Consider the following 71,875-nt stretch of genomic DNA (forward strand, 5'->3'; position numbering starts at 1 on the left):
CTGTTAAAACGTAAAGTCTAATCATTTCATTCCTTGGCTCCCCCTCCTGTGGTTTCTTTCTCCTTTCACTCAGAGTAAAAGGCAAAATCCTTAGCATGGCATTCAGGGTCCTTCAGACCTGGAACCTGCCAACTGCCTCCCTCTCCTCCTATACACACACTCCTACTTCAGCCGCACCGGTCTCTTTGTTGTTCTAGGCATGGACCTCAGGTCCTTTGCACCGGCTCTTCTCTCTTCCAGAAAAGCTTCTTTCATAGACATCCACGTGGCTAATTCCATCACGTCCCTCTACTTGTCCAACGGTCGCCTTCTCAATGCCCACCTCCTGACTACTCTGACCACCCTATTTCCCGCCTCCTTTACCCCCACTCTCCCAATTGCTTTTTACTCTGATCCACTTTTTCTTTTTTCCCAAAGCACTTATCACCTTTTAATAGATTAATGTATGTATTGTATCTTCCTTGGCTAGAATATAAATAAACCCCACAAGGCAGGAATCTGTGTTTGTTTCCTAATATATCCCAAGTACTCAAAATACTACCTAGCACGTAGTAAATGCCCAATAAATATTTGTAGCATTTCATGCAGGAAGCCTCTCAAATCCTGAGAGAACAAACCAGGAAAGCGGTCTACCTTGCAGAATGCTGCCTCGACAAAGTTTGATCCTAATTCTGTTTGCCACTGTGGCGACAATCAGAGCTTATATGATATTTTAAGAACTTTGCGGTGCCTGTAAGATACCATGTAATCTGCTATTCCTGTTTTTCAAATCAAGAACTGAGAGTTGTCGAACCTCTTCGATGCTAACAACCAACAGCTAAATCAAAATAGTTGCTAGAGTTAACTACACTTTCATTAAAAATTAAAAAAAGAATTTTTTTAAATAGCTGCTAGAAATTTCACTTTGGCTGCAGGCCTGCGTGTTATTACGCGAGAAATGGGGTGAAGCAGAATAGGCGTCAGCCCCGTGACCTCCTGCTTCTACCAGCTCGGTAGGGGTCGAAAGCCAAACAGTTGGGAGGGCCGGGAGGTCCTTCTCTGAAATGAGTTAGTCATAGAAAGTCAATTCATTGCAGAGAAAATGCTAAGAAAAAAGAGAACCCACTTCACATATCTATTTTTATTTTATTGGACTGTATCACAATCTCCCTGCGGTTATCTCCGCAGGCCAGAGAGATCAAGTACATCCCATCCCTGGGCAGAGGCAGCCGCTTTGACCCCTGGTTGGAAGCCCAGTGTCTGCAACCTCCCTCGTCACAGGACAATGCTCTTAATTGGCTCCACCACATTTCCCAGAGAACAAAAGCTCCCCACCCCTCACCGGAAAAGCTTTTCCAGGAGGTATCTGGTTGGGGAAGCGCCAGGCACACCATGGGGAGAGAACATACAGGCTGTTCCGAGCTCTGCAAAGAGACACAAACTGTGGATTCTCTGGGGACTCGCAGAGGTTAGCGGCACATTTTATTTCCACGTGACACGCGTGTGCTTCACCCAGGCCGAGGTGGCCGACTTCAGAGGGCCCCTTCCCTCCTCCTCGCCCTTGCCCTTGCCCTCAGCCGCTAGCTAGCCAGGGTTCAGACTCTTGGGGCAAAGTAAACTGGAATGATCATTAGAACGGAGCCGTAGGAAAGGAACAGGGAGTTTATTTCAGGTGACAGACAGTGAGCAGGCCCCTGTTTTTTCCTGAGACTATAATAATATTTCTGGAATGGGGATGCTTGAATCATATGTCTCTTCATATCACTGTGTGGGAAGTCTCAGTTATGAGCCTAACTATTGAAGAGAGGGGAGGGTGCTTTGTAGGATGTGGTGGGGGACCAGGGGGAAGAGTCTGGAAGCTGGGGGAGGGTAGCTGGGTGCAAGCATAGAGGGTAGTCACCGGGGAAGGTCTGCCTCATCTGAGCCTGTCCGGGGAAGAAGAGTCTTCTCTCCACAGCAACTTTGCTTCCCTTCCCCTCCCTCCCCACCTCTTCTATTAAATGGGTATTTTGAAAAACACAGAGAAAAAAAAAAATCTTGTTGAAGTGCCTCTTCCTGAGTAAGTCCACTGTCAGGAAAGGAAAATCCAAACGCTCAAATATTCTATTTTTGTGCCCAAGGTTCCAGGCCCTGCACACAGACCTTTCCTTGCTCTGAAGGAAAGGAAACTGGGCGTGAGGCCTGCTGTCCTCACAGAGGCGGAAACTGAGGAACCTGTATTACTCGAAGGCCTGTTCTCCACAAGGTGTCCGTTTTAGGAAATAAAGATAGAGAGCAGGATGTCTGGGCCGGGCCTGAGGGTGGAGTTAGTAAGGAAAAAAAAAAAAGTGCCACTCTGATTATTCTCTAGGTAAGCCATTGTGGGGCTAGACTTTAATTGGAAAGTTCAGTCAGCTGCATTAGCATTCTGCTTCTTTTGGTCATTTAGGTTTGCTCCTTCACCTGCCTCTCTGCTACCATGTAGATAAGGACAGGAGGCCTGATTAAGAGTTCTACGTTTTGATGTGTGGGCCAAGTGAAAGTAATAAGTCAGTAATAAGAGCAATAAAACAGCAGTTACCCAGGCAGATAAGGCCTCTCTTTGTACATTTTGCATAAATTTTGTGCATCGATTCACAGGTCTGTTGTTTCCCCTTGAACCAGCTCAATGGCAGTGCTTAGGGCATCCAGCCTAGGAAGTGGGGTTCAGACCACTCTTCCTCTCAGTCCCGTGTGGTCTTTCCCCTGCTTTGCCAGAGATCGCCTTTCATGAGGCCAAGAATGACTGGCATGTCTTTTAGGTTATTTCTGCCTCCTCTATTATCTGGCATGTGAAGCAGACCTTAAAAAGAGGCCTCCATGTTTAAAGAGTTTTGGAAGCTGGTGATTGAGGAGGGAGGAAGGAAATGAGAAAGTTCCAATTAAAGAAAGAGACTGATACCTCTGGCTCTGCTGGCTTATTAATATACTGAGGCAGCCCTAACCCTGGCACAGGCGCAGCCCTCTGAAAGGCAGATCTGGTCACAGCACTACCCTGCTCACAACCCTTCAATGGCTCCCCAGTGCCCTGAGGATGATGTCTGGATGTCCCCATGAGGATTTAGAAGGCTCTGTGTGAGCTGGCCCCTGCTTGCCCTGGGCCTCACCCCCGCCCTCCTTCCCCACCACTCCCCCAGTTCTACTGAATTTCTTTCAGTTCCTCAAATGTTGGTCTGCTTCCTCTCTTCCCTGACTTCCAAACACGCCTTTTCTTGCCGCTCCTAACTCATCCTTAAGTTTTTGCATTGAACATCCCTACCCTAGGGCAGCCGTCCTTCACCCCTCTAGCTCTGGGATCCTTTTCTCTAGGAGCTTCTGTAGACCTCCTACTTAACCTACACACTACTTTGTAATTACAGGTTTGCTCGTCTGTCTCTCCTACTGGATTGTAAACACCCGAGGGCGGTGCCGAGGCATCTGTCTTGCCCATTGTTGTCTTCCCCGTGCATGGCCAGTGCCCGGCACATGGTAGCGCCCCGCAAGTGTTTGTTGAATACGTGGGCATCGTGCCAGGATGACAATAGAAGGCCCAGTGGTCCTTCCCATGTTTGCATTTGCCATGTTTATTTTAGTGAAGTTCCTGCTGACACATAAGGAAGGGCCCCGAATAGAAAGGCATGTTGCAGTCGGGCTGCCCGGACCTCCATTCTCCTCTTCTCCCGCCCCCCCTTTTCCATGATGCCTTCCCAAGGGTCCTTGGCCTTCCCAAGTTATCTCAGCCAGCTTAGCCACCGCCCCCCCCCCAGTGGAGCTCCTTGTTCTCATATCTACTAGCACCTGTCTCAGATTAACTTATTTGCTGTATTTTTTTTACTAATTTGAAAACTAATATATTTAAAATTGTTTAATGTTTACTTTAATTTTTGAGAGAGATAGAGACAGGGTACAAGTGGGGGAAGGGCAGAAAGAGAAGGGGGACACAGAATCCGAAGCAGGCTCCAGGCTCTGAGCCATCAGTACAGAGCCAGACATGGGGCTCGAACCCACAAACGGTGAGATCATGACCTGAACTGAAGTCAGACGCTCAACCGACTGAGCCACCCAGGCGCTCCAAAAATTAATTTTACTTACAATTATCGTAAAGTGATTTCATATTTATGCCTTAGCTTTCCCACATTTTTCTTCAGAGTAGAAAGAATGTCTTATCAATCCTTTTAATAACTAATATTGTGGTACACAATTTGTAAATATTTAATGGATAAACATAGGATGACTTGAGGTCCAATTTTTCTCTACAGAGTTGCATTTATTACAGCACCATCGGGGAAACGCGTGCTAGATGTGTTTGGTGATGTGGCAATTGGACTACAGCTTCTTAAAGGAAACTGTGGTTCCAGGATGGGCTTGGGAACTGTAGCCCAGAGCTATGTGGGCGCCGCAGCCCTGGTTGGTTGGCAGGAGCAAGCAGAGAGCCCACAGCCTGGGAAAAATGTTGTTCCAGGGTGCCCTCTAGTGATCCTAGGCACCACTAGGTCATAAGCCAGGGCCAGAGGCTCTTGAACTTCAGCAGGAAGCAGAATCATGGTGGGAGCTGATAAAACAGAGACGCCAGGTTGCCAAGCCAGAAGGGAGACTAATCCTTTTAATCGCCATCTTCAGAGATCTGATGCCCAGTCTTCAGATCACACTGTGAAATACCAACGAGGTGATGCCCATCAGAGAAAATGTTCCAGATATGTAGTCTGAGGACACCTGATCTCATTCTTCTGCTTACAGGGATGTATCACAGACTCCTTGCTCACTGCTCAAGTACGGCCGTCAGTGAGAGAGAGACAGAGAGGTAGCCTAGGCCTCTGGTATAAAGTAAGGTCTAGCATACACAAGAGCAGGAAGCAGCATTTTTAGCTGCACCATTGAGCAAATGTCTCAGAAGGGATTGTGTTACCTTCTCTTGATGTCTAGTCTCTAATCAGACAGAAGGAAATCCCTCTTGTCTTTTTGTGCCTCCCTTTTGGTGTGTGTGCCCTTTTTGCCCCCTGTTGAGCACATGTCCCATGGCCAACACTATGTCAGACTACTCACGCATATCGTCTTTGGAAATCACTGGAATCATCACAAGTGAGGCATTCCTTACGCCACATAAGCAGAGGGAAGGATTGCCCGACAACTGGTTCAAGAATAGGCAACAGCTCGAATTGGCTTTTTTGTATTCTGCACTTGAGCAAACGCCGAGAAAGATAAAGCAACAATCCTGTCCTTTTCTCCGTTGTAAAAAGAGCTAATTCCTTCCCAGAAACCCAGTAGACAATGTCCGTCAATGATTGAAAAAAAATTGTATCTCTAAATCCCCACCCGTACTTCCTCCCGCTTGATAATTTCAACTGAAGGTTGCTGCTTAAATTAGGGGCTGTTAGCACATTAGAATGTTTGTTGAACCTTGAAAGGTGAGAAATTACTCTGATTTGCAGTCTAATACTCAAGTCTAATTATTTTATGTGCTTTTTGCATGTACTAATAGCACCTAATGAATTCAGTTAAACGGTAAAACCGCGTTTTTAGAGTGTCAGTGTGTCTGGACAGCTGGCCTGGCTGTGACAACATAAAGGAGGCTAGGTAATCCTGAGGGCCTACTTCACTGGGGTCAGAGCTTGGAGGGGACATTACCTCTGATGCAATGTAATGATTACCTTTCCAGAAACATGAACCCAGGGCTAGGATAGCACAGAGCTATTAGGTCTCTCCATGGGAACCAGTTGACAGAGAAATGCTATCACAGGTCCACCATAATATTCTAATAATTGATGAACATTAGTAGTTTGGTGAGGGATTGGTAAACCCATGCCATTCATTTTCAAATCATCTTGGGCAAAAGAGTTATCGGCTCTCTCTTCTCTCAAATAACAATGTTTTCTTTCACACCCCCACTCCCATGATTATATCTTTAAAACAAAACATGAGGTGCTGGCCTGATGCCATCTGATTTCAGCCCTGCTCATTCGCTTGCCCGGAAAACTTTAAGCATAGGCTCACAGAGCCCTTAATGAGAAAGCTCATTAAAAAGCCGTCTGAAATGGGGAAACAAATTACATGCACAGCGTCGTCCCCTCTTTCCTCTTCGTTTCCTTCTCTCCCTCCCTGTGTTATAAATGACAAGGCGAAGTGAGTCATCAGGTCAAAACAAAGCACTGCAGAATGGGTCTGTCTTTACCTTGTTGCTTTGATGGCATTTATCTTGCTTCACCGCAGCACTAAAATGTTGCCCAAACAGCAGGAGAGCCTCGTGCATGTAATGATGGCCTTGGTAAAAGCCTTTGATTGTGTGTATTTGGGTGGAACTTGAGCTTGTAATTGGATGCACGCTTTGTCTGATTTCAGAGCCTCTCCCTAGAAAGCTTGTTTATTCCCTGCGAAGGGGGAGGGTGCCTTCCTTCCAGGTGTATCTGTGAGACCTTACGAAGGACTCACTTCAGGATAGTAGTAATCGTTTTCAGGGCTGGCCCAGCTGCAAAATGGCACATTAAAGTCACTCCCTACCTCTTCTTAAATCAGGAGTTTCGTGAGTGAGGAAAGACTTCCTGCTCTCCTGGCTCAAACGGAAGTGATGATGATGACCGTCCACTGGGAGGAAGAAATGGGAGGTGGGTTTTTTTTTTTTCCTTCCTCCTTCTCTTATCCTGTAGTTTGCAAAAGGAAGGCTACAAACACCAAACAATCCTTCCACACCACACCTGGTAGCAAGGCACTGTTTGTGGGGAAAAGGAAGTCCTTCCTGCCACCTTGCCGTTGATTTATATAATTTGCTGGGGTTGAACATTTACAGTTAAATCCTTGCGACATGGCTCTTTTCTGGGCTGGGGTAGAGAGACTGCCTCCTTTAAAGTCAGAAGACTAGGGTTTATCACGTGTTAGCCGTTTGATTCTTGAGAATTTGCAAAACTCCTCTAAACCCAAGCGTCAACCATGTGCCAGGTCCTGCGCCAGGCACTGAGAACGCAGAAATGGGGAAGTCACTGGCTCCGTCCTGAAGTTGCTTATAATCTCCTGAGGAACAGAGAGCTTCGTGGACGGTCCCAACACGACGTGATCTCTGCTTTGCTGGGGCCATGGAAGAGCATGAGGAGGGGACTGTGCGTGCTTCTGAGGCGGGGGAGAAAAGCAAGAAGGTGAGAGGTGGGGATACTGTGGTTAGGGAGGCCCCACAGATCAGAGGCTTGAGCAGGATCTTGAAGAAGAAAAGAGAGTTCATGCAGAGGCAGAGAAGGGTGGTGGGAGGCAGAAAGGGCATGACTGAGGAGTGGGCTAAGTAGGAGGGAACTGGCAGAGGCCAAATGCTGCTGGAGGCTGATGACAACGGAGACTTACTGGCATCCATTGGGCTGACTGGGCATCAGTGATGACTGTAGCAAGAGCAACTTCAGGGCAATTAGGGGAAGATCCCAGAGGAGACGGAATGGAAGGAGAGCAAGGGAGCTGCTTTCTTGACTGTTGGGAGGAGATTGAATAGGGTGTTGGCTGGAGAGGGATGGGGAAAGAAGGAAGGTCATTGTTGTTTTTGTCTAGAATTGAAACTTGGGTGTGGTTGTATATCCCAGGGCAGTAGGCAGTGGAGAGGGAGCAGTTAAAGGAGAGAGACGGGATTAAAGAGGGTTAATTCCTACCATGTAGAGTTCCCAAGATTAAATGAGATCCCCCTAGGTGAACCCTTTCTGTAAAGAGATCCACACATCTGAAATATGATTATCCTGCTATTGAAATAAAACCTCCACACATCACAAGGCTGCTGAGTTGGACAAATCTCCCTTATCTCCCTTATCACTTGGAGGCTCTGATAGGCAAGTCTCCGTCTCCATAGGCTTTTTGTGTGTGTGCTGCTTTCCTACTTCCTCTTGCCACCGCTTTAGACTTAGAGCCCAAGAATGAATGAGCCCTCCTTGACATTTCTTCCTGCCGACAACACGACTCACCAGTCCCTCTGGATCACAACAGGAAGCGGGGGGGCTGATAAGTGAAAAGCAATAAGGCATGGGCACAAGCCTTCTTATTGTTAGGAGGTAGGGCTCACATCCAGACCTCTTGGAAATTTGCTTTGTCAGTTGATCAGCTTTTCATCAGATAACCCTGGAGCTACCTGGGTCATCTGGGCTCTGAAGTAGACTGTCCTCACAGACACCAGTGGCCTTTGCCTTCTTCATTTATTTATTTATTTTTTTGTTTATTTATTTGGGAGAGAGAGCCAGCAAGCAGGGGAGGGGTAGAGAGAGAAAGACAGAGAGAATCCCAAGCAGGCTCTGCACAGAGCCTGATGTGGGGCACGAACTCACAAATGGCAAGATCATGACCTGAGCCAAAACCAAGAGTCAGATGCTTAACCGACTGAGCCACCCAGGTGCCCAGGTGCCTTCGTTCTTCATTTATGAACTGCAAGTTCCACTGTGGCAGAGGTTTTTGGCTGTCATGTTTAGTGCTGTATCCCCAAGGATTAGAAAAGTATCTGGCACATGGATGGTATCTAATAAATATGTATAAAGTGAACGAATTCACCCATTCATTCATCGTTTCATTGATTCAGTCAAAATGAGGGTGTCCTATGGACCAACCACCAAACTCATCCTAGATAAATAGAGATAAGGAATACTTGCTCTCACTTAAATGTACATTCTGGGCCGGGTACTTTATGTACATTAGCTCATGTAATCATAATCACTTTACAAATGGGGCAACTGAGACTTGGATGAGGATATGTGAAGCTGGAATTCCTGATGGCCTCACTCCAAAACCTATGCCCTTTCTATGTCACTACCTGCTTCTCCAGCCTGGCCTCTCAGCATTCGCCAGCTCAAGCCATAACTTCAGTCATAGCCGACCACTTACAGTTTCTTGAACATGCTACATTCTCTCTCCAGCACTCTTTTGCCTGGGACTTGCTTAGCTGTGCCTTCTGTCTGCCGAATTCTTCCTCATCTTTCCTCTGGAAGGTTCTCTTGAAATGATGCTCTCCAGCTGGGCAACGTTGACCTTTCCCTGTGCTGCTCCAGCCCCCTTTGCAGCCCTCTGTCACAGGACCTATCACTGACATCTCTGATGCCTAATTAAATGTGCCTCGCTCCCTTCGATGGTGAGAGGTTCAAGGGCAGGGACTGTCTTCATAGTAGGAGCTGCCATTTATGAGTGCTGCCATGTCCTCTCTTACCTTTTTAATTCTCACAAGTACCTCCTGAGGTGGGGATTCCTATGCTCGCTTTACATATGAGCGTATGGAAGCTCAGGGAGATTAAATAACTTGCCCAAGGTCACGATGAGTTCATAGCTAAGTCAGGAATCACACGTAGATACATGTGATTTCAAAGCCCAAATTCTTTTCGCTGTGCTGGTCTCACAACCATCCATGATGCTCACAGCTTAGCTGCTGGACTAGAAAGACAGATAAATACTACCTGAACAATGAGATTAGCAAGCTAATACAGGTTTCTACAGAGTTCTTTGGGGAGACATATGGAAGGAAGAATTTGTTCTCTCGGGGGGGGGGGGGGGGGTTGGAAAAGTTTCATAAAGTTGCCAGAATGCTTGGGAACTTGTAAACTGATTCTGTAATTATGGTTTAAGGTGGAAAATAGATCCCCATGTCAAGTACTGGTGGTTAGTTTGGAGGGCCACGGCAGCCATTGTCCAGGTCATCACTGCTTCCAAATTGGCCCATCTGGGTGCCAGGAATTTAGCCCAAATGCCTGCTGGTACCTGCCTGAGTGATGACTGGTAACCAGGCAACCTAGTCAGCACATTGTTTCATTAAAATCCTGTGTGTGTGTGTGTGTGTGTGTGTGTGCGTGTGTAAGAACTACTTCACATAATCACAGTTTTTATCTCACATGCTTTACTTTACATTTAAATGAAATCAATACATTTTCAACTTTATGGCTACATGGGATAGGGTAGTAACTCCTAATTACGTGTTCTCTTCTTGCTCTTGTCTCTTAACTCCAGGCATCCCTGGAGGGCAGCTTTCTCTATATTCTCTCCTTCAGGGAATTCATCTGTTTTCTAGGCTAGAACTACTGTAAAATTCCTATACAATTAAGCTTAAAACTACAAGCAAAGCGTGGCTTTAAAATGTATCGCACAAAACCTTCTTTATCTCCTCTGGAGGGTGGTGATGAGGGAGTCTCAGTGGGTGACTGGATACCCGGATGCTCGGGTCAAGGCTCCAGCATCAGGCAATTAGGAGGCTTCTAAATGGCTCCATTTCCTAACTGCGTGGCCTTGGGCAAGTTACTTACTTAACCTCCATAAGCCTACATTCCTGATCCATAAAAGAGTGAAAACAGTATACCAGTACTAGGACTATGGTGAGAGCTAATGAAATAATGCAAAAGCACTTAGTGACTGGTTTGTAATGTTACCCGTTAAGTGCTAGTTTTAATGATAATTATTACTACTCTTACCAATGGCAGGATGAAGCTATTTGGACAACAGTGATTCGCAACCTATGAAGTGCTATGCAAATGGCAAATATGATGATGATGTACAGCGTCAAGTACATTCTGAGGAGCTCAGTAGAAAGAGAAGCAGACAGGAAATAAGGAAAGCTAGATGCTAACACTACTCTTACTAACCCGCAGTGTGACCTTGGGCCAGTCTCTCCTTTAGCCTCCTCTTTCTCACTTGTAAATGAAGCAGTTGGATTGAATTATCTTGAAGATCAATCGCAGCTCTGAAATTCTATGAGTCCATGAATGTTGGAGCAAATCTTACATGGATCTTGGAATGGAAAGGAAGGTCAGTATGTACTATGTGTATCAATAGCCAAAGTTCATCTCTGAGGTTGATAAAAGTGAACTCCAAATGCAACAATCGGAAGGAGCAATCCAGTGGAATTCAGTGAGAAGGCAAGCTACTCCCACACACCTTAGGAATCTTGGAGGACATACCTGTGGCAGAAGGTAATGACTTATATGTATTTCAAAACATTTTTAAAAACATTTATTCATTTTTGAGAGACAGAGTGTGAGTGGGGGAGGGACAGAGAATGAGGGAGATACAGAATCGGAAGCAGGCTCCAGGCTCTGAGCTGTCAGCACAGAGCCTGACATGGGGCTTGAACTCATGGCCCATAAGATCATGACCTGAACTGAAGTCCGAGGCCCGACTGAGCCACCCAGGCGCCCCTGGGTGGAGCATTTTAACTGTGGGGATATGTTTACATGTTCAGCATAGTAGTGTGCAGTGCTTTACATTGTTTATATATCATTTGTCCATTATTCTGTGAAAATATAGCTGTTTGTGTATTCAGCTCTGGCTTCTTTCTCCAGCCTCAGCCCTTCAGCAGCTTCTGGATGTTAAATATTATCTGTTCATGTGAGTTGTACCAGAAGGAAGAGTCATCTGTTACTCTTTTACTTCCTAATGAGTCCCTCAAACTGGTTTGCAGGGCATCTATGGATTTTTTCTTCTCAGAGGACTGATCAGTTTAGATAGAGCTGCTTGGTCTTAGTCTTCTCCAGGGCTCAAATTTTATTTTTCCTGTCCACTCTTCCACTGTACCCTCAATTAAAACAAAGTAACCAGAAATGATAACACAAACTAAACAGCGTGGTGTGGTGGCAGCCCTTTGATGGATAGGCTAAATATTTCTTTTGCTACTATAGCAACTACTACTGCATGCCCTGTCATTTACCTTTGAAGCTCTTTGGAAATGTGAAAGTTATTTTGCATATAAATGCTTAAATTCACCTCAATTAGTTAAGATACTTTCATCTCCCTCCAAGATTCTTCTTAAAGGGACTCTTACTATTTTCTTCAGATACTGTTAGAAATGTAGGACGCAGTATTGATAGATTTCCCCCAAACTCACTAATTTTCATATTCCCCGAGAATGACAAGGATATTATGAAAATCACAGTAGAGAACATTTCCATAAAAATACTTAATCAAAAAGAAAAGACTTGATGCTTAAAGATACTTCCAATTATCTGGACTATTGACGCTAGATAATTGAATGCTCATCCAACAGTTAATTAGATAAACATGTATTAATTGCCTAAAAGTATTGCATGTGCAAAGCACTTCAAACATAAAGGAGATGAAGAAAGGGTAGCTGCTTTCAAGGAGTTCAATTAAAAATTGCTTGCTTTATATCTCATATAAAACCTAATATTTTACAAAACATTTTCCATATGTAACAACTCATTTTGTCCTCAGAACTATTAATCTTTGTTTCACACTTCATAGATTTGAGATGTCTTGTTGCTCACTGTTATTTGGCAAGCAGAATGTTTTTTCTTCTTCTCACTTTGTCGACCTTGCTGCTCTTAGACCTGAGTTTCCTCCAGGGGCCATCAGAGGCTAAAATGGCTTGTCGAATTCTCTGTGAGTGCGCTTAAAATAACAGTGATCTCTACTACATTAGGGATCTGGTTCCTGGATTCCTTTCCTACCAAAGCTTCTAGGCCACAATCTCAGAAGTTGATTGCTACTTCAGTTTGGCTATTTTCCCTTTATTCCATTCCTGATCATTCCTTCCAGGTCATTTGCTATCTTGGACCATTGTTTTCACCAAAACAGAAGAATTTAGGAATTTGTGAATTATCCTGTCCCATGCTTTCACTTTGTAGAGGAGGAAACTGGGGCCCACACCCATCAGGTGTCATGCCAAAGCCATACAGACAGGTGGTAGAGCTGAGCTTGAACCTGAGAGGCTATGTTCTTTGACCAGACCTCTTAAAGACATGGAGCTGTGTTTAAAAGCCACCTGTCACATAAAATACTCTTCCCAGGATAATGTGTTTCTCTTGTTACTATGTAATTATTTGGCTACTGTTACAATAGAAATCTACCCAGTTTTGTAATATTTCACCGGTTATATTGTTATGTTTTCAGCTTTTCCAGAGTATACCTGCTCCGTAGGAATTATGTTGTCGCTGAGTTAATTATTGAACATCTACTATGTGCCATGCATAATACAGGCATCAGGAACATAAAAACAACTGGCTTTGGGCCTGATTTTAATCGAAAATATTTGAATCTGTGTGTGATCATTCAACAATGGATTAACGAGTAACCATATAGTTTTAGTGTAAATAGTCCTATGAGTGTGGGAAAACTAGTAACAAGAATTGAACTCCAGTAACATGTGGATGCAGACATTAAAGCCTTAACTGGCGCATTTAGGATTTCACATGTGCAGAGGACCCAAGAACCGCTATTTAAATGTCACCAAGTGTGGTTTTATTATTTTTTATTTCTAAATTCTTTAACGTTTATTCATTTTTGAGAGAGCGCGGGCATGAGTGGGGGAGGGGCAGAGAGAGGCAGACACAGAATCCAAAGCAGGCTCCAGACTCTGAGCTGTCAGCGCAGAACGGACATGGGGCTCAAACTCACGAACCACGAGGTCACAAACCGCAGTCACTAACTCATGGCCTGAGCTGAAGTCGGATGCTTAACCAACTGAGCCACCCAGGCGCCCCGACCAAGTGTGATTTTAAAAGTCTCCCAAATCTGCTAGCAAATTGCTTTTACTGTTTTCTTTCCTCTCCAGCTGGCTCCACCACCAGGGAGCCGGGGGCCTTGGGGGCTCTGGTGCCTCTGTGTCCGCGCACCCTGCTCAGACCCCCGGGGACGCACGGCGCCCCGCGGGTGGGGTGGCCCAGGCGCGGTCCGGCCGCAGCAGTCAGCCGGGTTGGGTCGCGCGGCCGGACGCTCTCGCGTGGTCCCGGGGGCCAGGGCGGGGCCGGCGCTGTCCCGCACTTCCTGCCACCTCGGGCCACCCCTCCGCGCCTCCCTGCTCCAGGCCATGGCGGCGGTGGCTTGGGGACGGTACCTCCCTCGGGTGTGGCTCCGCAGGTGGGGCCCCGACTCCCCCCTGAACCCCGAAAGGCAGGCAGCCGGGGGTCCCCCAGTAACCGACCCTTGCTCTGTGTTGCAGGAGCGCCGGGCCGGGCTGCGGCCGCCACTACCGCGCTGCGCTCTGCGCCGCGCTGAAGCAGCCCCTGGCCATCCAGGAGGTCGCCCCCCGCCCCGTCCGGCCTCACGAGGTAGGATGGTGACTGGCTTATCCCCGGGACCCCTGGCACCCACTTTCGCTCTCCCCTCCGCAGCCACAACACACTCCGCAGGCTTCCGTCCTGGATGGAGTTCCCAAGTGCTCGGCTAGGGGGCGGCCGGGAGACCGGAGCGCAACTCCGTCCTGGGCGGGAAGGGCCCTTTCAGGGTTCACTAAAAGGCCACAAGTGCTGAAGGAAGATTGCCCCCCGCCAAACTCAAACATAGGCCTCTTTCTGAAGGCTCCAGAGCTGTTGCCTTAGAAACAGTTCTGATTTGCACACTTTTCATGACCACATGCAGGTTATTGGCTTAACGCACATACATGGACCCCCATCAATGGCTTCCTTTTCAGTGTTAGCATTTAATGATCTGTCCTCTCTCCTCCCCCAGACCAGTCCGGTAACGTCTGTCCAATAATTCTGTGTGAATATGTGCCTTGTGTCCTCCGCCAGTTGCAGTGCAGTAATTTGGGGGTGGGGGTAGTTTAGGATTGTGGGCATTTCCGGTGAAATGTGGAAGTCTCTTTGGCCCTGCCCGGTGACCACTCTGGTGCCACAATGTCATCTCGAATGGAGAATGGGAACCTCTGACATCGTGGAGCAAACAGTGAGGCTTACAGTCAGGGGTCCCTGGTGAGAGGCAGAAATCCGGCCGCAGCTCCAGAAGCATCACTAACAGGGACCTTGTCGGGAAATGGATTATTTGGGTGAGGGTGTGATGGCAGCCGGTCTGATTCCTGGGATTCGTGTGCTGAAAGACGTTTATTCTTTTTTTTTTTTTTTACACTTTTTATTTATTTCTAGGAGAGAGAGAGAGACAGCGTGAGCAGGGGAGGGTCAGAGAGAGAGGGAGTCACAGACTGAAACAGGCTCCAGGCTCTGAGCTGGCAGTCAGCACAGAGCCCGACGCGGGGCTCGAACCCACGAACCGCGAGACCATGACCTAAGCGAAAGTCGGACGCGTAACGACTAAGCCACCCAGGCGCCCCGAAAGACGTTTATTCTTGAATCATCCTTGAATCAAGGTGGAGTGGCTTGAGGACATTATGTGCACCACACATGTCAACAACTGATGTGTCATGCACACAGTGTGCACAGGCTGAAGGCTGGGCTCCTTTGTTCTGTTATTTGCCCTGACACTGCCTGGTAAGGAATTAGCTCATGAGAGTTGGTCAATGTGAGTTTACTCACCATTAAGTCCTCATACTCTGGAATGGTGCCTGGCACACGGCAGATGCTCAAAATATTGTTGAATGAATGCATTTTGTCCATGGAGATGTCTTCTCACCAACATGGCCACCTCTGCACTGAACTGGAAATGTAAAAAAAAAGATAAACAAATGTCAGTGATTCTGTCTTGGAGCCTTCATTTCCTGCTGTTTCTTGCCCCCGTTCTCCAACTTCAGCCTGTGTCAAAATCACCTGGGACTTGCTAAAGCAGAATCCTGGGCTTTGTCCCCAGAGTTTCTGATTCCTTAGGTTGGGGTGAGGCCTGAGAATTTGAATTTCTAAGTTCCCAGGTGGCAGTAAAGCTGGTGGTCCCGGAACCAGACTTGGAGAACCCCTGGCTTACAAGAAAAGAGTGCTGGCTACACTGCTACCGGCCTGCCTCTGCTCTAGCACGGTCATGAGTCACAGAGGCTGGGGATCTAGAACGAGCCTCCAGGGTGAACAGCTGGTCAGGTTACCCTTCTGCTTCAGATCCTAATGGCTGCTCACTGCTCCTACTGTGAACGACTAAGATCCTCAGTAAAGACTATAGACACTTGGGTGTGTGGTCCCTGCTCTGTAGCCCCATCTCTTTCTCTTTGTGCTCTAAGCTCACTGGTTTTACTTTTGTTCCCATCACAGGGCCTTTGCACACACCATTGCTTTTGATCACATCAGGCTTTCCCTCTCCTCTTTTGAACAGTTAACTCTTAGCTGTTCCTAGTTTAAGCATTACTTACTCAGAGATGTTTTTCCTGACTTCTCCAAAAGGTCAAACCATATCACGATGCACTTTCACAGCACCATATATTTCTATCTGTAACATTTTTTGTAGAAGTTGTAATTTAACACATACATCACCATAATTATTTGGTTGATATCTGTCTTCTCTACTATCCTAGCTCCATGAAGGCAAGAACCTTGTTCAGGTTGTCTCATGATTGGACACTGGCACTTAGCATATACCCTTGACATATAGTAGACATTCAGAAAATATTTTGGTGTAATTGATCTCTGTCTCCATGGATGTGTACCACTCCACTTTGCTGCTGTGTTTCCTTTGCAGGTCAGAGTGGATGTCCATTTCTGTGGTGTTAATTTTGCTGATATTTTGGTCTGCCGTGGTCAGTATCAGGAAAAGCCTCAACTTCCCTTCACACCTGGTGAGTATGAAGGGGCCAAGTGACTGGATGGGAAAGAAGATACAGAGTTTTCAGAACTGTGAGCCTTCTCTCAGGCATGACCCTGGTGGTGCTTGCCTGTGGCAGTGATGCCTCAGATATGCCAGCCTCACCATAATTAAGAAGCTCTGGGGGCACCTGGGTGGCTCAATTGGTTAATTGTCTGACTTCAGCTCAGTTCATGTTCTCATTTTGTGAGTTTGAGTCCCGCATGGGACTCTCTGCTATCAGTGCAGAGCCGCTTCGGATCCTCTGTCCCTCTCTCTCTGCCCGTCCCGTGCATGTTCTCTCTTTCTCTCTCTCTCAGAAATAAATAAACATTAAAAAAAAAAAAAAGAAGAAGCAGCAGCAGCTCTGGATAGTGAGCTCCTTGAGGGAAGGTTCTATGATTGTATAGTCCCAGTTATATCCCTCTTCTTAGCATTGTGCCTGGCTCATTGTAGATGGCCAATAAAAACGTTAAAAATGAGGAAATGAACAAAACAAGTTTTACATATCATGTCCATCAGAATTCTGATCAGAATCCTCACTGGCCCTCATCATTCCCTTTCATTCCTTGTTAGTGCCTCAGTTTTGTTTTTTCACTGAAGGATCATAAACATCTGTTTGCAGCTAAAGCTCTCAGTCCTCACAAACGCATTCCTGCAGAAATCTAATATCAAAGAATCAGAAATAAGAAAAAGAGTTTATACATTTCTAGCAGTCCACTGTCTGATTTCAATTATGCCCAATCTGATTACATTTAGATCCTGAATATGTGAACAAATGACTGCTTTTTGTTGCTGAAATTTACTTAAAGAGATAGAAGTATAGCTCACTGTGTATAGAGTACATGTATATTTTATACAGACATATACTATTAAGGATACAGTGATTGCAAAACAGTTGCTGTGTTTTGGCCTTGGGGTGTTTGGTTGTGTCTCAACATTTGGAACCATTTCCCTCTGTTTGTATTTGCTGACATGCTGGATGGGGGAGGGAAATGTCCTACTTGATTGAGTTATTCCTCTTGCAGTTCAAGTGGGAAATGTGTGGTCATTAAATTCAGAAATTTTGGAGGTGGAAGAGGAAAGAGCAGTCTATATCAGTTCATCCAAATTGAGCCAAGTACTTATGAATAAATATAGTTCATGTCCTCATAGTCCTCAAGAGGAGACCTGGAAACAGATAAATACAATCTGTTGAGCCTTGTAAATGGTGGGCTGTAGGGAGTCCAAGGACCCAGAGAGCAGGGTCAAAAGTACTTGTGTAGTAGAGGCACCTGGGTGGCTCGGTCAGTTAGGCGTCTAACTTCAGCTCAGGTCATGATCTCAGGGTTCGTGGGTTCAAGCCCTGTGTTGGGTTCTGTGCTGACAGCTCAGAGCCTGGAGCCTGCTTCACATTCTTTCTTCTGTCTCTCTGCCCTTCTCCCACTCACACTGTCTCTCAAAAAATGAATAAATATTAAAAAAAAATTTTAAATGCTTGTGTACCCGTAATTCTCTGTGTTTTTGCCCACTCTTGAAACTGTCATTTGTGTCCTGGTAAGAATAGGACTGCCATAGCAGTCAGGTTGTGATCATGAATTCTTAAGTCCGCTTTCCTGTGCCTCAGGTATGAAGCTCCTCTCGTCTAACCTAAGCCCTGTCCACTCCAGAAAGCTGATAGGATGGCCTGCTGACCATGCTTTTCTCATCTCCATGGTGCCGGGCTTTATAGATAACCTAGTGTTTAAACAATTTGTTTTAGGAATGGAGTTTTCGGGGACAGTATTGGAGACAGGCGCAGCTGTCAGCACAGTGAAAGAGGTAAATAAGTTGAAATCCAGGGATTCGATGTGTGTGAAGCCGTGAGAAATGTGCTAACCTCATTTATAGCTGAAGGGTCTTGCTTCTCCTGGCCTTTGCCAACAGACACCAAAGGGAAACTGAGATGGAGGGGGAAGCGGCTAATTCTGAACCGGAGGCAGGAAGCCAGGGGAAGTTCCTGGCTTCATAAAACCTTTTATTACTAAAGAAGGCAGCACCTCAGGCTTCAGTTACTGAGGGGAGAGAAAATTCTCAAGTTTCAGCCTCTTGTGGAAAAAGAAAATTAACCCCGGGATTCTAATTCCTCTCAACTTTTTCCTTCCTCTGTCTTGTCATAGTCCAAAATGTGCTTCTATTGTCTTGGCACCCTGGTGGGGACATTGAGGAGATGCCGAATTATTTACTAAATATTAACTCTGAATAGATGATTAAGGCAAATCTGTATCTTACAGGGTCAGAGAGAAAGATTTTCCTTCTTGTTTTGGTTCATTTGGGAAGAGGTAAATGGCAAGGCCATGCATCTGAACGTACCCTTAATGGTATTTTCTCTTCAGGGAGATCGAGTTATTGGCGTGAGTGGCTTTAATGGTATGGCTGAAGAATGCATCATTGATCAAAAGGTATCCCCACCTCGAAATATTCATGTTTGGAGATTTTTTTCCTCCTCCCTTTTTAATTTCCATCCAGCTCTCATTTCTTGTTACCCTTCTTTCCCCCTTCTTTGTATTTGTTTTCTTTGTATTTGTTTCTCAGCCAAGCATTTCTTACTTTCAAATGCTAAACGCATTTTCGTTATTGGTGTGACAACCCTTGCACAGAGCTTTGTTTGTGTGGAGTGGTATAATGAAGAAGGGCATTTTGTTTTCTGAGTCCTGGAGCAATGAACAGGCTGGTTGTCCAATTGGACTATAGGTAGTTTTGGTAGAAAAACTGGTTTGAGGCACTGAGCTGGATACAATAGCTTTCGCCCCTACGTAAAGCTTGTGAAAGAGATAGTCCTGGGAATGGAGCCAACCTGGGGGTGGAGGGGGGGGCGGGTAAGGTTGTACAGGATGTGAATGGTGGCCCCTAGTGGTGAACAGTACACACTTTTTCCCACAGCTTTATTGAGGTAAAATTTGCATAGAACCTTCTAGTTCATCCCCATTACGGTGCAGTTCCATTCTTTTTTTTTTTTTTATTTAATGTTTTATTTATTTATTTATTTTTAATCTTTTTTTTTAAATCGTTTATTGTCAAATTAGTTTCCACATAACACTCAGTGCTCATCCCCACAAGTGTCCTCCTCCATGCCCATCTCCCCCTCCCCCCCACATCCATCAGTCCTCAGTTTTTGTGAGCATTCAAGAGTCTCTCATGGTTTGCCTCTCTCCCTTTCCCCCACCATTTCCGCCCTTCTTCTCCCCCTTGTTCCTCCGTCAAGTTCCTCCTAATCCTCCTATACGTGCAAACATATGATATTTGTCCTTCTCTGCCTGACTTATTTCGCTCAGCATTAACACCCTCAAGGTCCATCCATGTTGCTACACATGGCCAGATTTCATTGTTTCTCATTGCCATGTAGTATTCCATGGTATAGATAAACCACATCTTCTTGATCCATTCATCTGGTGATGGACACTTAGGCTCTTTCCATGTTTTAGCTATTGTGGAGAGTGCTGCTATGAACATTGGGGTACATGTGCTCCTATGCATCAGCATTTCTGTATCCCTTGGGTAAATTCCTAGCAGTGCTATTGCTGGGTCATAGGGGAGTTCTATTGTTAGTTTCCTGAGGAACCTCCACACTGTTTTCCAGATGGGCTGTACCAGTTTACATTCCCACCAACAGTGTAGGAGGGTAGTGCAGTTCCATTCTTTGAAAGCTCATTCCTTCCTGAGCCAGATGCCAGCCTTAGGATCTTTGAAGACCCATGCACCCATGTTCCGAACGCTGTCACAGCTGGCTTGGTTTTAATTCCTCCACTGGGCTTGGTTCCTGACAAGGCTGGTTTCTTCACAAATCAGCCACTCAACGAGATCGTAATATTTACTGAACAGTCTCTGTGAATAGGTACATGTGCTTAATCCCGAAGTTGCTGTTATTTCTTTTTATAGACACTGTGGCAGATTCCAGAAAGGGTCCCCCTCCGAGAAGCTGCTACCCTGCCTGTATCTTACGTCACTGCCGTTTTGGCCCTGGAGCATCGGGCATGTACTCGGCCTGGGTAAGAGACTGTCGGCAACAGAGGGCTAGGTGGTATCTCTTTCTGATATCAGAAGTGCCCACCCAGGCCTTGCCCCTTCCTCTCCACTCCCTGACCTTTAATTGAGCTCATGTTCAGTCTGTGTGAGGAAGGGCCAAAGGAAGGTAGGACCCAAGATAGGGGTCTGTTGATAGTGGGGATATCCTTTTGTCTGAGATGGAATGGTAGACTGTGAAGTTGGCCAATATAAATTTGGAGAAATCTCTCTCTCAAACCTGGCCACTCTGGAGATCACCTCCTAGAAAACCTTAAATTTTAGAGAGTTTGGTTTATGTAAACTCGCTTCAGTCTTGTTGTAATGGAGTCCTGTGGTATTTGTTTCTGTGAGACATGGTTGTTTGTGCCTCACTGGGGTATTTCAAACTCAAAGGTGCAGAATTTTCCCACTTTACCTGAAATAATATGCCTCTTACCCTTTTTAGAGAGCCTGAGAATTGAATTGAGCAGTGGCCATTATAAGATCGCCACCTTCTAAAACGCAGCAACATTTAATGTGAGAGTAACTTTAGGGCAGAATTTCCAAAGCAGAAATCTCTAGAGAGATTAAGGAATATTTTTCCTTGGAAGACTTCAACTGGACCAAATTGGCGCGGATCAAGCAGGCACCTCCATAACCCACCTCTAAAGTCTGGAGAGTGGGTGTCCATGAAGGGTTGAGTGAAATGACTTCGGAATTCTCTTCTTGCTTTAAAATGTTCATGAAATCATATGACTGCATGATTTTTTGAAACTTTCTGAAGTAAGATTCATCTTTCTCTGGCAGAGAAACCGTCTTAGTGACAGCAGCAGCTGGAGCCACGGGCCTTGCAGTTATAGACGTGGCGACAAATGTTCTTCAGGCTAAGGTATATGCATGGCAGGGCCTCCTTAAAAAAAAAAAGTCATTCCTAGGGCGGCTCGGTGGCTCAGTCAGTTAAGCGTCCAACTTCTACTCAGGTCATGATCTCGCAGTTTGTGAGTTCGAGCCCCGAGTCAGGCTTTGTACTGACACCTCAGAGCCTGCTTCAGATTCTGTGTTTCCCCCTCTCTCTGCCACTCTCTTGCTCACAGTCTCTCTCTCAAGAAATGAATAAACATTAAATAAAATTTTTAAAAATCATTCCTCCAGTTTTCAAACCTAGAACATATTCATTCGTTCATTCATGAATATCATGCGCGAGGCCCTGGGGAGGTAAAGTAACTCAGATTAGGGTCCTGCCACCTGTTTGCCTGCAGACTGGTGAGGGGACCTCGGTCCCCTGCCTCGTGGCAGGGCCCACCTGCCTCGTGGCTTCTGCAGATTCCATTCCCTCTACCCGTCATGCTCTTCTGAACTGTCTCCCTCCGCACTTCAACTTTTAACTCAGATGCTATATTTTTGGGAAGTATTCTTTGTCCCTCAGGAGATGGTTATCTCTCTCCACCTCCTAGCCCCTGGTTGTTTGTATATGGTCTCATAACATCCTGTACTTCTCTTTCATGGTACACATCTCAATGTGTGGTCTAGCCTTTACTTTTGTCATTTTTGGATTAGTGCCTCCTTCCTACTTGACTGTAATCCCCGTGAAGGCAGGAATAATGTCTTTTTGGCTCATTATTGTAGTTCCAGCACCTGGCATGGGACCTAGACCATAGTAGGCACTCTATTTCTTATATATAATTTTTTTTAATGTTTTATTTATTTCTAGGAGAGAGAGAGAGAGACAGCGTGAGCAGGGGAGGGTCAGAGAGAGAGGGAGACACAGAATCAGAAGCAGGCTCCAGGCTCTGAGCTAGCTGTCAGCACAGAGCCTGACGCAGGGCTTGAACACACGAACTGCGAGATCATGACCTGAGCTGAAGTCGGTTGTTCAACCAACTGAGCCACCCAGGCGCCCCTATAATTTTTTTTGAGAGAGAGCAAGTGACCACGCGAGTGCACGTCAGAGGGTCAGAGAGAGAGAGAGAGGGAGAGAGAGAGAGAGAGAGAAAAGAATCTTAAGTAGGCTTTATGCTTATCATGGAGCCTGACCTAGGAGTCACTCTTAACCACCTTGACATCAAGACCTGAGCTGAAATCAAGAGTTGGCCATTTAACCAGCTGAGCCACCCAGGTGCCCCCAATAACTATTTCTTCAATGAAAGAATAAACAAAGGAAAGAAAGACCCAGGTCTCTGTAGGGGTATCACTCTGAGGCTGTGGGAATCAGATAAGGAGGATTTCTTGGAGAGAGTAGACATTGAAGCTGACTTTTGAAGGACTGGTAGCAGTTGAATGGAGGAAGAAGGGAAGTGAAGGCCATTTTAGTGGTGGGAGGGCATATCAGGGGACAGAGACCTGGAATGTCACATGGTGCATTCAGGGAATTGTCAGTAGCATCTGTGGAGCAAAGGATCTGTGTGGGGAATGGTGGAAGGAGACTCCAGGGAGCTGGGCAGAGACCAGATCATGCGCTGCTGAAGAATTTGAATATTCGTTGGAAGCCATCGAGAGCTTCCAACTGGAACTTTAAGCTGGGAAGGACCATGACAGTATTTGCATCTTGCGAAGTCCATTCTGGTGGAGGGCGGGGGAGGGATGCGGCAAGGTCAGGGGTGGTCTGGAGGCAGTAGAGCAGCCTCTTGGGGTGATCCAAGCCACAGGTGACGACACTTGAACCGAGGTACTGGAAGCAATGAGTTGAGAGATACTAAAGTAGAAAAGAATAGAGTCGGATGCTGGGAGATCATTCCCTAATATAGTTGAGGGAACAAGGACTTTGAAATTAATCTGACCTAGGTTCAAATTCCAACTCTGCCTCTTGCTTAATTGCTTCAGTTTCCTCTTGGTAAAATAAACCTTCCCTCATGGGGTCGTTGTGGGAATATTGAAATCACACGTGCAGCATGCCTATTAGATGGCATGGCATGTCGGCGAGAATCTCTTAAAAAGGGATCCGGTTATTATTAGATGTTGTGTGGGAGGGAGCAAACTAGGTTAACTTGTGGATTTGCCATTTATTGCAACTGAGAACACAGGAGGAAATGGTGAGCTCAGGTTTGGAACCACTAAGTGTGAGCTTTCTGTGGAGCATGCACTTGGGGTATCCAGAAGGCACCAAGATACACAGGTTTGGAGATAATTGGATGGCTCTGGAATTTCTTCAGGCAGCCCCTCTCTTTTCTCGCATTAAGTTCTTTTGGGGAAGGATGTGTGAGTTAGATACCAGGAGGCCCTCCGTGGAATATTAACACATTTCTTGTCAAAGCCAGGGCTTTTAGCACCTCTCAGTGGGGAGACCAAAATTTGTCTCATTGTCTAGAACCACTGACTGTTTAACATTTCTTGGAAGATAAAATTGTACCATTTGTTTTAGATCATTAGAGTAGGTTAAATAGATAGAAAAATCCACTTTGATTCAGATATTAACATTAACCCAAGCTGTATTTTCTTTAGCAGCCATACCTGTTTTAAGCAAATGCAAACAACAACAAAATAACAAAAATAACTTTAAAAATGTCATCAGGCCACCTACTTGTAACTGGCTGTTTTGAGAACACCTCCCATTCACAGCATTTCCTGTCGCTTTCAAAGTGCCTCCTCACCAATTATCTTACCTTGGATCCTAGCAAACCCCTGGGAGATGGGTGAGGTGTTCATTATCCCTATTTCACAGATAAAGAAAGTGAGCCATCAGGGAGACTGTGATTCATATTGGGCCTCGCTGGCACCGTGTGAGAATCGAGATTGGCCTCAAGTCCCAGACCCTAGACTGGCGTCAGCCCTCTGTGGCACTGTGTGCTGGTGGCTGTCAGTAAATTTGTGGCTACTTGAGGGTTCCACTGGGCAGTATTTGAGCGTAGCTTTCAGTTTCAAATAGTCATGGGTGAGTTTGAAATCTTTTAAGGGCATTGATATCCTTGTGTGTTTGATTGCAAGTTCTGATTGTCACCTCGGGGTCAAACTGCTCAGGCTTGTGGGTGCTGTCCAGTGATATAGCACTTTCAGGCAGTACTTAGGTGTTTAAAGTACTTCTGGAGACTTCCAAACCCCAGACCTCCTCACAGCATGGCCCGTGGCCATCTTTGCCAGGCTTTCAGCGTGGCTTCCTCCCAGAGCGGTGGAGTGGAAAACCGTGGGCTTTGGGCACGTGGCACTGGATTTGTATAGTTGTTCTGCTTCTTATTACCTGGTTAATCCTGGGTTAATTTCCTCGACCTCTAGATCTGTGTCTCCAGCTATAGAATGGGAGGAATTATACCTCCCCCATAATGTTCTTATGAGGTTTAAACAGAACAAACGATTGTGTATGTGTAACAATAGATTCAATTTCTCTAACCCTCTGTTTTCCAAGTGCTTTATGTACAGAATTCCATTTGATTTTTAAAATAAGTCTTGTTGTCTGGATGGGGTAAGCTTAGGGAAGCTGGTGGACAGAATAGGGGTTAAAAGAACGAACTCTGGAGATGGACTACATGGACCTGGATCCCAGTTCTGCCTCCCATTAGCTGTGACCTTGGGCAAGTGACTTAACTTCTCTCGCCTCTGTTTCTTTATCTCTAAAATGGGGATGCTAATAGCGTGTATATCGTTTGGGCTAGTAAGATAAGACTAAGTGAGTTATTAATATATGCAAAGCATTTAGGATAGTACCTGGTACATAGTAACATTAGGGAAGTATTATTTCTTACTAAGTAATTTGTCTTAGGTAACACTGCTAGTTAGTAGCAGAGTCAGCATTTGAATTCAGGTCTTTCTGACTTCAAGATCGTTCCACTGAGTCATGTTTTACCCTCTGGGAAGCCTTTCCTGATCTAGACCTAGATTGGATACCTGTCATCTGCACTTCGCATCTGTCTGTACTTCCCCACCATCACACTGCTGTATCTTGCTATCTTGATTCTAAGGTTGAGTATCTTTATTACTTGACTCATAATAGGTACTCAGTAAATGGTGGTTTAATTCAAAGGCTTTCAGACTTTCTTTTCTTTTTTTAAAAAATTTATTTATTTATTTTGAGTTAGAGAGACAGGACACGCAAGGGCAGGGTAGAGAGAGAGGGAGAGAGAGAGAATCCCAAGCAGGCTTTGCACTGTCAGCATGAGCCTGCTATGGGGCTCCAACTCATGAACCGTGAGATCATGACCTGAGCTGAAATCAAGAGTTGGATGCTTAACTCACTGAGCCGCCCAGGTGTCCCATTGGAGAAGACTTTCTGAGTGTGTCCTGAACCATCTCCTAGCCAGACTCACTGGGGTTCCAGGATTCCTGGAAAGGTGGATCCCATGGCCAGTGTGTGTGGGGGGCGTGGAGGGGCCAGTGTGATGGTGCCATGTGTTGGCCCTGATGTGTGGGATCGAGGCTGATGGTAGGGTGGCAAGGTGACATTGGTTTTCATGGTTAGCATTCTCTGTGGTAGAAGCTGGGTGGGTGGGGTGAGCCCCTTTTGATACATATTCTGGATCATCAGAAACTTCGTATTGTTTCTGCAGGTAATAGCCGCAGCCGGAAGTGACGAGAAGTGCAGGCTGGCGATGCAGAAGGGCGCACAGTCCGTCGTGAACTATAGTCAGGGCAGCCTGAAGGAGGCAGTGAGGAAGCTGCTGGGCAGTAGTGGGGTGAACGTGGTCATCGACACTGTGGGAGGAGACGTCTTCCTGGAGGCGCTCCGCAGGTGCGTCTGCCCAGCGGGGGCTGGACCTGGGGATCTGCTGAAACCTTTTTAGATCCATCTTCTGGCCTTGCTTCTCTTCCATTTTTGCTGCTCACTTTTCCTAGGGGCATTGGCATCCACGAGAACAGCTGAGTGGGAGGGTGAAAAGGAATAGAAGCAGAGGGAAAATCAGGAAATGCTTAAATATAGAAAAACAAGATATCCAACTGGAAAATATCCAAAACATGACTGCAGACTCTCTAGTTGGCAATATCGAATGCTTTAGAAATTATGCATGTGTTAAATTCAGCTGTGCTGGCCCCCAATTAACTACTTTATATACATAGTGTGGGTAATTCTTGAGATCATCATTCAGATGTTAGAATGATTGGGGCGGCTGTTCCCTAGTTATCCGTGTACCCAAGTACAGACTCTTTTGATCTTACTGGTTTCAGAAGCAGCCAGCAGTATAGGTGTCTCCTTGACTTATTTCATTAAAAAAAAAAAAATTATTGGAGTTACAGAGGTACTGTTGTACTCATACCAATTCTCATTCTGTTTTTATTTTTTTAAATATTTTTTTAACGTTTATTAAATTTTGAGAGAGAGACAAAGCATGAGCAGGGGAGGGGCAGAGAGAGAGAGGGAGACACAGAATCCAAAGCAGGCTCCAGGCTCTGAGCTGTCAGCCCAGAGCCCGATGCGGAGCTTGAATCCATGAACCATGAGATCATGAGCTGAGCTGAAGTTGGACGCTTAACCAATTGAGCCACCCAGGTGCCCCTGCTTTAAAGTTGAGGAAACTTGGGGCGCGTAGGTGGCTCAGTTGGTTAAGCGTCCGACTTCGGCGCAGGTCATGATGTCGCGGTTTGTGGGTTCGAGCCCCGCATCGGGCTCTGTGCTGACAGCCAGCTCAGAGGCTGGAGCCTGTTTCAGATTCTGTGTCTCCCTCTCTCTCTGACCTTCCCCTGCCCATGCTGTCTCTCTCTCTCTCTCTCTCAGAAATAAATAAAACATTAAAAAAATTTAAAAAATAAATAAAGTTGAGGAAACAGAAGCAGAGAGCACCTTACCCACAGAAGGGATTCAGTTGGTTCTGTGGCCCCTGAGAGTCCCTGCACTGTGTTGGGTACTGTGTATACGGAAGCAAAGGAAGGGGTGTGTTGACTCAATGGAGAGCCAGGACAGAGAGCTCCTAACTCTTACCTTTCCCTTGCCTTGTAGCTAGTGGGTAAAAGTGTTGTGACAATGGCTTCTCATTTCCCTCTAACAAAGAAAAGCAAAAAGCAAAAGCCAAACACATATACATGCATTTTGGATCAAAGAGGTTTATAAAATGCATTTTTTATAACTTCTTGCTTAGTGTGAAACTGTATAGTGCTTCTCAGAATGGGCTGCAGAAAACTTGTGTGAACTTTTATAGATTATTCAAAATTCTCTAGAGAAGCACATAACGTAAAGGAGTCCTAAAGTAAGTTTTTTGTAAAGCAAATGATGTTCCATTAAAGTACCTATCTTCTTATTCTGCTCCTAACTGTGAAATCTTCAAGCTGAGTTGTCTTTTTTTTAAGCTTATTTGTTTTTATTTGAGAGAAAACAAGCAAGCAAGCAGGGGAGGGGTAGAGAGAATCCCCAGAAGGCTTTGTGCTGACAGTGTACAGCCAGCGGGGAGCTCGATCTCATGGACCGTGAGATCGTGACCTGAGCCGAAATCAAGAGTCAGACACTTAACTGACAGAGCCGCCCAGACATCCCTGAATTGTCCTGAAGTATTGCATATGGAAAGTTTCCTTCTATAAAGTAGATGAGTAGTTAATTAGATAGCCTTAATTTAAAAAAATTTTTTTAATTTTTTTAATTTTATTTTTGAGAGCTAGAGAGACAGAGCATGAGCAGGGGAGGGGCAGAAAGAGAGGGAAACACAGAATCAGAAGCAGACTCCAGGCCCCGAGCTGTCAGCACAGAGCCCAACATGGGGCTCGAGCGCAGGGACTATGAGATCATGACCTGAGCTGAAGTCAGACACTCAACTGACTGAGCCACNTCTCAATTCTGTTCCATTGGTCTATGTGTCTGTTTTTGTGCCAATACCATACTGTCTTGATGATGACAGCTTTGTAGTAGAGCCATAGCCTTAATTCTAAAGTGGGTCCCCATATAAAACTGGCTCATTCCTCTGGCCCCTTACTATCTTGTTTATGACTTATTTTTATGGTTCCTACTGAAGAATCCAAAGTGATACAGGGCGGGTCACCTCTGCCAGTTTGTAAGGTCCAGAGGAATTCCTAGCTGGGGGTTTAATGCATATTGCTTTTTTAAGTTGTGGTAAAATATCCATAACTTAATACTTACCATTTTGAACATTTGTAAATGTACGATTCAGTAACGTTAAGTATGCTCACAATGTTGTGTAACTATCCCCAACTAATACTCTATACCTGTTAAATAATAACTGCTCCTCCTGTCCTCTCCCACCTCCTGATAACTTCTACTTTTTATCTCTGTGAATTAATGTATATTGCTTTTTTTTCATTCTATGCTTTTTACTGTGGCTAAAAAAATACATAAGATAAAATTTGCTATGTAAACTATTTTTTATATTAACCATTTTTAAGTGTATAGTTCCGTAGTGTGGAGTGTATTTATATCGTTACGATATAGATCTCCACAATTTTTTCATCTTGTGAATCTAAAATTCTTTACTCATTAAACAACAATTCCTGTTTCTCCCTCCACCCAGGCCTTGGTAACCACTACTTTACTTTCTGTTTTTATGACTTTGACTACTTTAGATCCCTCAAAATAGTAGAATCATTCAGTATTTGTCTTTTTGTAACTCGCTTATCTCGTTTAGCTTGATGTCCTCACGGTTCATCCATGATATAGCATGTGACAGGATTTCCTTCCTTTTTAAAGCTGAGTAATACTCTATTGTATGTATATAACACATTTTGTGTATCCATCTGTCAGTCCATGGACATTTGGGCTACTTCTACCTCTTGGCTATTGTAGATAGTGCTGCTGTGAACGTGGGAGTGAAACTATCTCTTCAAGACCCTATTTTCAGGGGCGCCTGGGTGACTCAGTCAGTTAAGTGTCCAACTTCGGTTCAGGTCATATTCTTGGGTTTCATGGGTTCAAGCCCCGCATCGGGCTCTGTGCTGACAGCTCAGAGCCTAGAGCCTGTTTCACATTCTGTGTCTCCCTCTCTTTGTCCCTCCCCTACTTGGGCGCTCTCTTTCTCTAGTAAATAAATAAACTTTAAAAAAATGTTCAAGAAAAAGACCCTGTTTTCGGTTATTTTGGATAGAGACCCAGAGTGGCATTGCCAGATTATATGGTAGCTCTATTTTTAATTTCCTGAGGAACCTCTGTACTATTGTCCACTTGACTGGTTCTGTGATCCCACCCACAGTGCGTGAGGCTTCCAGTTTCTCTACATCCTTGCTAACACTTGTTATTTCCTGTTGTTGTTGTTTTTTATAGTAGGCATTCCAGTGAGTGTGAATACACATTGCTTTGTATACTTTCTTTTCCTTCTTTTCTTCCCCCAGCCTGGCCTGGGAGGGCAGGATTGTGGTGGTGGGTTTTGCTGGAGGAACCATTGCCTCTGTGCCCGCCAACCTTCTGCTCCTGAAGAACATCTCTGCCATGGGGCTGTACTGGGGCCGATACAAGGAACAGAACTTTCCCGTCTTCTCCAGAATCCTGTCGTCCGCTCTTCAGTACTGCCAGGAAGGGCGCATCCAGCCCCACGTCGGAGCGGTTTTTCAGCTGGAGGAGGTGAGGTGCTCTTAAGGGATGTGATGTGGCTAATGCCAGGACGTGATCTGTGTCAAACGACTGGGTAGTTTCTCTCTGGATCCCATAAATCCTCCTTTTATGGAATGAAAAGGTGAAAATGCAGTGCAGAATAATGGGGTCTCAAGGGCTGCGGGGTCGTGGGACTTCTCCCGGTCTTCCGGGTTGTACGGCTGTGGCCTCAGCCCTGGTGAGCCACCTGGGAAACGGAATTTGCACAGGCCGTGAAGAGGCTGGACACTGAGACTCTATGTACGTCATGGGTTTCTTAAGCAGGGGGAAGTGATGCTGCTTTAGAAAATAATTTACCTGTGTTTAAATGAACTCTGAACTCCACAACATACACGTCTAAGAAGGAAGCATTTAACTTGACCTTTGATTTTAGAATACAGACGCTTTAAAGTACAGCCAGATGATTTAAGCCGAGGTCCTGTGAGCAAAACACTATATCATGCCCAGCATCAGAAGACTGTAATTCATCCGTTAGTCACTGCAGTTAATTTTGTTGGCTATTCACTCCCTTTTTTCACCTTTTTTCATTCCCCCTCAGTCCCATTAACGTGGAGTAAATTCCTCTCTTGTAATTGTGCACATGCATATGCAACATAGTTGTAAATGTCAATCTGTTGGGTATTCACTGTGAATTCACTGTGAAGCCCTTTTTTTTTTTTTTTGCTTAATTTGTTTTAATGTTCAAAAAACTGTTTTGGTAACTTGAGTCAGCCATTGATGGGGGCAACGTTTGGTTCCTATGCAGATTAGTTGAGCCCAAGCTGTCAGTGCCAGGTTTTATCGCTCATTAGCCTTCCTTTTTTCCTTTTTTTTTCTTCCCCTATGATGGGGCACATTCTTCTCAAACATTGTTTGCTTTCTTCTCCTTTTTGGTATGTCAGTCAAGAAGGTAGCATTTGGTGGTAAAAAGAGAATCCAACTAGCCATGGGAAAACCGGTCGGATTCTATTTCTACCTTTGCCTTCTCTGGTTGCTGCTTTGTGGACGTCTCCTCTCCTTTCCGGCCTTTGGTCTCCACGCCTCTACAGCGGGTTATGTACTTCAGGGGCTCGAGTGTGTGGAGGTGGACAGGTGACCTGAGCTGCCTGGGCTCTGGGATCCCCTCTCTGCTGGGGTCTGAGTAGCTGTACATTTTTACCTTTTTGTTCATCTGTTTCTTCTGTGAAAAGGTTTCGCGGCTTAAAAACCTTGAAAACCACCAGTTTCCAGAATTTCTGAGTCCCCTTCCATTTTGTGATTTTTATCGTGTGTCTGTGACCTGAGGTTTGTTTTATACCTAAGGCTCCCGTATACCCACTGATGGAGGATAAGGACAATTAGAACAGGTGCGGAAACAATTGCTAGTTCGAACTGACTCTTCTCTCCATTGATGCATTCAAAGTGCTGTTCAGGCATGAGAAAAAGCCAGAGTTGGGTTATTTTAATCACTCACACTGAAGTTCTCTGTTCTTTTTTTTTTTTAAAGAGTGTTTTATTTATTTTTTNAGAGAGACAGAGTGCAAGCAGGGGAGGGCAGAGAAAGAGAGGTAGACAGGATCCAAAGCAGGGTCCAGGCTTTAAGCTGTCAGCACAGAGCCTGATGTGGGGCTCTAACCCACGAACCACAAACTCATGACCTGAGCTAGTCAGGAGCTCAACTGACTGAGCCACCCAGATGCTCCTCTGTTCTCTCTCCTTTTTTTTAGGTTCACTTATTGGGGTGCCTGGGTGGCTCAGTCGGTTAAGCATCCAACTTCAGCTCCGGTCATGATCTCACGGTTTGTGGGTTCGAGCCCCGCATCGGGCTCTGTGCTGACAGCTAGCTCAGAGCCTGGAGCCTGCTTCAGATTCTGTGTCTCCCTCTCTCTCTGACCCTCCCCTGCTCGTGCTATCTCTCTCCCTCTCTCTCTTTCTCAGAAATAAATAAATAATAATATTTTAAATAAATAAATTTAAAAAAATTTAAAGTTGACTTATTTATTTTGAGAGAGACAGAGAATAAACAGGGGAGGGGCAGTAATAGGGGGAAAGAGAGAGAGTCCCAAACAGGCTCCACACTGTCAGCACAGAGCCTAATGTGGGGTTCAAACCCACGAAACTTGAGATCATGACCTGAGCTGAAACCAAGAATCAGACACTTAACTGACTGGCCACCCAGGTGCCCCAAGTTCTCTCTTTTCTTAAACACAAATTAACTATCTAATTGCTAACCTCCTGTCAGCTTGCCCTTCTTTCTAATGAGGGCTCCACGTGTGGGGTTTTTCTGGTTCTTCCCACACTGCTGACTTCCTGCTATCACACTGTTGGACCTCTGAGACCATTCTCCCTAACAATTTCACACATTTTGTTCACACACTATCCCTTTATTATTTCTTCTCTCTCTCTCTCTTTTTCAGTATGTGAACCATGTAGAGGAATAGGAATAATAATGGCAGCTCCCATACGTGAGGTGCGTACTGTGGGTCAAGAACTGTGCTAAGCACTTTTATACGCATTTTCTCATTTCATCTTTGGGACATTCCCTTGACGTGTGAACCATTTTTATCATGTTTTACAGATGAAGAAATCAAGACTTGTAGGGGTTAAGCAACCTATTATGTACTAAGTGACAGACCTGGAATCCAGTTCAGGTTGGTCTGAGGCCAGATTCTGGGCTCCTTATGGTTATGGCCGACCCTATCCCCATAGAAATCAGGAAGTTGCTCCTTAGAAACCTTATTCTAGAGTATGAAGTTTGTCCATTTATCAGAGAATTATCTATGTGAAAGAGCTATCTTACAGTTAAAACAACCAGGAATCTTGAACTTTCCCATGCAGTACCAGAATTTGTAGATTTTTTAAAGATTTATTTTATCTTATTTTTTAAATTTATTTTGAGAGAGAAAGAAAGAGCATGAGTGGGAGAGGGGCAGAGAGAGAGAGAGAGAGAGAGAGAGAGAGAGAGAGAGAATCCCAAGCAGGCTCTGTGTTGTCAGCACAGAGTCTGATGTGGGACTCGATCCCACAAACCATGAGATAATGACCTGAGCTGAAACCGGGAGCCAGACATTCAACCAACTGAGCCACCCAGGAGCCCAGATTTTATTCTTCTAAAATGAAAATAATTAAATGAATATATACAGTTAATTTCACTTAAATGTAAAGCATGGGTAATACTTTTCATGTAAATCAGTTAATGTATTAGAAAAAAATTATTTATCAGGACCTGTCTGGGCTTGGAAAATGACCAGTANTAGATTTGACCTTGATAGATATTAATATGACCACATACTTTGTATCATAGTCTTTTTTAAAGATATTTTTATTTTTATTTGTAAACAATTTTTTTAATGTTTTATTTATTTTTGAGAGAGAGAGATAAAAACAGCGCGAGCAGGGGAGGATCAGAGAGAGAGGGAGACACAGAATCAGAAGCAGACTCCAGGCTCTGAGCTAACTGTCAGCACAGAGCCCGATGTGGGGCTCGAACCCACAAGTTGTGAGATCATGACCTGAGCTGAAGTCAGATGCTTAACCAACTGAGCCACCCAGGCGCCCCTTTAAAGATATTTTTAAAAAATGTTTATTTATTTTTGAGGCCGGGGGAGGGGCAGAGAGGGAGACACAGAACCTGAAGCAAGCTCCAGGCTTTGATCTGTCTACACAGAGCCCGACGCAGAGCACCAACTCATGAACCGTGAGATCATGACCTGAGCTGGCTAGTCGCTTAACCACCTGAGCCACCCAGGTACCCCTGTATCATAGTCTTTTGAGTAGGCACAGGGTATGAACTTCTATAGCACTCTGTGCTTTTTGTTTATCTGCTTGTAATTATTCGATGCTTGTCATTCCTATAGACCATAAACTCCACGTGGGCATGAGCCATGCATTTCTTTGTCTCTAGATTCTGGAAGGTACTCATGTATCTGTTGAATGACTGACTGAGAGGAGGGGGCTATAGGGTTAGACCACCTAAGTTCAGATCCTGGCTATGATTAAATTACTCTTAACTGGCTATGGGTAAATTACTCACATCTTTGTGCCTTGGTTTCCTCATGTATAATGGGGCAGTAATAAACTCTACCTACTAAGGTGGTCATGAAGGTTACATAAGATAACATGTGTAAAAGCACATAGCAGGCACTTAATATATTGTTTAAAGCAAAATACCTACCCATCATAAAATGGTTAGAGTTGAGCTTTTTCAGTTCCCATGAACTGTAACACATACATTGACATTTCATGGGCAGGATTAGAGAGACAGCCTTTAGATTTTCAATTTTAACTAGAATTTATTATTTTCTGAAGGATTGCACCTGTGCCATGATGGGTGGGCCATGAATGAGCACCATGATCTGTTCAGTGGGCGGCCTCATTTAGATGTGCCAAGTCTGCGTTCTGTAGAGATCTGAGCTTGATTATTACATAAAAGTCAGCTGAGGCCACGACATGAATAGATTTGATAGATAGAAATTGTTTACTTGAAGTTTCCTGAGTGTATGTGTATATATATATATACACACATTATTATTTCCTTATTTTTTTAAGTAGACTTCATGCCCAGCACAGACCCCAAATGGGGCTTGAACTCATGACCCTGAGATCAAGATCTGAGCTGAGAACAAGGGTTAGACGCTTAACTGATTGAGCCACCTAGGCACCCCTATCTGTGGAATATTCTTTTTTATTTTTTTATTTTATTATTATTATTTTTTAAATGTTTTATTTATTTCTAGGAGAGAGAGAGAGACAGCGTGAGGAGGGGAGGGTCAGAGAGAGAGGGAGTCACAGACTGAAACAGGCTCCAGGCTCTGAGCTGGCAGTCAGCACAGAGCCCTATGCGGGGCTCGAACCGCGAGATCATGACCTAAGCGAAAGTCGGACCCTTAACCAACTAAGCCACCTAGGCGCCCCATGGAATATTCTTTTTTAAAAAATTATTTATTTTGAGAGAGAGAGAGAGAGAGAGAGCACAAGTGGTGGAGGGGCAAAGAGAGAGGGAGAGAGAGAGAGAATCTCCAGCAGACTCCACACCAACAGTGTGGAGCCTGATATGGGGTTCAGACTCATGAACTGTGAGATCATGACCTGAGCTGAAACCAAGAGTTGACACTTAACCAGCTGAGCCACCCAGGTGCCCCATATCTGTAGAATATTCTTAAAACTTAAATTACTCTTTAAGTTTAGATAATATTAATTTGAGTCCACTATTCCAGACCCAGTTTATGGGGTCTTCATATCTGCTAGTGACACTTAGCCCATGCCTTGGCCACTTGTCGCATTTCTCTGGTGATGGCTCACACCACTTATCCATGCAGTCATACAGCCAGACCCTGTCCCTCGGTCCCATCTCCTAACCCTTGATGGTCACAAGCTCTCCTGGCAGGAGGGCTGATCCTAGGCAGAGCCTTCATTTTGCTCTTCAGGGTGGGAGCCACTGTGGCTCTGGTACAGAGTTCCGATCCCCAGAACTCTGTACCAGATGGACATGCAGTGGGGTCTATGTGGCCTGTCTAGAGAGGTCCCCTAGCTGCTTGTCCCCCTGAAACTGTTACCAGTTCAGGATCAGTAACACACATGTCTTTCTTTGATTCTCTTCATCTCTTTCCTCACTCTTGCCTCCCTGGGATTGCAGGGAAGCAAGGCATACATTTTGACTATGCTCTATTTTCTTTCCTTTTTTTTTTTTTTAAGTTTATTTATTTTGAGAGAGAGACACAGAGAGAGAGAGACAGCATGAGTAGGAAGGGGCAGAGAGAGGGAGAGAGAGCCTCAAGTGGGCTCTGCTCTGTCAGTGCAGAGCCCTTTGTGGGGCTCAAATTCACAAACTGTGAGATCACAGCCTGAGCTGAAATCAAGAGTCAAATGCCTAACCGACTGAGCCACCCAGATGCCCCTTGCATAATGTTTCTGAGACTTATCCATATATTTGCACGTGTCCATAATTTGTTCTTGTTTTTTTTTTAACTGCTAAAGAGTGTTTCATTGTGTGATGTACCACAACTTATTTTTTCATTTATCAATTAATAGTTGTTTGATTATTTTCAGTTTTTGGTGGTTATGAATAGGTCTTCTGTAAACATTCATGCATTCATGTACAAGTTTTGTATAGATACTCTTTTTTTTTTTTCATTTTAGCACTGGGATTTCTGGGACATGTGCTAAGTGTGTGTTTAACTTTTAGAAGTGTGCACATTTAGTTGGCGTGATTTACAGAGCAGGCCCCTCCCCCGCCCCCAGTTTCCAGTGGTGCCTAGATAACGTCATTAGATGTGAATGTCAGTTTAAAAGAAATCTATGCAGAATCCTACAAATAACAGATATTGACGTGCCTCAAGAAAGGGCAAGATTGACCAAATCAACAGCTTTCTCTTTTTGCCTTGTTACCATCTCTATTGCCCAGATTTTCAAGACACAGCCACCATTATTATATTCCTACCAAAGCCCACAGCACCTGGGTTTTCTATTTTTTGGTATATTCTGGGTTAGAAACTGGTGCTCTAGCATGCATTATTTGCTTGAACACTTCAGGATTTTGTTTGTGCTTATTTGCTACTGTATTTGTTATATCTAACGTAAAAAATTATTTATTTGTTTATTTATTTATTTATTTTGAGAGAGGGAGAGAGAGAGAAGGCATGCATGAGCATGAGCAGGGCAGAGAGAGAGGGAAAGGGAATCCCAAGCACCTATGCTCTGTCAGTGTGGACCCTGATGTGGGGTTTGAATGCACAACCGTGAGATTATGACCTGAGCTGAAACCAAAAGCTGGACATTTAACTGCCTGAGCCACCCAGGCGCTTCTGTGTTTAGCTTTTAATAAATGTCCAGCTGTTTATAAGAATGGTTGTATTATTTTGCATTCCTACCAACAATACAGGAGAGTCTATTTGTCTGGCATCTGCCAGAACTTCGTATTGTCAATTATTTTCTTTAATGTTGGCCATTCCTGTAGGTGTACGGTGGTATCTCATTGTGGATTTAATTTGCGTTGCCCTATTGATCTTGAGTATGTTTTCATATGCTCATTTATCATCTATCTCTGTTCTGGCAAAACATCGGATGACTTTTAAAAGAAGATTCAGATGAACTTGTTTCAGAACAATGACATGATGAGTATAATGCAACTCTGACAATGTATCACTAACTAAGCATTTTTACCTTCTAAAAACAATGCTACCTAGTCCCAGATAGATTCATTCACTTGTGAGTTTATTTTCTTCATCAGCAGTCGCTGGGTACATTCTGGTATGCCGGTCAATAAAAACAGACTTTGGGAACTTTTTTGTTTTGTTGGGAAGATCTCAGGACGGGGGTTAAGATAGGGGGAAAGAGCTGGTTTCTAAGGAGGTATGAATCAGCATGATATATTTAGGGAACTATAGCTTACTTTGATTATTCCTGCTTGATAAGCTAATTAAAAATTCTAAGAGCGGAACCTAAGACAAAAGCAATATGCTCACCCTGCCCCCCTATTAATCTGAATTGCATGTCTCCATAGATGAATTTAATTATGGCTTCACCCACTGCGAGGGAGGGTTCTGGGAACAGCCTTGTGTGTCTATGTGGAGAGCGGTATAGAGGAGCCTCCCTCTCTGTGGGCAGCCTGTAGAATACGGAGGGAAAAAATGTCCCCAGCATCTGAATTAGCTATCAAAAGACTCTGGTCTGATGCCATGCACTTTCCTTCTCAGTTTCTCACTCAGAGCCTTATCACACTGATTGAGCATCCAGTCTGGGACCCCGCTGGTTGCCTGGATAGAAACAACAAGGTAGAAAGGGGACAGAGTTGGATTATTTTTGGAAGTAGCTAAGATCACAGCAGAAGTGGCAAATGGACATAGAGAGAAGTCCAGAAAAACAGAAGGGAAATCACGGATGTTCAAAATTATGAGATCCCCAAATCATGGAACAGAAAGTTTATGCTTCTCACCAATATTATCTTTTAAAGAAGTTAGGTAAATATGTGTTACAACTCTGTAAGTACATATGTATGCCAAATAATTGAAAATAAGCTTTAGCACTTAAACGGACAACTTTCTTCGTATGTCAACATTTATCTGTAGGGGATTCCTTGTCTCTCTAGGATGCCAGGTAAAAGAGGTATTGCTATCTCAAATCAGGCTTGTTTTCTGGAGTATTTCCTATCTGTGGGCTGTGACAGATCTCTGGGAACAAACACTTCGAACTGACAGTGAGATACAGCTGTGAGTCGCCTGCAGCTATACCTCCGAGGGATTGACAGGGCAGGGATGCATGTTTCAAAACACGCGTCTTAGACCTCTTCTTCCTCCTTTGAGTATGTTTAAATTTACGTGGATTGGAAAGGTCTCTGTAAGGCACAGAGCCCTGCAAGACTGATGTGTTTGAAAACAGGGATTATGTGCTGCAGAGAATTGATTTGTTTGATTGATTGATTGGTTTTCCTGCTTATTTTTTTCTACGCTTTTTGGGAAGGATTTCAGTGGGAAGGATTGGCTATATTCATATTCCTCATTCCATTTTTTTAAAAACTCCTTTTTAAAATTAAAAAAAATTTTTAATAGTTTATTTTTGAGACAGAGAGAGAGCACGAGCAGGGGGAGGGGTAGAGACAGAGAGGGAGACACAGAATCTGAAACAGGCTCCAGGCTTGGCGCTGTCAGCACAGAGCCCGACACAGGGCTCGAACCCACAAACCATGAGATCAGGACCTGAGCTGAAGTCGGACGCTTAACCGACTGAGCCACCCAGGCACCCCCATTTTCCTCATTTCAAAGCACATTTTCTTTCTTTCTTTCTTTTTTTTTTATTAGTTTTTTACATTTTATTTTCTTTTTTTTAAATGAATATAACTTAGCGTCAAATTGGCTTACATACAACACCCAGTGCTCATCCCAACAATCAAAGCACTTTTTCACTGGTGGACCACTTCTGCTTTTAGGTCTGTGTATTTCTAGATGTGTGTATTTACTTATTCTCTTTATTCTCATTGCCCACTACCATTCTCCACTCTTTTATTCCCTCCTCAGAGTCAGTCTCTAGAGTATGTTTGATACACATGCTTGGATTTATATTTCCTTGTAAAACATACAATTTTTTGTGTGTTAGTTTATTTTCAGGTTACGCAGATACATGACAGCATAAGGTTGTGCAGTAGACCTTTTTCTGTTTCTTCATTTTTCACTCAGTGCTGTCTTTTGAAGCCCCACCCATGTTGCTGGTGCTGGTTCATTGCTTCTTATAGCTGCATAGAAGACAGTGGCATGCACCTGCCACAGTTTATAGGTCCGCTTCCTATGATGCACTCTGGCCTTGATCTGATTCCTTGCCACCATAATCAGCATCATAGTATATAGTCTCACAGTCGGGACTTGTGCAAATGTTGCTTTGGGAGCATTTTCCCAGGAGTCGGGGTGTTGGGTCATAGGATGTACATTTACTTAATTTGACAGCCAACTGCTCTCCAGGATGACTCGACCAGTTTATGCCCTTACCAGTGCAGGCAGATTTGTCATTTGCCACCCCTTTGATATGTAGCATTGTCCTACTTTCTGATTTTTGCCAGACTGATTGGTGTAAAGTGGCATCTTATTATTTTAATTGGCATCTCCCTGATTTCTAATCAATGTAAGCATCTCTGTATAGATTTGGTAAACATTCAGGTTTCCAATTCTTTGAATAGCAATTTAAGCCCTTCATGCAATTTTCTACAGGGCTTCCTGTCTCTTTTCTTACTAATTTGCAAAATTTCCTTGTGTAATCTGTAGTTCTCAAATTTTAATGTGCATATGAATCACCTGGGGATCTTGTTAAGATGCAGATTATGATTCAGTAAAGGTAGGAAAGGGCTCAAGAATGTGCATTTCTAATAAGCTCCCAGATGATACAGAAGCCTAAGGTCCTTGAACCCACCCTGTGAGTAACGAGGTTCTAGATGCTAATTTGAGACTTTGCAAAAGTCTGTCTCTCCAAATTTGTCATTGCTCTGTCACCTTTGTCTAGATTTAATGTAATCAAACACATCAATATTTTGCCTTGTGGGCTAGTACTGTTTGGGACATGTTTAAAAAGTCATTTGTCGTATCTAGGTCACAGTGATCTTCTCTATTTTTCTCTACTAACTTTGTACTTTTATTTCACACTATTTCATACTTTTAATCCTTCTGAAGTCACCTCTGTTTGGGAATAAATTAGACAAGCACTTTTTATTTTTCTACTTATAGTGAGCAGGTTTTCCTGGACCAAAGAGTTCATTGTTTCTCCATTGATTTATGCTGCTACCTGCATCTTATTTCAGGTTCCCAGCTATACTGTTTTCTCTTCTATTCCCCTGGTTCAGCTCTCTGTTCATATAACAGTGTCATTCTGTTGTTGTCTTTATAGCTTTGTATGTTTTAATATCTGGAAGGGCCACTATTATACCTATGTTCTTTCTAAAACTCATAAAGGTTCTTTGTGAATCTTTATCCTTTTAAGTGAATTTTGGAATAGATTTGTTTAGTTCCTAAAAAATATCTTGCTGAAATTTGGAATGGAGTTGCACTGACTTTACAGATTAATTTGAGGAGGTACTGATATTTTTACTATGTTGTCTCATTTGTGAATAGAGCTATCTTGCCATTTGTTCAGATGTTTCATGTTTTTAAATAGATTTCAAAGTTCTTCTCCATAAATCGTGTGGATCATTCTTAGTTATGTTCATTATAAGTTCTTTACCATTTCTGTTGCCTTTGAGAGCACTATTTTATTACTGTTATATTTCCTAGTTGATTATTTTTGATATAGATGTCGGTAATTTTTGTTAGCTGATCTCATATCTCACAACGTGCTGGCCTTTCTTATTTGCTTGTCTGTTGCTTTCATTAGCTTTTTTATGTACATTATTACATTGTATGCAAATAATGACACTTCTATTTTCTTCCATTCTTTGCTTTTTTCAATTTTAATTTAAAAAGTTTTTTAATGTTTTTATTTATTTCTGAGAGAGAGAGAGAGAGGCAGCGTGAGCAGGAGAGGATCAGAGAGAGAGGAAGATACAGAATCTGAAGCAGGCTCCAGGCTCTGAGCTGGCAGTCAGCATAGAGCCTGATGCGGGGCTCGAACCCACGAACCGTGAGATCATGACCTGAGCCGAAGTCGGATGCTTAACCGACTGAGCCACCCAGGCGCCCCTTCAATTTTAATTTTTTACATTTATTATTTATTTTACTAAAAATCAGTAGACTTTACTTTTCCAGCAGTTTTAGGTTTACAGAAAAATTCAACAGAATGTATATAGCATTCATGTATATTCCTTCTCCCACCACCCAGTCTCTACTAGTATCAACATATTGCATTGGTGTGGTACATTTGCTGCAACTGATAAACCAGTGTTGATACATTATTATTAACTGAAGCCCATGGTTTACATTCGGGATCACTCTTTGTGCTGTATAGGTCTATAGATTTTACCAAAACAAATGTATACTGTCATGTATCCATCATTACAGTATCCTACAGAATAGCTTCACTGCTCTAAACAATCCCCTGGGCTCTATGTATTCACCCCCGCTCCCCACCCCAAACCCTGAAGCCACTGGTCTTCATACTGTCTCTTTAGTTTTAGCTTTTCCAGAAAGTCACATGGTTGGAATCATATAGTATGTAGCCTTTTCAGACTGGTTTCTCTTACTTAACAATATGCATTTTGGGGCATCTGGGTGGCTCAGTCAGTTAAGCGTTCTATTTCAGCTAAAGTCATGATTTCACGGTTCATGAGTTCGAGCCCTGCATCTGGCTCTGTGTTGCTAGCACGGAGCCTGGAACCTGGAGTCTACTTGAAGTTTTCTGTGTCTCCCTCTCTTTCTGCCCCTCCTCACCCCCGTTCACACTGCCCCTCTCGCTCTCTCTCTCTCAAAAACATTAAAAATTTTTTGAAACGAAAAACAATATGCATTTAATGTTCTCTCAGGTCTTTTAATGGCTTGTTAACTCATTTCTTCTTCTTAATTTTTTAAAATGTTTATTTATTTTTGAGAGAGAGAGGAAGAGAGAGAGACAGAGCAAGCGTGAGGGAAGGAAGCAGAGGGAGAGTGAAGGAGACTCCCAAGCAGGCTCTGCACTATCAGCAGAGACCCCGACGCAGGGCTCCATCCCACGAACTGCGAGGTCACGACCTGAATCAAAGTCGGACCCTTAACCGACTGAGCCACCCAGGTACTCTGCTAGCATCATTTCTTGAAAAGACTATCCCCTCTGCATTGAATTTGCCTTTGCTCCTTTGTGAAGGATCAGTTGACTATATTTGTGTGGGCCTATTTTGGGCTCTCATCTGTTCCGTTGATCCATTTATCTATTCTCTCGCCAGTATCGCACTGTCTTTATTACTGTGGCTGCTTTTTAATCTATGTTTTATAGCCTTGTACTTCTAAAAAATAAGGTTTGAGACAGATTGCAATTTCGGTTACACTGGAAACAGGACAATTTTAATAAAAAGATAAAAATTGTAAAATATTAAACTATTGATTCTTCTGGCAGCACCTGCATTCTTTCAAAAACTAGAACACACAGAAATATTACGATAGAGTATGGAGTAGCCTGAGGACTTTTTACCTGCTGTCATTTATCTGACGACATTGAAAATTGTAGTTTAGACAGAAAGATTCTGAAGTTGGGTTATTCTTAAATATTTTTGTTTTCTTTTATGTTTATGGAGGACTTTTTATCTGCTGTCATTTATCTGAACATGTTGAAAATTGTTGTTTATTTATTTTTATTTTTATTTGTTAAGTTTTTAAATGTTTAGTTTTGAGATAGAGAGATTGGGGGAGGGAGAGGGGCAGAGAGAGAGAGTCACAGAATCTGAAGCAGGCTCCAGCCTCTGAGCTGTGAGCACAGAGCCTGACGCAGGGCTCAAACCGACAAACAGTGAGACCACGACCTGAGCTGAAATCGGATGCTTAACCGACTGAGCCACCCAGGTGCCCCTGAAGTTGGATTATTCTTAAATATTATTATTTTCCTTTCTGTTTATGGTGATTATTTAGCTGGTATTGCATAGTTATATACAGTTATTGGAGACACATCTTAATATTTTAGCTCTTTTAAGATGTGACCTACCAACAAATGTTTGTTGAAATATGCAACTGTGACCATGTTTTTTTTTTTTGAATTTTGTTAGGTCAATGATGCCTTCCTTCATGTGATACAGCGCAAATCCACGGGCAAGGTGCTTATCTCCATGAAATAAATCCTCACCTTGGCAGCAAATTCAGTATGTCCAAATCCAAGCTCCTCATCTTTCCAAAAACCCTCATTTCCCTCCTGTGTTTCTAAAAGTGGGACCGCTTTCCTTATTAATCCAGGTTCAAAATCTTTTAGAGACCTCTTCGATTCTGCTTTCTTATTCCTTGTAATTAGTGTGACACATACTTTATTGTCCTAACTTGGCCATCTTTGAGAGGGAAAGGAGGCTGTTAGTAACTACACCCAGCAAGCAGGCGCCCCAGGCAAAGCGTGATGGCCAGCCTGTTCCTAATGCCTCAGTGACCAGGTTCTGTCATCCCCAACTCTAAGATATCTCTCACCTCTGTATCCTCTTTTCCATTCCAACTAATTAGGTTTCATCTGCTAATTCCAATTACCTTCTGACTGGCTTTCCAACCTTTAAATGCCCCCCACCCGTCCATCCTTGTTATACCTTATTGCCATGCTGGCCTTCCTAAAGTACTGCCATGACTGTGTCTCTACTCGGATAACCTGCAATGGCTCCCCTTGAACATGGCGGAGTTCAGACACCTCAGGCTAGCATTTTTTTTTACGTCCATGACCTTGCCACGTTCGGCTCTGTGATCTCATGTTACACAATGCCTCGGGCCCCTCCGTATGCACTTAGATTTCCTGCCAACACCCTTTGCTCTGTTCAAGCAGTTTCCTCTACTTCCTTGTCCCTGTCAAACATAAACCTTTCTGACCTCCAAGACCAACCTCTGCCATGAGCCTGTCCCCTCAGGAGGCTGGTCATTTCTTCCCTTCCGCCTTCCTGTAGCTTTCCCCCCGAGATTTGTCACATTCTGCCTTGCACTGAAGGGAGCAGCGTGTCTAGCAGAATGAACACAGGATTCTGAACCTAAGATGTGGGTTCGAATCCCGGTCTTACCACTTTGGAGGTGATTACTTAAGGTCTGTGAGCCTTCATTTTCTCATTGTAAGGTGGATATTACACTATCTACCTCACAGCATTGTCATGGGCAATACGTGCAGTGATTGGGCAAAGTACCTGTTGCGTGGTGAGCTATTAGCAAATGCTAGTTACTTTCACTTCTTTCTTTCCTCCTTTCCCAAGGTAGCATACATTTTTTGAAAGTGGGTACCATGTCTGATTCACCTTTGTACCTCCCACAATACCTAGCACAATGAGAGGTAAATATGCAATAAATCGAATTGATTATAAATTATCTACAAGCCTTAAACTGTGGGAGTAAGTTAAGAATAACAAACCAATGTCCATCAACAGATGAATGGAGAAACAAAATGTGGTATAAACACACAGCAATATTATTTGGCCTTAAAAAGGAATGAAATTCTGATACATGCTATCACAAGGATGAACTTGAAGATGTTATGCTAAGTGACATAAGCCAGTCACAAGAGGACAAATATGGTGTGATTCCACTTATAGGAAGTACTGAGAGTAGTCAAATTCATAGAGATAGGAAGTAAATGGTGGTTGCCCGGGGCTGGGGGGAGGCCAAGCTGGGGGGTTATTGTTTAGTGAGTACAGAGTTTCTGTTTGGGAAGACGAACAAATTTGGGGAATGGACGGTGGTGATGGCTGCCCAACAATGATGATGTACTTGATGTCACTGAACTGTACATGGAAAAATGGTTACAATGATAAATTTTATGTCATGGATGTTTTACTGCAATAAAAAAATGTAAAAAAAAAAAAAAGCCCCGCAACATATTACCTCACATCTAAGTGAATCCATTCAGAGAAGAGAGCACAGGGGGCGAGTTGAGTGCTCAGCTAAAGTTCAAGGAAGCTCCAGTCTCTGCCCAAGGCCGGTCTATGGAGCAAGGTCCTCTACGTTTGTTGGTGCTAAACCTTGTTTTCTACTCATCCTACTCTCCTCCATGACTGATAATTCCCAAAAAGGAGAGTGGTGGGGTGGGGATAAAACAGATGCCAGACATCACAGGGATAGGGGTACTTTTACTTATTCTAATAAATGTGGCAAGAGGCTTTGTTTTCTGATAAGTCCTTCAGGCCTTTTGGGAATACCTGTCTTCTCAGGATCTCCCCACCAAAAGTGCTTTTGGAAGAAGTGAATTATAAAATAGGGAGTGAACATTTGGGGAAAGAACTTAAAACTGAGAAAGTAGCAGAAGGTGGGGGAGGGCAAGGTGTCAGGGAAGCCACCCCTGTGTCTGTTGTGGGACCCTGTGGTGCTTCTGTGAGGGCCAGAGCCCACACTGCACCTCTTCCTGCAAGAGGGCGAGGGGCAGAGGGTGAGGGGAACAGAGGATCTGAAGCAGGCTCTGTGCTGACAGCAGCGAACCCCGATGGGGGCTCAAACTCACAAACTGAGATCATAAGCTGAGCCCAAGTCAGGCGATGAACTGACTGAGCCGCCCAGGCGCTCCCAACCATATTTTTCTTAAATTTTTCTGAGCTGGTTTGTATTTAAATGAAAATCGGCCTTCAAAAATATCAAGACACCAACTTTGAGGCTCATTAAAAAATTTCCTATCACCCTTTGGGATAATCAAAGACATGCTGGGCAGAGAGAGGCGAGAAAGATCAGGGTTGGGGAAAGTGCACAAGCCCAGCGGGGAGCTACCCTTCCCTTCCTTCAGAGCTGGTCAGTGGGTGTCACTGGTAATGAAGATCGATTGCCCTCCCCTCACAAACGTCAAAATGACTTAGATTGAAAGACGCAGTCATTAGGAGAGTGAGTTTCTTCAGGTTTAACAAGTATTGGTTAGAACCCTTAATGACCCGCTCTCTGCTTGCCGTGTTCCTGCTTCATTGTAATGATTTGATTTGAAAGCATTTGACTTATATTTTAGTCATCGTTTGGCTGTTCCACCATCTGAGCCATTAGTCTGAAAAAAAGAGTCAATGCAGCTCCAAGTGACAGCATTTATTCGATATTCACAGACTTTCCCCAGCTCTCGCCCGTGGGCTGGCTGCCGGAGGAATCACTCCCGCACACCCACCTCTCCGTTTTCACTAGCTGTGGGTCTGTCCACCTGCACACCATTCCCTCAACAACCCAAGCGAGGTTTTGTGCTCTTAGCTATAGGATAACCTTGTCTCTTCATGGTTAGGATATGTGTCCCCTGCTCCTTCCTCTGCAGCTGTGGTAAAGACCACAAAAGATTTGTCATGTAGCAAGAGAAGAGAAATAAAGGCGTCCTCACATCATCGCTTGTATTCAACAACAAAAAATTAAATAAACTAAGAAAAATTTACACTGCTTTTTCTTTCACTTAACTTCTCAGATTGTGTAAGTGAATCACAGAGCAGTGACTTCTCAGAATATTTATTGTTTATAAAAATCATGGGCAGGGAAGACCCAAATTAAACAAACAAGTGCTGGCATGTCTAATTGTTCTCTTCCTCTGGCTTCTTCGTCACAGCTTATTGCTAGATAGAAGCCCTGAGCTTAAAGTATGCTGACTTCTGGAACTTTCTTGCTGTTGAGAAATCCTATACAGAGTGATTATTATTAAAAAAAATTTTTTTTGCTGTGTTTAGAAATAGTTTCTTGGACTTCAGTGAATTGCCTCATTATTTTAAAAATGGTGCTGTTAAGATAATCACAAAAAAAATCATTGAAAAAAGTCAAAGCAGCAAAAAGTTTATGAGTAGAAATTTTATCCTAATTTTCTCTAACTTGTATGTCTTATTCCCTCTCTCCAGGGAAACCACTGTAAGCAATTTGGCGCTGGTTTCATAGATCCTTTAAACACGTACACATGGTGCATACACGCAGAGGTTTTTTTTTTTTTTAAATAAAGACATAAATAGGTTTAAAAATAACTGATCATGGGGGCACCTGGGTGGCTCAGTCAGTTGAGCATCTGACTCTTGGTTTTGGCTCAGGTCATGACCTCACGGTTCATAAGTCTGAGCCCCACGATGGGCTCTGTGCTGAAGTGTGGAGTCTGCATAGGATTCTTTCCCTCCCTCCCTCTCTCTGCCGCCCTCACCCCACTCATGCGCATCCGTGCGCTCTCTCTCTGTCAAAATAAATTAATGAATTAATTAACTGATCATAGTATGCACGCTGTTCTGTATTGTACTGTTTTTTAAAACTTTTTTTTAATTTTTTATTTATTTCTAGGAGAGAGAGAGAGAGAGACAGCGTGAGCAGGGGAGGGTCAGAGAGAGAGGGAGTCACAGACTGAAACAGGCTCCAGGCTCTGAGCTGGCAGTCAGCACAGAGCCCGACGCGGGGCTCGAACCCACGAACCGCGAGATCATGACCGAAGCGAAAGTCGGACGCTTAACCGACTAAGCCACCCAGGCGCCCCTGTATTGTACTGTTTTAAATTGTATGCCATGAACACCATTCCATATTAGTAAAATAGACACCTCGCTCTTTTTAACAGCTGCTTAGTGTTCCATAATAAGGATATATATCATATGCAACCACTTTCTTATTAGTGGGCTTATTCATTTATTCACCTTGATGTAATAAACATGGCTGTGCCTCTGTGTGACAAACTCAGCACAGCACGGGAATATACACGATGCTGGGCAGAAGTTTACAAATTTAGTGGGGGAGACAAGCATGAATTAAAATCACAAAACCATGCCAAGTTAGTGCCCCGTAAAGTATAAGGGTGGAATCTAACTCAGGCAGGTCAGGAAAGGTTTCCCTGAGGAGAGATGCTTAAAATTGTCTGAAGATGGAGGTTTCTGGAGCACTTATTTATGTATTTTAATGTTTATTTTTGAAAGAGAAAGAGTGTGAGTGGGGGAGGGGCAGAGAGCGAGAGAGAGACAGAATCTGAAGCAGGCTCCAGGCTCCGAGCTCTCAGCACAGAGCCCCACACAGGGCTTGAACTCGTCAACCAGGAGATCATGACCTGAGCCGAAGTAGGACGCTTCACCAACTAAGCCACCCAGGTACTCCACGAACATTTAATTCTAGGAATTTAAATAGGCAGGGAAGGGAGGGAGGAATGTTAGGCCCTGTGGCAAATGGAATTCGGTGAGTGAGAGGGGCTGAGCGATGAGGAGCAGGGCTGGAGGGGGGAGCCATGGAGGCAGGTATTATAAAATGAGGCCGCAGGCAGGCCCGGATTAGGCAGGGACCTGTGGCCAATTATAGGTTTCTGCCTGTAGCTTAAAAGGATGAGATGCCACGCAGTGCTCTAAGTGGGGGTGGTGTAGACGCGGCATGACCAGCACAGCATTTTTGGAAGAATCCTCCTAGCTATAGTGGGGAGAAAGTTTGGGAGAGGAACAGACCAATTAGGAGTCCATGAACGTCTAAACAGGAGAGGAGGGTACCTGAGACTAAGGTGTGATGATGGGAAGGAGAGAAATGGGCAGGACAGAGAGCTCTGTGGGGGGTAAAAGCAAAGGAAGGGGGGGGGAGGGAGAGAAATGTCAAGATGTCTCCTAGCTTCCTGGATAGGTATTTGAGGGGAGGAACACCGGAAGAGAACTGAGTTTTGGCCGTGGCAGGGCATATGATGGGGTCAGAAGACGAGGTTGTGTGTATATTGAGACATCCATGAGATGTCAGCTGTGCAGTTTTATATACCTGTTCTTGCTCGGAAGAGAGGTGTGGCCTAGAGATACAAATCTGGGTGTCATTTGCATGGAGGTACCATTGGCACCTGTGATGAGATTGTAGCTTCAGCATGGAGAGAGAAGGGAAGAGGGTCTAGACTGACTGGAAACATCTTTCCTCTCAGCAGGTCTATGGAATATCGTGACTGTGTTGTGGACCACTGAAAGAGACTTGGAGAGGGATAGGTTAGTGATTTCACATGAATCACAAGAGGTTATCAGAAGGCTGTGTTGCACAGTGAATAAAGCACCATTCTCTCAGTGGAGGACCAGTGTGGGGCCCCAAGTTCAGCTGTGTGACCTTGGGCTAGACTCCTTTTTTAATTTTCTCGTGTAAAACAATGAAGATCATAATTTGTTTTTTGTACCTTGCATGGTTCATGTGAGGGTCAAATGAGATAATGTATGATAATGTGTGAAAGCGCTTTCTAATTGTCATTTTCATAATAGATTATGAGGTCGTCCAGCACCGGTGTGTTCAAATTCATTTCAGAGTTGAAGCAAAAATGTATATTTTCTTTGGCATCTGCTGGGCTGACATGAAGCAAAGGAATTGTCTGATTTTTAAAAGTGTCTTTCAAATATTTCTACACTCTATTGTAGCTGAAGCCGTTGCGCCCTTTTATACAGAATAATGGATGAAGTGATGGGAGCCCCATGATCTGATATACCTCAAAGACATACCAAGCCAGGCAAGGTCTAGAGAAGGACACCTAAATTGATCCAGAGGGTAGAGAGGGTTCTTTTGTGAGGGATGATGAAAGATTAGGGCTCTTCATTCTGGAAAGACACAGGCTGAGAGGGGAAGAGGATTTAAATTTATAAAATAATGAAAATCATAGGATAAAAATATGAACTTATTAAATCCCAGAGCACAAGAACCAGGAACAACTTTATCATTTTAAAGAAATAGCTTTAGGACAAAGTAAAAATAGTACTTCTTTACACAGGAATACTAAGTATATGGAACTCACTACTCTCAAAGATTGCTAGGACCAAAATAAAATATTATAAGAGAAAGACATGTATTTCTGGAGGATAGATTCAGATTATAAAATGAAATTAAAAACAGTTTGGGTAAATCTCCCTAGTCTTGGACGGTGGCACCATGGAGGGTGGCCGTGAACCTTTCCTGTCCCCATCTGGGGTCCTTGTTCAGATCAAGATTCCCGAGAGGATGTGCCGTAGAAGACAGAGCACAGAATTTGAGCTCAGAGGGCCTGGCTGCAAGTGACCTTAGGGAATCACTTCTTATTTATGTACCTCGATTTCCTCATATGCAAAAAGAAAAAAAAGGCATTAACCTGCCTCACTATTGTGCGAGAGATTCAGCTGAAGGAATGTCTCTGGCAGTGTTTTGTAATTGGTAAACATGTTATCCTTAGGAGCATGAGAATTTCTACTTTTATGGTTGCATTTCCAATTCTATTTCCTTTAGGTGAGTTGACCTTCACCTTGTCCTTCCTGATCCTGGCCTCGCCGGGAAGTGGTATTTCCCAGCTCAGAAATGAAGGAGAACACTGAGGGCAGGGACACTTCCTGGTCCTCTATGGAGGGAGGTAGAGAGAATGCAGACATCTCTTCTTTCATCCCCTTTTCCTCCTTGCAAAGGTAGAGAAATAAAGGTAAGGAGAGGGTTACCTGGTCAGTAGGTTAAGTGTCTGACTCTCTTTTTTTATAATGCTTATTTATTTATTGAGAGAAAGAGAATGGGGGAAGGGTGGAGGGGTAGGGGGAAGGGCAGAGAGATGCTTAAGTGACTGAGCCACCCAAGAGCCCCTAGCATCTGATTCTTGATATCAGCTCATGTTGTGACCTCATGATCTTGTGGTCATGGGATCCACCCTGAGTTGGGCTCCACAATGAATGTACAGCCTGCTTGGGATTCTCTCTCTGCTCCTCCCCTGTGCACATGCAAAAAGGCATTCTCTTTCTCTCTCTCTCTCAAAAGAAATAAACATTTTTTAAAAAGGTAAGGAGAACTTTGAAAGCATCTCTCTTCTCCTTTGGACATTTTGGGTGGTGAGATGCCACCCAAAAACTGGGGTATTTTGGTCTTTGGGCAACTTCAAGAGTTCTCGCAGATCTTAGGAAAACTAGAAAAGGGGAGTACAGGGCTAGATGAAAAAAAACCATGGGGACTGGTTTCTTTTTTTTTCCCTCCTTCTTGATTATTTATTTATTTATTTATTTATCCTTTTAAAAAATGTATTAAATATTTATTTATTTGTTTTTTCTTAAATAGTTTATTGTCAAGTTGGTTTCCATATAACACCCAGTGCTCATCCCCACAAGTGCCCTCCTCNATTTTAGCCATTCTGGCCGGCGTGAGGAGGTATCTCAGTGTGGTTTTGATTTGTATTTTCCTGATGGTGAGTGATGCTGAGCATCGTTTCATGTGTCTGTTGGCCATCTGGATGGGGACTGGTTTCTTAATGGCATCTACAGGTTTGGGATTTAAGGAAGAGAGAAAAATATGACCGAAATTTCCTTTCAAGATGGCCACTGCAGTTTGCCATGCGGGAAAGCTGATGGAGACCTGGAGGGAGAGAGTATGCCTTGCCTGGCCACACTCAGAATATCATGTGTATCCCTAAGGAATCCAGCTTTGCCAGAGGAGATCCAGGAATATCAGGAAGCGAGGACTGATGACAAATAGCTTTTTACTTCCTCCATAGCAAATACGAACCGCTTTGCCAGGCTGCCAAGCATTCCACCGTACAGCTTCCCCTGACTTCAAGTTCCATGGGGTAGAGCAAAAGGAGAATGGCCTGCTAGCCAAGACAGCCGACGATTTGAATCGTGGCCTCAGCACTAATTAGTTGTGTGGACTCAGCTTCTAGTCCATAAAATGGTGGTAATAGTAACCCCCTTATCCTCGAGTTGCAATAAGGTCAAAATGAGGTTATATTTGTGAAGCTCTTAGCTTAGTGCCTGGCACATTGTAGGCCCTAAATAAATGTCGGCCTCTGTCATGACCCATCAGTACCTTCTCCTCTAAGGAGACAGATTGCTGGATAATGAGTTCAATGAATGCTGGGACCGGGTGTGCTTTGTGAATTTCCCTGCACCAAGAACCCATCATTCCTTTTCTGTACAAGTTATATCCATTCAGGGCCTGCTGAGAGCTCATTTCCTCCGTGAGAAACCAGCTCGTATTGATCTTGCTTGCGTAGGAACTCCCATAGCACACAATTCAGCTCTTAGAGAGCCATGGATTTGCACAGTTGTCTTGTTGCGTTGTATATAGTAGGCTTAGCCTTCAACGACGTTCAACAATTTAGTGAACATTTGCTATGATCATGGCCTTGGGTTAGAGATGCAACTAGGGAGTAAGTTCCTTAGTCTCAGGCCCTGTATCTGACACGCTCCCCAGCTTGGGTCCCAGGGTAGGGGAGCATCCGTCTTGTTGTTCTCACATGCTGCTCTGGACTAATGACACGGCCAGATGCTCTGCAGGAACCGCTCACTTTGGGGTCCTGGGAGACATATTTCCTGGCACTTGCAGTTTCTTCATTCCTGGTATCTTGAGTTGATGGGAAAGCTGTGCAGGCGGTTTGGATTACTGCTCATTTGTCTAAAAAAACATAAAGCAATACTCAGAATATTTTTTTTCTCCTAAGAACAGCATTCGCATGTCAATTGGTGCCAATGTCACATTGAAGTTGATTGAAAGATTCCTCTTCCTTTCCTTTTGTTCTGAAATATGCAAAAGCCAGTGGTAGATGCTGGACCACGTCTACTGAGTTTCTTTCTCCATTACTTCTCTGAAGAAAGGAACAAGGGCAATGTCTTTTTGAAGGCAGGTGTGAGGAAGCAGCACTAGCACCTGCGTGTCTCCTGTCTTAAGTTTCTGCTCATGTCTTAGGCTTTCTTTCTGATGTGGACTCCAGGCCACCTTTCTGGGTTCTGATGGAGTCAGGAACCACTGTGGTCCACCAGGGACCCCTCGCTGCAGCTCCCAAGTGAGGGTCAGTCACCTAGCTGTTCCCATTGAATAGTTCCCTTTTGACTTCAGCTTGTAAAATCTCTGATATGTTTTCATTTTTATCCTCTCCTTTTCTTTAAAGGTTATTTTTAAGTTAAAAATAACCATAAGGAGACCTTGTGATTCTCTTCTCACTGACCCAGATATTTTAAGAGCTGGAAGACTGACAGCAGCTTCTCATCTGGGGATATAGGCTGGCTCTCAGGAGCCAATTAGCTAAATGTAATAATAAAATATTAATCCCATTTCCCACACATAAAACACTCTCCTTGTTTTTCTTGCCTATCCAAACCCTACTCACCCTTCAATGCACTATACAAAAAGCTATGGAGTTGAGGATAAAAGACTCGGGTTCAATTCCTGACTTGGAAACCTACAACCCATCTGACCTTGGGCAGGTCACTTTATGTGGGTGGACCTTGGTTACTTCCTCTGGGAAACCCAGATGCTAATAATTTATAGAGTGAAAGTTGAAGGCTTCAGGTCCAGCCCAGGGACTGGGGTACACAGAGCAGGTCCCGAGAAAATACTTATCAAATGCCAGAGAACCCAATTTGTGTAATCCTGGAATCATTAATCTCTCCTATTTCTGTTTTTGTTTTGTTTTGTCTTTAATTTTTTAAAATGTTTTATTTCTGAGAGAAAGAGAGAGAGAAAGAGAGAGAGAGAGGGAGAGAAGCAGCATGAGCAGGGGAGAGTCAGAGAGAGAGAGGGAGACACAGAATCAGAAGCAGGCTCCAGGCTCTGAGCTGTCAGCACAGAGGCCGATGCGGGCTCGAACCTACGAACCATGAGATCATGACCTGAGCCGAAGTTGGACGGACGCTTAACCGATTGAGCCACCCAGGTGCCCCAAATCTCTCCTATTTTTGGATTTCTGTATTACTGACCCTGTCTACACCATACAATTCAACAGTTAACTATACCTTGTCTTTAATATGTGGTTCTAGGGGCACCTGGGTGGCTCAGTCGGTTAAGCATCCGACTTCGGCTCAGGTCATGATCTCGTGGTTCATGGGTTTGAGTCCCGCATCGGCCTCTGTGCTGGCAGCTCAGAGCCTGGAGCCTGCTTCGGATTCTGTGTCTCCCTCTCTCTCTGCCCCTCCCCCTCTCATGCTCTGTCTCTGTCTCTCAAAAAAAAAAAATAAATAAACATTAAAAAAAATATGTGATTCTAGTGTTTTCACCTCCTCAACTGGTAGATAGGTTCTTTGCAGAATGGTGCCTTTTTATTTTTCTCTTGTCCATGTTGAAATACTAGGCACTTAATCCCTGATAACTGATTGATAGAGTATATTACCCAGCCTACTAAATTTGAGTTCTGTAGCACAACAGAGGTTATTTTCTTTGTCTTCATCTCCCCAGTTTCACTGCCTAATGCTAACGATGAGATAGCAGGACATCTTTAAGGCTTTCATTATCTTGTCAATTTGTAGCTTCTCATCAAATATGTGCTATTCATGTGTTCAAGATATTGTTGGCCTGCCACGAACACAAAGTTGACTTGAATTGCTTATCCACTATAAGGATGGGTTTCCACTAAGTTGGCTTTGCTTTCCCACTCAGGCAGGGTTACGGACAGCCCAGCAAGTGCCTGGTGAGACCTCCCTTTCCCTGCCCTGGAACTGAGGTCTCTAAAGCAGGCCTGTAGCTTGCCCTCTTCTGCAGTGACTGGCTCTCAGTGGACTTAATAGCAGCCCCAAGTGCCTGTATTCTTTGGGTAACAACAGTGCCCTGGCTGTCATATCCCCTCCACGAATCACCCCATGAATGGTTGTGGGTTGAGTTGCATTCCTCCAACAAAAATGTATATTGAAATCCTAGCCCTCAGCACCCATGCCATGACCTTATTTGGAGCTAGGGTCATTGTTAATGTAATCACATTAAGATGAAGACAGACTGGATTAGGATGACCCTAATCCACTGACTGTCACCCTTATAAGTAGAGAGAGATTTGGACACAGAGGAGGATGGCCATGTGAAGACGGACACAGAAATTGGGCTGATGCAGCCCAAACCAAAGGATGCCAGGGATGGACAGAAGCTACCAGGACCTGGGAAAAGGCAGGAAAGGATTCTCCCCTAGTATTCAGAGAGAGTGTGGCCCTGCTGACAACTTGATTTCAAACTCCAGCATTCAGAACTATGAGAAAATAAACTCCTGTTAGTTTATGCCACCCGGTTTGTGATAATTTGTTATGGCAGCCTTAGGAAACCAATACACTGCCTAAGAGTCTAACTACAATACGGAAGAGAAGCTTCAGTTAAAATCAATTACACATCTTCCCCTGAAAGGCTTTGGTACTAATCCTATCATGCCTTGTGATTACTCTTGTGACTCCCTCCTTCTAACACCCCTGGGCCCCCTCCTCCACACAGTTCTGTCCATATCCTTGTTTGACTTTATCTTCCACCCTGACCCCCACGTCCTTCCACTATGTCCTCAGCCTCTTCTCTGAATGTCACCTGCACTGATACCTGACTCACTCCTGAGGACATGGAGGTACCCTCTGAGAGCCTCAGGGCCTGATGGTGGGGTAGGTGTCTGCTTTACTCCTCATGACCGCTTCCACCCCATTGTTCCTCCCTGACCCTTCCCCAGCAGCTCTGAAGGACAGGCCATCCATCCTCCATAAACCTCCCCTGCTGGGTCAGCCGCCAACAGGCGGTCACTCCTCTGGTGTGGCCCCGGGACCTGCTGGCTCACGTCCAGGCTTTTCACCACTCCTGTCCTCACTCTTGCGGGTTGGCCTGCTTAGATCAGTCAGTCCCAACCCTGGCTGCACTTTAAAATTATTTGGGATGGGGCGCCTGGGTGGCTCAGTTGGTTAAGCCTCTGACTTCGGCTCAAGTCATGATCTCATGACTCGTGAGTTCGAGCCCTGGGTCAGGCTCTGTGCAGACAGCTCAGCCTGGAGCCTGCTTCAGATTCTGCCCCTCCCCCACTCGTATTCTGTCTGTCTCTCTCAAAAATAAATAAACATTAAAAAATTTTTAAATTAATTATTCAGAATACTTTTTAATGTTTATTATTTATTTTGAGAGAGAGAGAGTGTGTGTGTATGTGTGCACACAAGAGGGGGAAGGGCAGAGAGAGAGGGAGAAAGTATCTCAAGCAGGCTCTGTACCACCAGCGCAGAGCCTATGACACAGGGCTCAAACTCATAAACCATAAGATCATGACCCCAGCTGAAATCAAGGGGACACCCAACCAATTGAGCCACTTTGGCACCCCTGGGAAACTTAAAAAAGCTCAGGCACTGCTCCCCCCTTCCCCACCCTCCCAACCAACTGAGCCTGAATGAGAGGATTGGAGGCTTGAGTATATTTTAAGAGCTCCCCAGGTCATTCTCCCACCTCAACCAGCTAGTAACAATAAGGCTCTGTGTTGCACATTATTAGTACTTGCACTAGTACTTGCCGATTTCTGGAGCCTCTCTCTGGCCGCTACCTTCTCACTTGCAGCCCACTCCCACTGGAATCCCACTCCAGACATTGTTTGGTCTCACAAGGACCGCCAGGCCATCATCCCTATACCTTGTTGCTGCCCATCATGGCCCTCAAGGGCCTCACCTCACTCACCCGAGTCCACAGAGCAGGTTCGGCTCCCTCCTCTCTCTCCTCTCTGCTGCCTTTACCCCCAGAGTCCCCAGATCTGGTAACACTCTCCTCACCTGCTCACATCTGCATCCAGGCACCAAACCTCCAAACTCGGCTGGATAAAGATACACAGCAGGCTTCCTAGTCTTAATTTTATGAACTCAGAGCTCAAGTGGATTCTCAGCGCTGCCCGGCAACCCTGCCTCATTTCCCTAGTTAATTCACTTCCCTATTTTTAAGAGGCTCTTTTACACCTTCTCTCTCCAAACCAGCTCCCTCCAGTATCTGTCCTTCTCACTCTTCCCTTAGGCTGACCTTGTTCCTGTCTCAAGACATGTGCACTCACAGTTCACTGTGCTTTCCACACTTTCCCCCAGATCTTCCCATAGAACACCCCTCACTGGATTTATCTTAGCTTCTCAGGGAGTATTCCCTGACTCATGTACCTAAAATACACCTCCCACCTCCACCCTGACACCCCATCGTCTGGTTCCTTCTTATTTTCTTTACACCACTTATACCACAATCTGATATTAAATGACGGATTTATTTTTGTTTGCTTATCTGTCTCCCTCACGAGCACGCAGTTCCCTTTTGGTCTGCTTAGTCCACGTCTGGATCCCCAACACCAGGTACAGTGCCTGGCACACAGTAAGCTGTCAGTGAAGGAATGAGTGAATGAATGCATGAATGAGTGAACAAAGGAATGGGTCTGTGTTGTGTATTTTTTTAAATGTTTTATTTTTGAGAGAGAGAGGTTGAGAGAGGGAGAGAGTGTGAGTAGGGGGAGAGGCAGAGAGAGAAGACAAATGATCCAAAGCTGGCTCTGTGTTGATAGCGGAGAGCCCAGTGTTGGGCTCGAACTCATGAGCTGTGAGATCGTGACCTGAGCTGAAGTCAGACACAACCAACTGAGCCAGCCAGGTGCCCCTGTTTTGTGTGTTTTTGAACTGCTGACTTGGGAGGCTGTGTAAATAGTGGTTAAACGTTCAAGCTCTTGATTCATACAAGTGTCTGGTTTGACTGTTGCTAGCTGTGAGGCTTAGAGTGCATCACTCACTTTCTCTGAGCTTTGGTTTGCTTATTTGTAAAGAGGGGAGGATCTTCTTGGTTGGTGAACTTGTGGAGATACAGGGAGAGTGGCATACAGGGAGAGGGCATGGGATGATAATAATAATAAATATTACTAGGCTACAGGTATAAATCATAACCTGGAACACTCTTCTAAGTGCTTTACCTGTAACGATTCAATTACAGTTGACCCTTGAACATGGGTTTGAACTGCATGAGATCATTTGTACATGGATTTTTCAGATACAGTACAGCACTCTAAATGTATTTTCCTTATGGTTTTCTTAATAACATTTTCTTTTTCTAGCTTACTTTATTATAAGAACACAGTATATAATACATATCACATACAAAATATGTGTTAATTGACTATGTCATCGATTAGGCTTCTGGTCAATGGTAGGCTATTAGTAGTTAAGTTTTTGGGGGTAGTCAAAAGTTACACATGGGTTTTTGACTACACAGGAGGCTGAGGAGCTGTTGCCCCAACCCCCATGTTCTTCAAAGTCCAACTGTATTCTTCACAACACTCCTGGAGGTAGTTAACCCTGTTTTATAGGTATAGAAACTGAAGTCAAGGGAAGGGAGCTTCAGCGATTTGCCTGACATCAATGGATCTAGAGAGTGGCCAAGCCAGGACCCCAGCCTGGTGGTGTAGCCCCAGAGTCCACACACATAACCATTGTGATATACCGCCTCTGCTCAAAGTCTTTTTGCACAGTCTTTCCTGGGGAATTCAAGATGTTTCTCCATCATTTGACTCAGTCTTCTGGTGAGTCAACATAAGATTTTTGGTCTGCTGTTTGTAAGTAATTTAGTTTAAGAGGTAGAGCTTGCAGTTCTTTCAAGTAGAAACATTTGTACTTGTTTTTGGCCATGAATTTTGGCTCGACAAATTCTGAGCCAACACCTCCAATCTGCTGATGATATTTGAAAGAATGTGCCTATGAGACCCAGAAGGTCTGTATTTGGGAGCCTAACAACCTTTGCATTTTCCACTTTTTATTAGTTGTTTAGTTACATACAAGTAAGTGTAGAACTTCCCCAATTTATCCAGATGTCCGAGCCATGGAAAATGCAGGTCTATGAATTTATGGATGGATGCTTTTTGCACATTTTTCAACTGTATCTTTTTTAAGTAAGGGAAAACGAGACTACAAGATTGTCTTCAGATCACGGTCATGAATCCCATGTCAGTTAAGGCCCGATATTGTCAATAACAGCCTGAACAGTAGAAGTATTCTCAGGTAAGAAAGCTCGTATTTTGAATATTTTCTTCCATCAATTTTATCATGGTAATTTTTCAAAATTACCATCTTTGTCTCTTCCTCTCCTGATCTCTTATAACATTTACTACTGGCATTCCACATTTGGCATATATTTACATTCTGCTTTTTGTAGATGTTTATATGTATCCTTCATTTCATCTAGTTGAGTGATTACCATCAAGATGAAAGAGAGTAAACTAATCATCAGACAAGATAGCAAATGCAGTTCATATTTAACTATTCTTTGCATAAATCTAAGGAGATGCTCTTTGCATACAAAGCAAGAACATAATTAGAAGTACCTTTTCTAGTCATTACAAGTCACATTAGGCAGGATCTTTTCTTTTTTTTTCTTAATCTTTTCTTAATGTTTATTTATTTTTGAGAAAGAGAGACAGAGTGTGAGTAGAGAGGGGTAGAGAGAGGGAGAGGGAGACACAGAATCTGAAGCAGGCTCCAGGCTCTGAGCTGTCAGCACAGAGCCCGACATGGGGCTCAAACTCATGAACTGTGAGATCATGGCCTGAGCTGAAGTTGGACCCTTAATCAACTGAGCCACCAAGGCACCCCAGGCAAGATCTATTCCTAATAGGTACAGCACAATGTTGTGGGATGGTCTCTGAGAGCCAGAGCCCTAAATTCTACTTGTATGACTTTGGACAAGTTATTTAACCTCTCTGAATCTCTGCTTCTATCTAAAATGGTGGGTTGAATTAAAAATCCTTTTAGGATTAAAAAATTTTGGACTCTACTTTGGATTATTTTTGTAGTTTTTCAACTAAAAGAACAATGCTTCTTTTTAAAAAGTTGTTTTTAAGACAGTCTCATAATTCAGAAATTTTACCTAATCAGTCCTTTTCCCCATTTAAGTTTAAAATAAAGACCTTCCCCAATTCCAGGGTAATGAATAAATATATATAATACATGCCTTCTGATTCATACATATATTTGCTTGATACACGGCCCTTATGGTGATGGGACATCTTGAATTTTTTAAGATTGTCCCAGTTAAAAAAACCCTCTATCTTGTTGTTTACATAATTAAGATAATTTAATGCCCAAGTATATTCCTGTATCTCACTTCATTTCAATTCATAAAATGTGGCCAGTGAATACACAGTGACCTTTCCTGTGTTTTAATTAGGTAAATTGTGTTGGTTACTCTGTCACTGATAAGTTAGAGCTAATTTGCCAGTTTCAGACTCTGTTGCTGAAATGTAGGGATTGGTTGGTCAAGTCCAGCTTCTTTCTTTTCCTCAACTGGCATTTTCCCCAAGGATTTCTAGTCACTGCTCTAGTCATCATCTGAGACAGTATAGATTACTGCTCTCTCAGCAACATTGCTGTGGAGTCTTCCCTTATGTCACAGAAGGGTGAGGAATTGACTCACCTCTGACATCAACCTCAAGGAGTGGAGGGCTGTGTGAGGTCTGGGCTCAAAGAGTGTTTTACATTTCTCTTTGGCATGGTTTGTCTGTTCCAGATGGGCACGAGAACATCTTTAGAATTCTTGAGTGTCTTGGGAACAGACAGGGAAAAAAAAAAAAAAACCCAAATCTATTTAAGATTCCAAGGGCTCAGAAGCATAATAGGCTAGGCAAGTTACCACTTGTCAATAATTTTTACATAATAGAAACAGCTTTATTGTTTCTTCTGTTTATGTAACTAAAAACGTTTCCTTGAAAAAAAGGGAAGTATGCATAAAATGATAGAGAATAAAATCAAAGTCAGATGGCGTTCCAGTGCCGGAAGACATCTAATGAACATTTTTGTAAATTTAACATGTGCTTCTCTTTAAGCACACGCACCATTCACATACAGATAATTTTATAGGAGTGGGATGTAATAAATGCTGCTTATATGAAGGCTTTAAAAAAGTTACTTGCAACCTCACCCATTGCCCGTGCACATTCTCTCCCTCAAGCAAAGGAAGTGTTTTAACTACCTGGCATGTATCTTTTATATACTTTTATCTATGCAGATACACAAATACTCATATAATTATATATGTGAGGTCCAAGGAAGGGAGATTCAGTGATAGCACGTGGGATAATATTATCTCAAAAGATTTCATAACAACCCCACATGGGATAATATATACTTTTTTTGGGGGGGGGCTTGGTTAATATACCATAGAAACCCCTCCAAGTCAACTGTTATATATCTAAGTTATTATTTGTTACTAGAAATCCAAATAGACCATGACATAAGTGCCTCATAATATATTCAATCATTTCCCTATTGATGAGCATTCACTTTTTCATTTTTTTGAAATGAAATTCACTTCACTCCAAGCTCATGATGTTTAAATGAACTAAAATCCATAATACTGATTCAAAGTCTCTAAATTTTATGTTTTCAGTTTCTAATCCTGATTTTTTTTTTGGTCAGTTATGAACTTGCCGTCACGATTGTTTAGAAAGTCAACCTAATATTTAGACACATGAAGGAGTCCGTCCACTTTCCCTGATCTCAGATAGTGGCTTCTTTTACTAAGACCTTCTCAATATGGTGGTCAGATCACGTTTCCAGCCTCAGGATCTACATAGAAAATCATTCCGTTGGGAAACTGCTGCTGAAGCAGAAAGGTTCTGGGTGGCTGACGTGGCATCACAGTTTACAGTGTCTGCCAGCTGTGAGTAACAGCAGGCTGTCATGATGGGAAATAGCAGCAGCAGCAGCAGCAGCAGCAGCAGCTCCTGGTTTAGGGGCAAGAGATGTAAGTACTTATTTTCACCATTAACCAAACCAAACTCAAACTGGAGAATGCTAAGAGGGAATACAATTCCCACAGAAACTCTTCTAGCAGATTCATTTGTAAAACATTTGTTCTTAACCAGAATAGATAGGCATCAAGCTGGCACATGATTTTCAGCAAAATGAAGAACCTCACAGGGTCATGTTTTACAGAACAAACTTCAACAGTGGCTAATGCCACTTTCAGACTCCTTAAAGTGCCTGCATATTGCTGCAGGGGCTGTCCCCGGTGGGATGGCATGCGTTGCTGATGTGCAAAAAGAACAAGGGATTTCAACTTACATAAAAATGTTAGGCAGGTTTGATTAAGGGGAGATGGAAGGATCCCTCAGCAGTGACCGTGTTTGGGGGAGAGGAGAGAGTCTGTTAAATATTTTAAGGAGGATTCAGGTTGGTGAAGGCTGACTTGGACGCATTGTGGAAACTTCTGTTCTCAAGCTATATAGATGACTCAGGGTGTGGTGTCTGCCAACCCAATGACAAATGAAACCCTGGCATGGATCCTTTAGCAAGAGATGGCTCTACAGTTGCCATTCCCTCCCAAGACATCTATACTGGAAGTCATGTCCAGAGTCTCTGGTATTTTTCATAGTTCATAAACCATGTGTTTATGGATTGGTAATTTTTTTTCCTTTCTGTTGACACCTTTAACTCTGATGTTTATCTATGCGTGAAACCTCACAAATGACCAATAGTGATCTACCCTGAGGGTGGTTAACTGACTAACAGATAGTTTTGCTTGTCACTTCTGTGCTAGGGATATCTAAGTGAACTATACAGAAGAGGTTCCCAGCTCTGCGGAGTTTGCTACCCAGCAGGAGAAACAGATGTTAGGAGAGGACAAAAGAATAGTGGGTGGGGAGTCAGGAGACTTAAAATCAGGTCCTGGCCTTGATCCCAATTAACCATATGGCACTCTGGGCTTCAGTTTGTGTACTATAAAATGAATGGGTTGGAAGGAATAACCTCTTCAGTAACTGACTCCTCACCTAGTGTGAGTTTTTCCTTTGCTGAACAGATTTTCACACAGCCTTAAATTTGCTCCCCATCCAATTTGGGAACAGGGCTGGGAGGGACTTTATTGATGAAACATGCCTCACTTACCACCACCAGGCTTTATCAGATTCTGATTTTATATAATAGAAACTTGAAGGGTCCTCCTGGATAGGCCCACTTACAATGTGATATTGGTAGGAGGAAAGGTGGCTTCCAAGAAAGAAGTCTTAAGGTAGCAATTCCATACAGATTCATCTAAAATATCTGAGCTTCTATTTTCAAATGGTTATTGATTGGGACCAGTTACCTTTTCAACTGCTGCTGATCTTTGAGGGGGAAAAGATACAAAAGGCTGACACGAAGGAAAACGAAAATTGCTTGAAATAGGTGTGACTCACAGGCTACAGCTTGAAAGAAATTAAACTGAGTGAAAAATAAGCCAGGCTGTGGTTTCAAATAGAATTGAAAAAATCCCATAAAAAAAGAAGAAAGAAGAAAATAGAAAATATCCACCATTGATGGTGTATATCCTCAGCTTCCTGAAATTTATCACCATCAATCAGCTCAGTCATTTTTGACTTTGGAAATTGTAGGAGTTTCATTAACATGCTGCAATAGAATGATGGATAACATCAATTTCTTTAAAAAAATCAATTTCTTTAATATAATTAGTATGCATACCTTTTTCCCCCCATCAGCTTTGCGTAGCCTCGCTCACAAAATTATCCACATGGTCACTCATACATCCTGCACTGCCCTCTCTTCTCAATGGCATAAGTATACTTCCTGACCCCCTGAGCAATCCCTTCTTTTGGACTATGAACTCCATACCCATTGGCCTCCTAGGGGACCACATCCATCGGTCATTCCCTTTATTACCCTGTCTCTTCTGTCTCTCCTCTAATTGGATACCCACCATGGTATCTCCCATTTTATACCAGCCACCCAACCAATCATACCAGTGAATAACCCCTCATGGTTTCTCCTCACTGTGTACCCCTTTGCAGACCATTCTGCGCCCCCCCCCCCAATGGAATCCTTTAGGATTCTTGAATCCTTGAAAGGATGCTTTCAAGTTCTTTTTTTTTTTTTAATGTTTTATTTATTTCTGAGAGAGAGAGAGACAGCACGAGCAGGGGAGGGTCAGAGAGAGAGGGAGAAACAGAATTCGTAACAGGCTCCAGGCTCTGAGCTAGCTGTCAGCACAGAGCCCAACGCAGCTCGAACCCATGAACCGTGAGATCATGACCTGAGCCGAAGTCGGACGCTTAACCGACTGAGCCACCCAGGCACCCCGGATGCTTTCAAGTTCTTATAGACCTTGATCTCTTACTGTATTTTTTCTCTTTACCTCTTCCTCTTCCTTGACATACTGTCCTTCCTTGATTTTCTTGATGCTGTCTGTTCTAACTTATGTCTTCTCAGTCCTCATGGACTTCTCTTTCTCTTTTACCTTAAGTTATTATTATTATTATTATTTCTTAAATCTGTGCTCTTCCTCAACAATCTCATCTGTATCTATGATTTTATTTATTTATTTATTTTTTAATGTTTTATTTATTTCTAGGAGGGAGAGAGAGAGAGACAGCGTGAGCAGGGGAGGGTCAGAGAGAGAGGGAGTCACAGACTGAAACAGGCTCCAGGCTCTGAGCTGGCAGTCAGCACAGAGCCCGACGCGGGGCTCGAACTCACGAACCGCGGGATCATGACCTAAGCGAAAGTCGGACGCTTAACCAACTAAGCCACCCAGGCGCCCCTCATCTGTATCTATGATTTTAATTATGACTTTGGTGCTGATAACACCTAACTCAAAGTACATACAAATCTTCAGGAAAGAAGCAACATATAAGCAAATAATTCTCACCCATCACAAATGTGAGTTCCTGCAGACTTCCCTCGGGAGCCCCTGACTCATTCACTGCCTGAGACCCCTCCAATACGTTGTCTTGCAGGCAACTCAACTCACCATGGCCACCTGAACTTCCCTTTCCATGCAAAACCACATAGTTCTTTTTAAAAACTTTCATTTAAGTTTTAGTTAAATGAAACTTAAATACATTTCAGTCTTGATCAGGGACATCACCAGGCCAGAGCTGTGTAAATTCAACTAACCTCTAAATCTCATTTATTCTGCTTCCTCATTCTCTCTTGAATATGACACCCACCCCTGCTCACATATGCCTTTCCACCAGCGCTGTAGTTTGGCTTGCATTGACTTTAAAAAGAAGGATGTTGGCAACTGCGTCTTAAGGCTCCCCCTGCCTTCAGTCTGGCGCTCCCCAAACCATTCTTTACATTGTGACTTGTATGATGTTTAAAAAAATGCTCCTCATAGTATTCAGCAAAAATCCTAGGCCTTCATGACTCACTCCCATCTTGGCCATATGGACTCCATCCTCCCATTCTCCTGAATGGGCATTACCCTCTAGTCTGAATATGGTGGGTCACCAGAGCCTGCCCAGCTGAACGTCCCCTCCATGCCTTTGTACTTATGGTTCCTTTTCTGGAACCACCCCCATGCCCCAATTCACCCTGTTAAGTGCTAATTATCCAATAAGGTTCAGTGAGTGTTTCTATCTCAAGAAGCCTTGCCTGAATTGGCTGTCCTTTCCGGATCATATAATAACTTTTGTAACAATTATCACATTTTATTAAAGTGATTAATATACTTTGACTTTCTAGTTGATGGTGGAAATCTAAGAAAAATAATTATGTCTTATTTCTGTATCCCTAATGCCTACAGCAGCACGAGGCACAAAACTGTTACTCAATAAACTGTTATTGAATGAATGAATGGTGGACAGATGGTTGTCTGCAGTGTTAGGTTGATATTCTATTACCTCAGTCAGCTCAATGGGAAACACATTTCTTTCTCAGTAGTCCACATGCAAGTTTGGAGAAGATGCTTCTTGGATGTGTCCCGAGCATGTGCTAACTGCTGAATTAATCTCTGTAGCCAGGGAGCTGCAAGACTCTTACTACCCAGGTATGAATTTTGTGTTCCTTCTTCGAGAGAGGGATATGGTCAGTCCATACATGCTATATAAACATATAGGGGCAGGGAAGTTCATCTAAGAAAAACTGATGATTTATTACCAGAAACCAAAGGGTAGGGTGTTTGGCAAGCACAGCCCATGTTCGCCATATTGTGTGTGGACATTCTAGGTATTAGAGACAGCTGGGGCTACCCTCTGCTCTATGTGACTGGCTGAGGCAGGTAGGACAGTCTCTTCAGTCTCAGATCATATCACTGCTTTCTTGGTCTGCTTCACCATTATATGGTAGATTATAAACATACATGGGTGGATTATAAACAGTGGGAAATTGTTCTTCACAGTTTTGGAGGCTGGGAAAACTAAGATCAAGGTGCTGGCAGATTCGGTGTCTGGTGAGGGTCTGCTTCTGGTTCCTAGGTGACCTGGGTCCTCTGTGTCTGTGTGCACTGTGTCTTCACATGGCAGAAGGGATGAGGGAGCTCTCTGGGGCTTCTTTTATAAGAAACTTAATCCCATTCAAGAGAAAGCCATCCTGTGACCTAATCACCTCCAAGTCTCTACCTCCTAACACCATCTCATTGGGGATTAGATTTCAACCTACGAATTTTTGGAAGACACATAGTCTTCAGCAACTTTTTTTTTGTATTCTAGGCTCCAAACACACTGATGATATGCTGAATACACAGACCCTCCTTTACCTCTGAGCCCTTTTAACATCCATCCTTCTGTGGGGAACACATTCTCTTTAGCTCTCCTAACCCTTCTTCTAGGCTAATGTACTCAGTTTCTCATCCATTTCTTGGTTATTAAATAGGAGCAGGGACTCTTGGGTTCCTTCTGCAGAGTCCTTCTGTTTCACTACAGAAACTATGTAGAGTCAGCTGATATAGGAGAAAAAGATTTTATTACAATAAAGAATTAATATTTGTCTTACATGGTATTTATTGAATGATGGAAATACTTATTTTCATTCTAGGAGTAAGGCTATATACTCCAGTCAGTTTCATTTAATGACATCATTCATTCAATAAATGACACCTGGACCAGCATGAGGTCATGGCGTCATAATGTCAATGTCATGATGCACGCAAGGTAGTGCATCTTTAGTGACGAAGGAAGTATTCTCAGGAAGCTTGTACAGAAACTACATCACAGAAGCAGTATCGGGAAAGACAGTAAGTATTTACTCAGCATGCCAAGAATCTCTAATGTTCATTTATGGGATCCTCCCAGAAAATAATGAACTTTGGCCATCTCCCTTGTGATACCTGCAGACATTATGCTTAGAAAAGAAACTTCTCCATCATCTTGACATGCCCTTCAACGTCCTCCAGAAACTGAAGTTTGAACTTTGTTTTTTGGCTTCGTAAGTGGCTCCTCTGGAAATCACCCTGATGTGCTAAATTGAGCCTTAGAACAGCACTCCTGGGGATCTTTGCTATATCTGCAGTCGCTTATTCCAAACTGAGAGAACAGGGACATGAGCACCACTGAACAACGTGTGTGTACTCACGCTCTGCACAGGCTATTTCTGTCCAGGGAACAGTGGGCAGAGGAGGAGAACCAGTGAAGTGTTAGGCACCTTTGCTGACTAACAAATGGGATGAGGAGAAAATACAGAAATGAATCCTTGAGTTCTTATTTTTATGATTATATATATGTAACAGTTTGAATGAACCTATTTACACTGACAGATAGCTTTGAAGATTGTAATCATTTCTATTTTCATAGGATACATTCCCGAATAATTGCATTTTTGCATTAAATATGTCACAAGGCTATTCCTAACCAGTATACTTTTCATTGAAAAAATATTTATTTATTTTGAAAGAGAGCACGAGCAAGCATGAGTAGGGGAGGGGAAGAAAAGGAGGGAGAAACAGAATCCCAAGCAGAGGCTCCGCACTGTCAGTGAAGAGCCTGACACAGGGCTTGAACCCACAAACTGCGAGATCATGACCTGAGCCGAAATCAGGAGTCCGATGCCTAACCGACTGAGCTACCCAGGTGCCCTCTAACCAGTATGCTTCCCCAAACAAAGCTTTGATTAGAAATCCTGTGATTGATTTTCCTCCCCTTGATGACATACTCACACTGTGTGAGTTTGGTGAAATCTCTTACACTTTCTGATTTTGCTTTTATTGTCCCCAAATTGACAAACTCTCTACTGATGCCACTGGGTAGTGGAAACAATGAACCCAAGATGGTCATCTCTGGGGAAACAAATTGTGAATGTAATGGATAATTATGGTGAGAGAGAGGGCAGAATAAAAATAGAAACCAATAATCTCAGATTAGATTCTAAGCCAGTAATAAAGAAGAGTTGAGATAAAAAACTAAGTATGAACTGCAATGATGAATGTTAAGTAAGAACGTATACCCTCAAGAGCCTAGAAACTAACTCTACTGCTGTGCTCTTTGAAATAATGACATTAACAACAAGCATTTGTTGAGCACTTAATAAATGTAGGCACTGTGCTAGGTGCTTTCCCTAGATCATGCATACGTTTATTCATCAAATATTAATCGAGCACCTATGACATACAATGAACTGTATGTTATCTCATTTATCCTGTGACAACCGGGGCGCCTGGGTGGCTTAGTCGGTTAAGCGTCCGACTTTCGCTTAGGTCATGANTCGACAACCTTGTGAAGATAGCTATTATTATGCAATCATTTAACAAATGAGGACCCTTAGCCTGAGAGTTTAAGTAATTGGCTTGAAGTCTTCCATCTGACCACAAAGCCTGAGTTCTTGACCACACCATAGTCGTGAGAGTGGCATGTCACACCTTTAATAAAATCTAAGGAACCTAGACAAGGGAAAGGCAAAGATTTTTTTGAAAACCCACTTCCCCATTTAACAATCACTTTAGTGTTTGTCCATAGATCATTTCATTTCATCCACATTACAGCCCCGTGATGTACTCGCTAGGCTTCATTTCAAAGATGAGGAAACTGGGTGTCATAGATAATGAGTGATTTTCCCCACCCTGAGACACATGGCTGGGAACTGGCATAATTAAACCCAAATCCAAATCTCAATTCTTATTTTCTTTCCACTGGGACTTTTCTACCAAAATGATTGTGGGAAGGAAACGTAACCAGGAAATATCACTGGGATGGGGGCTGTGTCACCTGGAGAGGAGTAGGGGGCTGAGCTGCGTGATGGCTGCTTTGCCCTATGCAAAGAGTTCAAAAGAGAGTTTGAGTCACACCTGTGTATTCTGCATCAGGAAGGGCATCTTGACTCTAAAATATTGGCGTGTGTTTCTATAAGGAGTCTGAGGACTCACCTTCGTTGGAAAGCCAACTCTTCCTGCCCCAGGTAAACCGAGAGAGTTGCTGGGCTCATGGGCACCCTACAGAGTCTTATGTGGTAGAGAATCTGAAGCCAGTTGTAGAGCTTGGAAGGCCAAGGGTCTGCACTGAGTGAGGACTTGGCCCGAGTCTCCCTGGCTCAGGCGCTGCTTCACCTGCAGGGACGGATGCTTTCTAGAAACTCTTTCCAGCCCATCAGTATATGTCTGGATGTCTGTTCTTGTTCAGATATGTGTCTCTCAAACGTTTCCAGCGAATGGCAGGGAGTGATCTGGGAGTGCGGGCCATGTGCACGGGAATGTGTGGAGTGTGTGTGCCTGTGTCTATTTGTCCCACTGCAAGTATGACATTTCTTCCAAGACTCATGCTTCATCGTAAAAATTAATACAAATTTGAATTTTATTCCTTGATATTCAATAATACAATATTTTATTTGTTTAAACTTAAAATACATTTTATTTTATTTAAATTTTTTAAATATTTATTTTTGAGAGAGAGAGACAGAGCATGAGTGAGGGGCGTACAGAGAGAGACGGAGGTACAGAATCCAAAGCAGGCTCCAGGCTCTGAGCTGTCAGCACAGAGTCCGACGTGGGACTCGAACCCACGAACCCTGGGATCATGACCTGAGCCACCCAGGAGCCCCTAAAATACATTTTAAAATTGCTTCTAACATAAAGTTGGTGCTTACCCTGTGGCATCCTGCACTGTCACTGCGGCTATAAGTACTGTACTTTGGTGTGAGAAGCACTGGGCTGTACGTTGTTGAGGTTCCTAATTCTGATGACCTTACCTTAACGTATTCTTTTTATCCTATGTAGTATTTGACATCATTTCTCTATTTTCCTGATCTCCTGGCTCAATGGGGAGCACTGGATTAAGAACCTGTGGATTTCCCAGCAGTAATAGATACTCAATTAATCCTTACTGATGACTGTGTATAATAGGCCCTAGGCACTTTACAGCATTTCCAGGGAAATAACATTTATTGAGCATTTACTATACACCAAACATTTTGTAGGTTTTAATCTAATTATACCCTTATAATAACTCTGTGAGATAGCTTCTATGATTATCCGCATCTCACAAATGATGAAAAGGAGACACAGAATAGCTTGGCAAGTTCACGCAGCCAGCGGGTAGGGGAGCTGGAGCCGAGGTGCACCCCCAGGCAGGCTTATTCTGGGGCCACTAGAGTGGGTTGTCCTGCTCCTCTGGGGATTTACGTCCGAGCCGACTTGCCGGCTCAGAGAACACTCTGGGCACATTACAGCCCTTTCTTCTGTTTGGTGGCTGTGAGTCACCTCAGCCTGATGGCACTTGATGTAAGGTCAGAAGTCACAGATCCTTCTGCCACCTGGGATTGGGGGTATCAATAAAATGGGGGAGCGGAGAGAGGGCAAGGTAGAGCGCCTCTGCCAGGGCTCACAGGGAAGAATGGAGTCATTCTTCTTCTTGAGTGATGTGCTCTTTAGCTCTTGGCAGCAGAGGAGGATGTCGGGAGGGCCGGCCGGCAGTCAGCCGGGCAGGTGGTGTTTAAAGGAGTTCTTACACACAGGCTTCCTCGGTCCGGTGGGAAATCTGTTTTGTGCCCAAACCGTCACTTCACTCGCGGTTGGAGCAACAGTTCCGGGCTGGCAGGTGGCTCCCGGTGCCCGTGCCAGGCTAATTGTCTCTTGCCCTCAGACCGTGCTTTCCTGGCACGTGGTCTTGCTGATACGCGGGACGGCTGACTCGTACAAGCCGCTGCGCATCTTGCCTGAAGGAAGGGGCCAAAGCCTTGGCCGCCGAGGACCGGCTGAGGCCATGCCGCCCGCATCTCCAAGGCTGTGGCTCCGAGTGGCGGCTTTGCTGCAGTCAGGGGGCTGCTCTGCACTAAACCTTCGCCCCTGGGCTCACTCGTAGAGTCACAGACAGGAGATGCCTGCTAACAGAGCCTCAGCGTCTCAGGTGTTGTTGGAGATGCAGGTGTGGACACTATCCAGTCATTCCTGCTGTCGCTAAGAGGTTGATATTTTAAAAATTTATTGTGATTTAATGTTTTTTTTCCCACCTCCACCCTTGGAGCACGTCTCTCTTTTTTTATATATATAATGCCAGTTTTATTTTTTTTTTTTCTTAAATAGTTTATTGTCAAGGTGGTTTCCATATAACATCCAGTGGAGCACATCTCTTAAGCATCTGCAGGGACCTTAGTTTAACAAGGTGTGCAGATAATTTGCATCCATTTCACAACTGATTTACGTCCCACATGCCATCCCTTTAATCGTTCTCTCTCTCTGGTCAGTCCCTTTAACTCACTGCCTCAATATGCTCTTTTCCTTTCTCTAGAAACCCCTTCTCAAAGTTTAGTTCTCTACTCAGGAAATGAAAACGACTGGGTGGAATCTGACAGTTAGACTGCTGCCGCCGCTCATATACAGATAAACTCTTGACTGAGCTCATGTTGTGTGTCAGGCGCCGTGCTAGGCACGTGGAATGTCACATGGAATGGAGCACAGCTGGTCAGTCTGCCCGTGGAGCTTCAAGTCCAGTGACAGCTGCATTTCCAATGCGCTTGTGACTCTGAGCATGTGTTCTTGCTAAAGCCCACTCCCACTTCCCACACTGGCTGATCCAAACCCTCGTAATGTTTCTGGAGTCCCTTACCAAGTCCTCCCTGATCTCCAGCCAATGGGACTTGGCAGTCCACAGAGAATTCTCCAATCCGGTGCCTCTATGCACAAGCTTGTCCCTGTGTGTACCCCTCTCCACCTTCCTTTCCTCCCTTTCCTTAGCGAGTTCACTCTGCATCCCTATACTCTGGGTCCCATATGAGCAGCCTCTCTGGGGACATTTATTCCTTTAGAAACTGTGTTTCCTTTCTCTGTCTCTATGGGAACCAGCATATAACTCTCTTTTGTCTTATCCACACACACCAGTTCTTCAAAGCTGAGTGCCCACAGCAGCCCCAGCTCTTGCCCCTTTCCTTCACATAGGCTTCTAGACAGAGTGATTTGATTTTCAGTCTCCTTTTCCTTACTCTCCACTCTCTGCATAAGTGACTTCTGTGTCGAATACCTCACTCCCTTGACCAGAGTTCCACGGGAGTTGGCCATGTTATGATCATCAAATCTCGTGGTTAAATCCACAGATGCAGAGAACACTTCTGCTTGTTGCCTTTTTCAACATTTCCCTGAAGTTCAGCATTGTTGACAGCTCTCCTGTCTTTGAAGCTATCATCTCCCTGGCTCCTGAGACTCCATCTACCCCTGGCTCTCTGCCTACCTTTCTGATCCCTCCTTATTCTTCTTTATGAGCTCCTCTTCTGTATCCAGCTGGTAGGGGGTGGTGTTCCTCAGCGTT

At 43.9% G+C, this 71,875-nt stretch overlaps 1 protein-coding gene across 4 annotated transcripts; it reads left to right on the forward strand.

Moving 5' to 3' along the window:
* The first annotated feature begins 13,696 nt into the window (after positions 1-13,696).
* LOC144230819 (quinone oxidoreductase-like protein 2) lies at positions 13,697-44,644 on the forward strand. 4 transcript variants are annotated; one of them, XM_077763135.1, is made up of 10 exons: positions 13,697-13,776; positions 13,859-13,967; positions 16,252-16,348; positions 18,095-18,153; positions 18,708-18,773; positions 20,251-20,360; positions 21,163-21,244; positions 25,830-26,011; positions 29,545-29,773; positions 42,903-44,644. In XM_077763135.1, exons 1-10 carry the CDS (start codon positions 13,727-13,729, stop codon positions 42,969-42,971), a joined length of 1,053 nt encoding a protein of 350 aa, XP_077619261.1. In that variant the 5' UTR covers positions 13,697-13,726; the 3' UTR covers positions 42,972-44,644. The 4 variants fall into 4 exon arrangements, with proteins under 4 accessions (XP_077619261.1, XP_077619262.1, XP_077619263.1 ...); XM_077763136.1 differs by lacking the exon at positions 42,903-44,644 and adding an exon at positions 41,762-41,863; XM_077763137.1 differs by lacking the exon at positions 42,903-44,644 and adding an exon at positions 32,179-32,226.
* The last annotated feature ends 27,231 nt before the right edge of the window (positions 44,645-71,875 follow it).

This window comes from Crocuta crocuta, unplaced genomic scaffold (assembly GCF_008692635.1).
Source record: "Crocuta crocuta isolate KB4526 unplaced genomic scaffold, BGI_CrCroc_1.0 scaffold3, whole genome shotgun sequence".
Lineage (NCBI taxonomy): Eukaryota > Metazoa > Chordata > Mammalia > Carnivora > Hyaenidae > Crocuta > Crocuta crocuta.

Coding starts and splice junctions, on each gene's coding strand:
- LOC144230819 (XM_077763135.1), top strand. CDS start 13,727: ATGGCGGCGGTGGCTTGGGGACGGTACCTCCCTCGGGTGTGGCTCCGC. Junction 18,154..18,707: donor CTGTCAGCACAGTGAAAGAG/GTAAATAAGTTG, acceptor TTTTCTCTTCAG/GGAGATCGAGTTATTGGCGT. Junction 20,361..21,162: donor CGGGCATGTACTCGGCCTGG/GTAAGAGACTGT, acceptor TTTCTCTGGCAG/AGAAACCGTCTTAGTGACAG.